The sequence below is a fragment of the Scyliorhinus torazame genome, chromosome 11, assembly GCF_047496885.1.
Source record: "Scyliorhinus torazame isolate Kashiwa2021f chromosome 11, sScyTor2.1, whole genome shotgun sequence".
Taxonomy (NCBI): domain Eukaryota; kingdom Metazoa; phylum Chordata; class Chondrichthyes; order Carcharhiniformes; family Scyliorhinidae; genus Scyliorhinus; species Scyliorhinus torazame.
In genome coordinates, this window is record NC_092717.1 from 9848162 (window position 1) to 9904738 (window position 56577).

Sequence of the window (56577 nt, forward strand, 5' to 3'; positions counted from 1 at the left end):
ATCCCCCTTCCTGCCCCCCATCCCCCTTCCTGCCCCCCATCCCCATCCCCCTACCTGCCCCCCCACCCCCCTTCCTGCCCCCCCATCCCCCTTCCTGCCCTCCATCCCCCTTCCTGCCCCCCATCCCCCTTCCTGCCCCCCCAATCCCCCTTCCTGGCCCCCCCATCCCCAATCCCCCTTCCTGCCCCCCCATCCCCCTTCCTGCCCCCCATCCCCATCCCCCTTCCTGCCCCCCATCCCCCTTCCTGCCCCCCCCATCCCCATTCCTGCCCCCCAACCCCCTTCCTGCCCATCCCCCTTCCTGCCCCCCCATCACCCTTCCTGCCCCCCCCATCCCCCTTCCGCCCCCATCCCCCTTCCTGCCCCACCATCCCCCTTCCTGCCCCCCCATCCCTGCCCCCCATCCCCCTTCCTGCCCCCCCATCCCCTGCCCCCCCCCATCCCCCTTCCTGCCCCCCATCCCCTTCCTGCCCCCCATCCCCCTTCCTGCCCCCTCATCCCCCTTCCTGCCCGCCATCCCCCTTCCTGCCCCACCCATCACTGCCCCCCCATCGCCCTTCCTGCCCCCCCATCCCCCTTCCTGCCCCCCCATCCCCCTTCCTGCCCCCCCCATCCCCCCTTCCTGCCCCCCATCCCCATCCCCTTCCTGCCCCCATCCCCCTTCCTGCCCCCCCACCCCCTTCCTGCCCCCCCATCCCCCTTCCTTGCCCTCCATCCCCTTCCTGCCCCCCATCCCCCTTCCTGCCCCCCCAATCCCCCTTCCTGCCCCCCCATCCCCAATCCCCCTTCCTGCCCCCCATCCCCCTTCCTGCCCCCCCATCCACATCCCCCTTCCTGCCCCCCATCCCCCTTCCTGCCCCCCCCATCCCCATCCCCCTTCCTGCCCCCCCATCCCCATCCCATTCCTGCCCCCCATCCCCCTTCCTGCCCCCCCATCCCCATCCCCCTTCCTGCCCCCCCATCCCCCTTCCCGCCCCCCATCCTGCCCCACCATCCCCCTTCCTGCCCCCCCATCCCCCTTCCTGCCCCCCCCGTCCCCCTTCCTGCCCCCTCATCCGCCTTCCTGCCCCCCATCCCCCTTCCTGCCCCACCCATCACTGCCCCCCCATCCCTGCCCCCCCTATCCCCCTTCCTGCCCCCCCATCCCCCTTCCTGCCCCCCATCCCCCTTCCTGCCCCCCCGTCCCCCTTCCTGCCCCCCCCGTCCCCCTTCCTGCCCCCCCCGTCCCCCTTCCTGCCTGCCCCCCCGTCCCCCTTCCTGCCCCCCATCCCCCTTCCTGCCCCCCCCATCCCCATCCCCCTTCCTGCCCCCCCATCCCCCTTCCTGCCCCCCCATCCCCCTTCCTGCCCCCCCATCCCCATCCTGCCCCCCCATCCCCCTTCCTGCCCCCCCATCCCCCTTCCTGCCCCCCCATCCCCATCCTGCCCCCCCATCCCCATCCTGCCCCCCCCCATCCCCCTTCCTGCCCCCCCACCCGCCCCCCCATCCCCCTTCCTGCCCCCCCACCCCGCCCCCCCATCCCCCTTCCTGCCCCCCCCATCCCCCTTCCTGCCCCCCATCCCCCTTCCTGCCTCCCCCCATCCCCCTTCCTGCCCCCCATCCCCCTTCCTGCCTCCCCCCATCATCCCCCATCCTGCCTCCCCCATCATCCCCCATCCTGCCTCCCCCCATCATCCCCCTTCCTGCCTCCCCCCCCCCATCCCCCTTGCTGCCCCCCCCACCATCCCCCTTGCTGCCCCCCCACCATCCCCCTTGCTGCCGCCCCCCCCCACCATCCCCCTTGCTGCCGCCCCCCCCCCACCATCCCCCTTGCTGCCGCCCCCCCCCATCCCCCTTGCTGCCGCCCCCCCCATCCCCCTTGCTGCCGCCCCCCCCCATCCCCCTTGCTGCCGCCCCCCCCCCATCCCCCTTGCTGCCGCCCCCCCCCCATCCCCCTTGCTGCCGCCCCCCCCCCCATCCCCCTTCCTGCCCCCCCATCCCCCTTCCTGCCCCCCGTCCCCCTTCCTGCCCCCCGTCCCCCTTCCTGCCCCCCGTCCCCCTTCCTGCCCCCCATCCCCCTTCCTGCCCCCCCATCCCCATCCCCCTTCCTGCCCCCCCATCCCCATCCCCCTTCCTGCCCCCCATCCCCCTTCCTGCCCCCTCAATCCCCCTTCCTGCCCCCCCCATCCCCCTTCCTGCCCCCCCATCCCCCTTCCTGCCCCCCATCCCCCTTCCTGCCCCCCCATCCCCCTTCCTGCCCCCCATCCCCATCCCCCTTCCTGCCCCCCCACCCCCCTTCCTGCCCCCCCATCCCCCTTCCTGCCCTCCATCCCCCTTCCTGCCCCCCATCCCCTTCCTGCCCCCCCAATCCCCCTTCCTGCCCCCCCATCCCCAATCCCCCTTCCTGCCCCCCCATCCCCCTTCCTGCCCCCCCATCCCCATCCCCCTTCCTGCCCCACATCCCCCTTCCTGCCCCCCCCATCCCCATTCCTGCCCCCCAACCCCCTTCCTGCCCCCCCATCCCCCTTCCTGCCCCCCCGCATCCCCCTTCCTGCCCCCCCATCCCCCTTCCCGCCCCCCATCCCCCTTCCTGCCCCACCATCCCCTTCCTGCCCCCCATCCCCCTTCCTGCCCCCCCATCCCCCTTCCTGCCCCCCATCCCCCTTCCTGCCCCCTCATCCCCCTTCCTGCCCCCCATCCCCTTCCTGCCCCACCCATCACTGCCCCCCCCATCCCCCTTCCTGCCCCCCATCCCCCTTCCTGCCCCCCCATCCCCCTTCCTGCCCCCCCCATCCCCTACCTGCCCCCCATCCCCATCCCCTTCCTGCCCCCCCACCCCCTTCCTGCCCCCCCATCCCCCTTCCTGCCCTCCATCCCCCTTCCTGCCCCCCATCCCCCTTCCGGCCCCCCCAATCCCCCTTCCTGCCCCCCCATCCCCAATCCCCCTTCCTGCCGCCCCATCCCCCTTCCTGCCCCCCCATCCACATCCCCCTTCCTGCCCACCATCCCCCTTCCTGCCCCCCCATCCCCCTTCCTGCCCCCCCATCCACATCCCCCTTCCTGCCCACCATCCCCCTTCCTGCCCACCATCCCCCTTCCTGCCCCCCATCCCCCTTCCTGCCCCCCCCATCCCCCTTCCTGCCCCCCCATCCCCCTTCCCGCCCCCCATCCCCCTTCCTGCCCCACCATCCCCCTTCCTGCCCCCCCATCCCCCTTCCTGCCCCCCATCCCTGCCCCCCATCCCCCTTCCTGCCCCCCATCCCCCTTCCTGCCCCCTCATCCCCCTTCCTGCCCCCCCATCCCCCTTCCTGCCCCACCCATCACTGCCCCCCCCATCCCTGCCCCCCCCCATCCCTGCCCCCCCCCCATCCCTGCCCCCCCCATCCCCCTTCCTGCCCCCCCGTCCCCCTTCCTGCCCCCCGTCCCCCTTCCTGCCCCCCCGTCCCCTTCCTGCCTGCCCCCCCGTCCCCCTTCCTGCCTGCCCCCCCGTCCCCCTTCCTGCCCCCTCCCGTCCCCCTTCCTGCCCCCCCCCGTCCCCCTTCCTGCCCCCCCCATCCCCATCCCCCTTCCTGCCCCCCCCATCCCCCTTCCTGCCCCCCCCATCCCCCTTCCTGCCCCCCCATCCCCATCCCCCTTCCTGCCCCCCCATCCCCATCCCCCTTCCTGCCCCCCCATCCCTGCCCCCCCCATTCCTGCCCCCCCGTCCCCCTTCCTGCCCCCCCCGTCCCCCTTCCTGCCCCCCCCACCCCGCCCCCATCATCCCCTTGCTGCCCCCCCCCCATCCCCCTTGCTGCCCCCCCCCCATCCCCCTTGCTGCCCCCCCCCATCCCCCTTGCTGCCCCCCCCCCATCCCCCTTGCTGCCCCCCCCCATCCCCCTTGCTGCCCCCCCCCCATCCCCCTTGCTGCCCCCCCCATCCCCCTTGCTGCCCCCCCCCCATCCCCCTTGCTGCCCCCCCCCATCCCCCTTGCTGCCCCCCCCCATCCCCCTTGCTGCCCCCCCCCATCCCCCTTGCTGCCCCCCCCCCATCCCCCTTGCTGCCCCCCCCCCCATCCCCCTTGCTGCCCCCCCATCCCCCTTGCTGCCCCCCCCCCATCCCCCTTGCTGCCCCCCCCCCATCCCCCTTCCTGCCCCCCCATCCACATCCCCCTTCCTGCCCACCATCCCCCTTCCTGCCCCCCCATCCCCCTTCCTGCCCCCCATCCCCCTTCCTGCCCCCCCATCCACATCCCCCTTCCTGCCCACCATCCCCCTTCCTGCCCACCATCCCCCTTCCTGCCCCCCATCCCCCTTCCTGCCCCCCATCCCCCTTCCTGCCCCCCATCCCCCTTCCTGCCCCCCCATCCCCCTTCCCGCCCCCATCCCCCTTCCTGCCCCACCATCCCCCTTCCTGCCCCCCCATCCCCCTTCCTGCCCCCCCATCCCTGCCCCCCATCCCCCTTCCTGCCCCCCATCCCCCTTCCTGCCCCCTCATCCCCCTTCCTGCCCCCCATCCCCCTTCCTGCCCCACCCATCACTGCCCCCCCCATCCCTGCCCCCCCATCCCTGCCCCCCCATCCCCCTTCCTGCCCCCCCCATCCCCCTTCCTGCCCCCCATCCCCCTTCCTGCCCCACCCATCACTGCCCCCCCATCCCTGCCATCCCCCTTCCTGCCCCCCCCGTCCCCCTTCCTGCCTGCCCCCCCGTCCCCCTTCCTGCCTGCCCCCCCGTTCCCCCTTCCTGCCTGCCCCCCCGTCCCCCTTCCTGCCTGCCCCCCCGTCCCCCTTCCTGCCCCCCCCATCCCCGTCCCCCTTCCTGCCCCCCCCATCCCCGTCCCCCTTCCTGCCCCCCCCATCCCCGTCCCCCTTCCTTCCCCCCCCATCCCCGTCCCCCTTCCTGCCCCCCCCCATCCCCGTCCCCCTTCCTGCCCCCCCCCCATCCCCGTCCCCCTTCCTGCCCCCCCCCATCCCCGTCCCCCTTCCTGCCCCCCCCCATCCCCGTCCCCCTTCCTGCCCCCCCCCATCCCCGTCCCCCTTCCTGCCCCCCCCATCCCCCTTCCTGCCCCCCCCCATCCCCCTTCCTGCCCCCCCCCATCCCCCTTCCTGCCCCCCCCCATCCCCCTTCCTGCCCCCCCCCCATCCCCCTTCCTGCCCCCCCCCCATCCCCCTTGCTGCCCCCCCCCCCCCATCCCCCTTGCTGCCCCCCCCCCCCCCCATCCCCCTTGCTGCCCCCCCCCCCCCCCATCCCCCTTGCTGCCCCCCCCCCCCCCATCCCCCTTGCTGCCCCCCCCCCCCCCCATCCCCCTTGCTGCCCCCCCCCCCCCCCATCCCCCTTGCTGCCCCCCCCCCCATCCCCCTTGCTGCCCCCCCCCCATCCCCCTTGCTGCCCCCCCCCCCCCATCCCCCTTGCTGCCCCCCCCCCCCCATCCCCCTTGCTGCCCCCCCCCATCCCCCTTGCTGCCCCCCCCCCATCCCCCTTGCTGCCCCCCCCCCCCCATCCCCCTTGCTGCCCCCCCCCCCCATCCCCCTTGCTGCCCCCCCCCCCCATCCCCCTTGCTGCCCCCCCCCCCCATCCCCCTTGCTGCCCCCCCCCCATCCCCCTTGCTGCCCCCCCCCCCCATCCCCCTTGCTGCCCCCCCCCCATCCCCCACCCCCCCCCCCCATCCCCCTTGCTGCCCCCCCCCCCATCCCCCACCCCCCCCCATCCCCCACCCCCCCCCCCCATCCCCCACCCCCCCCCCCCCATCCCCCACCCCCCCCCCCCCATCCCCCACCCCCCCCCCCCCATCCCCCACCCCCCCCCCCCATCCCCCACCCCCCCCCCCCCCCATCCCCCACCCCCCCCCCCCATCCCCCACCCCCCCATCCCCCACCCCCCCCCCCCCATCCCCCACCCCCCCCCATCCCCCCACCCCCCCCCCCCATCCCCCACCCCCCCCCCCCCATCCCCCCACCCCCCCCCATCCCCCACCCCCCCCCCCCCATCCCCCACCCCCCCCCCCCATCCCCCACCCCCCCCCCCATCCCCCTTGCTGCCCCCCCCCATCCCCCACCCCCCCCCCCCATCCCCCACCCCCCCCCCCCCATCCCCCACCCCCCCCCCATCCCCCACCCCCCCCCCCCATCCCCCTTGCTGCCCCCCCCCCATCCCCCACCCCCCATCCCCCACCCCCCACCCCCCACCCCCCCATCCCCCACCCCCCACCCCCCACCCCCCCATCCCCCACCCCCCACCCCCCCATCCCCCACCCCCCCCCCCCCCCCCCCATCCCCCCCCCCCCACCCCCCCAATCCATCCTCTCCCCCCAATCCATCCCCTCCCCCCAAAATCCCTCTCCCCCATGTAGTTTTCCCGCTCACCCCCGGTTCGCAGACTCGGGCTCGGTAAGGTTCCCGCTCCCCCGGCGGCGGCCGCCTGTCCCGCGAGGCTCCGAACACAGAATCGTCGAACTCCCAGCCGGGGCCCGCCATCGCCTCAGCCCCGCCCCCCGCGCGCGTCACCCCCGCCCCGCGCGCGCCACCCTCTCCCCGCGCGTCACCCCCCCCGCGCGCGTCACCCCCTCCCCGCGCGCCACCCCCTCCCCGCGCGCGTCACCCCCTCCCCGCGCCACCCCGCCCCCGCGCGCGTCACCCCCCCCGCGCGTCACCCCCCCGCGCGCGTCACCCCCCCGCGCGCCACCCTCTCCCCGCGCGTCACCCCCCGCGCGCGCCACCCCCCGCGCGCGTCACCCCCCCGCGCGTCACCCCCCGCGCGCGTCACCCCCCCCCGCGCGCCACCCGCCTCCCCCCGCGCGCGTCACCCCCCCGCGTGCGCCACCCCCCGCGCGTCACCCTCTCCCCGCGCGTCACCCCCCCGCGCGCGCCACCCCCGCGCGCGCCACCCGCCTCCCCCCCGCGCGCGTCACCCCCGCGCGTCACACCCCCCCCGCACCCCCTCCCCTCCCCCTCCCCTCCGCCAAAACGTGTCCCCCCGCGCCACAACCTCCCCACAGCCAAAATCCTCCCCCCGCCAAACCCCCCTCCCACCAAACCCCCCCTCCTGCCAAACCCCCCCCGCCAAACTCCCCTCCCGCCAACCCCCTGTCAAACCCTCCCCCTCCACCACCTTCCTGCCAAACCTCCCCTCCCCAACCACCCCTCCCGCCAAAACCTCCCCTCCCCAACCCCCCTTCTGCCAAAACCTCCCCTCCCCAACCCACCCTCCCGCCAAAAAACGTCCTTCCCCATCCCCCCCGCCAAAAACATCCCCTCCTCAACCCCCCTCCCACCAAACCCCCCGCCACCAGCCCCCCCGCCAAACCCCCTCCTGCCAAAACCCCCTTGTCACCCCCCTCGCCCGCCAAAACCCCCCTCCTGCCAAAATCTCCACTCCCCCAACCTCCCCCATAAAAAATCTCCCCTCCCCAACCCCCCAAAACACCCCCACACCCGCCAAAAACACCCTTCTGCAAAAAAAAACTCCTGCCAAAAGCACCCCCCAAAAAGAACTCCCTCCCCCAACTCCCCTCCCGCCAAAACCCCCTCCCCAACCCCCCAAAAGACACCAATAAACCCCCCCCAAGCACAGGTGCCAAACAACAGACCCATTCCCCCACAAAAAAAACACCTCACCCCCAAAAAAGCACCACCCCCACCCTCGCCCCCCCAAAAACACTACTCCCCCCCACCCACCCCAATAAACACCACCCGTCTCCCAAACAACAGTCACCCCCACAAAGAAAACACCCAAAAATACCTCACTCCATCCCAGCCCTCTCAAAAAACAACCCACCTAAAAAAGCACCCCTGCCCAATACTACACCCCTCCCCCACCCCAACCCCCCAAACACCAACACCCCCCACCCAAAAAAAACCATCCAACCCCCAAATACCAACAGCACTCCCCAAAATTCACCACACCACCACAAAACCCCCCAGAAAACACCAATTCCCCCAACACCCCCAGAAAATACCACCACCCTCCCCCAAAAATACTCCATCTGCCCAAAACGCCGCCTCCCCCCAAAAACATCCCCCACAAAAAATACCTCCCCCTACCCAAAACAGCACCACCACCCCAAAAAAAAATCACCTCCCTTAATTTAAAAACACCCCCCCCCCGCACTGCCTAAAACCCCAGCCCAGCCCAAAACACCCCCCACGCCCTCGACCCAAAACACCAACTCCCCACCCACAGCACAGCACAACCTCCTGATTCATCCAAATCTGATTTGAGTTTGGAGGCTGTGCCAAACCCTGGTGATTACAGCAATTTAAAGATTGGCGGCGGCCCCTGGCTCACCCCGAGATCAAGAGTGGGCCATTCAGCCCCTCGCACATACTCCGTCATTCCATAATATCGCAGCTGATTTGGTTGCGCCCCCTCCCATAACTCTCGACTACCAAAAATCTGTCTAACTTCGCCCGGAATAAACCCAGCGGCCCAGCCCCCACTGCTCTCTTGGCGAAGAGAATTCCACAAACTAAAAAACCCTCAGAGGGAAAATAAATCCTCCTCCTAAAAGGAAATTCTTAAACTGTGGCCCCCTGGTTCAAGTCTTCCCACAAGAGGAAACATCCTCTTATTCTTCTAAATTCTGGTGGGTATAGGTCCAACCTGTTCTACCTTTACTAGATTAGCCCCCAGGACTGATTTCCAAAGCAATGATATACTTTTCCAAATAACAAGGCTAAAACTACGCAATGCTCTAGATGTGGTCTCACTAATCGAGGCTGGCACACTCAGTTCCAGCTGTAAGGGAGTGTTGCAATGTCAGAGGGGCTGTCTTTCGAAGGGAATGTTATATCCAAGGCCCCCCTCTCCTGGGTGGACTTAAAGGACATTGGGTGGAATTACCCAGCAGCCTACCACGTGTTTTGCGGGGACGGGAGGCGACCCACCATTGACCTGTATCTTCTGTTCCCGCTGTTGTCAGCGGGGATTCCCATTGAATGCGCCCCTCGCCACCAGGAAAGGCAGGACCGGAGAATCCCGCGTGAACCGCCAGAAAATCTCACCCATTTTCACACTATTTCAAAGAAATACAAGGGAAAAGAGACATGCTATCAAAGCTTTTTTCTTGCACTCATCGCTACAGATTAACTAACAGCAATGGGGACAATAATTTATACTGTTTGAGAAGAGAGTTCTGATTGGTTGGTAAGTTGGTCGAGGTGTTGCCATGGAGAATGCAGCAGAGAAGAGTTAACGGCCAAGCCTTTTTTTCCAAATTCAAACCAAGGAGAAGGACTGATTGATCAAGGCATTGCATGGGGAATGAACTAGAGAATGGCTATCCCCCCCAAGCTTTGTTTCGTTAGAAAATGTGTAATGTGTGGATATGCTCCTTCTATCTGCAAAGGACAAGACCCTATGTGTGAATATGTGCGGCCTCCGGCACGTGTAAGCGACCTACACTGTGAACTTGACTGATCACCATAAATTCTTTTTCAGTGCAAGAATTGACCAGACCCCACCAGTGATTAGGATGCTGGACCTAAACCCCAATATTTTATTTTATAAGACAGTGCGGAAAAAATGATTCGCTCCAGGAGTGATTTGGAATTTTTAATACAAACATTTATTATACTCACAATATTAAATCCTTTAACTTTAAGGGCAGCACGGTAGCATGGTGGTTAGCACAATTGCTTCACAGCTCCAGGGTCCCAGGTTCGATTCTGGCTTGGGTCACTGTCTGTGTGGAGTCTGCACGTTCTCCCCGTGTGTGCGTGGGTTTCCTCCGGTTGCTCCAGTTTCCTCCCACAGTCCAAAGATGTGCAGGTTAGGTGGATTGGCCATGATAAATTGTCCTTAGTGTCCAAAATTGCCCTTAGTGTTCGGTGGGGTTACTGGGTTATGGGGATAGGGTGGAGGTGGTGACCTTGGGTGGGGTGCTCTTTCCAAGAGCCGGTGCAGACTCGATGGGCCGAATGGCCTCATTCTGCACTGTAAACTCTATGAAAATTCTATGATTCACACCCAAAAAAAACAGCTTACAATTACCCCTTAAACACTATTATCAATTCCCCATTAAACAACAAGAAAGGAAAATGGGGAGTGCCATTAGCACTCTTTCCCCTTGGTTTCTGTGGCCATTAGCACCCGGTTTCCCTGGGTTTCTGTGGCTATGACTCATCTTTCATTCTCACTCCACCGTATAAATATTTCTCACTTTCTCTGTCCTTAGCTTTGACAAAGGGTCATCTGAACTCGAAATGTTAGCTCTTTTCTCTCCCTACAGATTCTGCCAGAGATTTTCCAGCATTTTCTCTTTGGTTTCAGATTCCAGCATCCGCAGCAATTTGGTTTTATTAAGAAAAGAAACATACAGCTTTCAATCCATCTTAAAATCAGCGCTCCGAAAGCTAGTGACATCGAAACAAACCTGTTGGACTTTAACCTGGTGTTGTAAGACTTCTTACTGTGCTCACCCCAGTCCAACGCCGGCATCTCCACATCACATCTTAAAATCAGCAGGGAATTGAGTAATACTTGCTTTACAGAACAGATTTGGCCTCCAGTTAGAACCCCTTCAGACTCTATTTCAGAATACTTTTAAAAAGCTGGTTCACCTGGCGCATTTCTGCTTACAAGGATAAGAGTGGTCCGAGGATGAATGTGCTAAATTGGGGGAAGGCTAATTATGACAATATTAGGTGGGAACTGAAGAACATAGATTGGGGGCGGATGTTTGAGGGCAAATCAACATCTGACATGTGGGAGGCTTTCAAGTGTCAGTTGAAGGGAATACAGGACAGGCATGTTCCTGTGAGGAAGAAAGATAAATACGGCAATTTTCGGGAACCTTGGATGACGAGTGATATTGTAGGCCTCGTCAAAAAGAAAAAGGAGGCATTTGTCAGGGCTAAAAGGCTGGGAACAGACGAAGCCTGTGTGGCATATAAGGAAAGTAGGAAGGAACTTAAGCAAGGAGTCAGGAGGGCTAGAAGGGGTCATGAAAAGTCATTGGCAAATAGGGTTAAGGAAAATCCCAAGGCTTTTTACACATACATAAAAAGCAAGAGGGTAGCCAGGGAAAGGGTTGGCCCACTGAAGGATAGGCAAGGGAATCTATGTGTGGAGCCAGAGGAAATGGGCGAGGTACTAAATGAATACTTTGCATCAGTATTCACCAAAGAGAAGGAATTGGTAGATGTTGAGTCTGGAGAAGGGGGTGTAGATAGCCTGGGTCACATTGTGATCCAAAAAGACGAGGTGTTGGGTGTCTTAAAAAATATTAAGGTAGATAAGTCCCCAGGGCCTGATGGGATCTACCCCAGAATACTGAAGGAGGCTGGAGAGGAAATTGCTGAGGCCTTGACAGAAATCTTTGGATCCTCGCTGTCTTCAGGGGATGTCCCGGAGGACTGGAGAATAGCCAATGTTGTTCCTCTGTTTAAGAAGGGTAGCAAGGATAATCCCGGGAACTACAGGCCGGTGAGCCTTACTTCAGTGGTAGGGAAATTACTGGAGAGAATTCTTCGAGACAGGATCTACTCCCATTTGGAAGCAAATGGACGTATTAGTGAGAGGCAGCACGGTTTTGTGAAGGGGAGGTCGTGTCTCACTAACTTGATAGAGTTTTTCGAGGAGGTCACTAAGATGATTGATGCAGGTAGGGCAGTGGATGTTGTCTACATGGACTTCAGTAAGGCCTTTGACAAGGTCCCTCATGGTAGACTAGTACAAAAGGTGAAGTCACACGGGATCAGGGGTGAGCTGGCAAGGTGGATTCAGAACTGGCTAGGCCATAGAAGGCAGAGGGTAGCAATGGAGGGATGCTTTTCTAATTGGAGGGCTGTGACCAGTGGTGTTCCACAGGGATCAGTGCTGGGACCTTTGCTGTTTGTAGTATATATAAATGATTTGGAGGAAAATGTAACTGGTCTGATTAGTAAGTTTGCAGACGACACAAAGGTTGGTGGAATTGCGGATAGCGATGAGGACTGTCTGAGGATACAGCAGGATTTAGATTGTCTGGAGACTTGGGCGGAGAGATGGCAGATGGAGTTTAATCCGGACAAATGTGAGGTAATGCATTTTGGAAGGGCTAATGCAGGTAGGGAATATACAGTAAATGGTAGAACCCTCAAGAGTATTGAAAGTCAAAGAGATCTAGGAGTACAGGTCCACAGGTCATTGAAAGGGGCAACACAGGTGGAGAAGGTAGTCAAGAAGGCATACGGCATGCTTGCCTTCATTGGACGGGGCATTGAGTATAAGAATTGGCAAGTCATGTTGCAGCTGTATAGGACCTTAGTTAGGCCACACTTGGAGTATAGTGTTCAATTCTGGTCGCCACACTACCAGAAGGATGTGGAGGCTTTAGAGAGGGTGCAGAAGAGATTTACCAGAATGTTGCCTGGTATGGAGGGCATAAGCTATGAGGAGCGATTGAATAAACTCGGTTTGTTCTCTCTGGAACGAAGGAGGTTGAGGGGCGACCTGATAGAGGTCTACAAAATTATGAGGGGCATAGACAGAGTGGATAGTCAGAGGCTTTTCCCCAGGGTAGAGGGGTCAATTACTAGGGGGCATAGGTTTAAGGTGAGAGGGGCAAGGTTTAGAGTAGATGTACGAGGCAAGTTTTTTACGCAGAGGGTAGTGGGTGCCTGGAACTCGCTACCGGAGGAGGTAGTGGAAGCAGGGACGATAGGGACATTTAAGGGGCATCTTGACAAATATATGAATAGGATGGGAATAGAAGGATACGGACCCAGGAAGTGTAGAAGATTGTAGTTTAGTCGGGCAGTATGGTCGGCGCGGGCTTGGAGGGCCGAAGGGCCTGTTCCTGTGCTGTACATTTCTTTGTTCTTTGTTCTTTGTTCTTCCTTGTCCTCAGACAAGACTGCTCTGCTTGAAATATTATTACTCTTTTTGTAACTATCCTACTGTGAGAGAAAACTGCCTTTACTTGTGGTCAAATCAGGGGTCGCCAGATCGGACTTCAACTTCTCTCTGAAGCTTTCTCAAACTGCCTCTGAATCTCTTAGCTCCACCCAGCAACGATATCATCTCCCCAAGCTGAAAAACAAATGAACTCTCCAGGCTGAAAGCACATTAACTCTCCAGGGACTTTCCCCAGTCAAACAACATTGCATTAGCCCAGACACATTCCTCTGATCAATTTCCTCTTCTAGCTCCTTTAAGCTCCCAGGCCATGCAACCAAAATCCATTTTAAAAACATGATCACTGCAGTCAAACACACTATAAACCCAGGCTTTTAACCCTTAAATTGCTTCAACATTTAGAATCCAATATTCCTAAAATCCTCCAATTGTCACAATTGTGAGCTGCCCTGGTGAGTGCAAGATGAAAAGCTTCAACAGCATATCTCTTTTTTCAGCAATATTCAACTTCTGTACTACTAAGTGAGCGAGTGCAAGTGGGCTCTCCAGTGTCCTGGTGAATATTTATTCCACAACCAACATCATTAAAACAAATTATCTTGGCATTATGGCATAACCGCTTGTGAGAGTTGCGTGCAAATTGGCTGCTGGAGAACCTTGATTGAAGCAATGGCTAAAGGGCGGCACGGTAGCACAGCGGTTAGCACTGTTGCTTCACAGCGCCAGGGACTGGGTTTGATTCCCGCTTGGGTAACTGTGCGGAGTCTGCATGTTCTCCCCGTGTCTGCGTGGGTTTCCTCTGGGTGCTCCGGTTTCCTCCCACAGTCCAAAAACGTGCAGGTTACGCGGATTGGCCATGCTAAATTGCCCTTAGTGACCAAAAAGGTTAGGAGAGGTTATTGGGTTACGGGGATAAGGTGGAAGTGAGGGATTAAGTGGGTCGGTGCTGACTCGATGGGCCGAATGGCCTCCTTCTGCACTATATGTTTTATGTTCTAGGACTCAAAATGCTTTGGGATGTCCTGGGTCATAGATCATAGAATTTACAGTGCAGAAGGAGGCCATTTGGCCCATCGAGTCTGCACCGGCCCTTGGAAAGAGCACCCTACCTAAGCCCATACCTCCACCCTATTTCCGTAATCCCCAGCTAACCTTTTTGGACACTAAGGGCAATTTAGCATAGCCAATCCACCTAACCTGCACATCTTTGGACTGTAGGAGGAAACCGGAGCACCCGGAGGAAACCCACGCACACACGGGGAGGACGTGCAGACTCCGCACAGACAGTGACCCAAGCCGGGAATCGAACCTGGGACCCTGGAGCTGTGAAGCAACTGTGCTAACCACTGTGCTACCGTGCTGCCCTGAAAGGTGTTGTATAAATTGTTCCGACACCCTGAGCTAGTGCATGGTCTATTCCACCCCCACTTGACCCGGAGTCGCAACACAGTTGAAATTAACTATTAATTGTTAGAAAATACCAGAATTCTTTGGTCTTTGGCTGTTCAATAACCAGTTACCAGGTTTGTAAATTTAAACACAATTCATTTTTATTAATAACAATAATAAGTAGATACAACTGAACAAGAACAAAGAAAATTACAGCACAGGAACAGGCCCTTTGGCCTTCCCAGCCTGCGCTGATCCAGATCCTTTATCTAAACCTGTCGCCTATTTTCCAATGATCTACTTCCCTCTGTTCCCCGCCCGTTCATATATCTGTCTAGATGCATCTTAAATGATGCTATCGTGCCCGCCTCTACCACCTCCGCTGGCAAAGCGTTCCAGGCACCCACCACCCTCTGCGTAAAAAATCTTCCACGCACATCTCCCTTAAACTTACCCCCTCTCACCTTGAAATCGTGACCCCTTGTAATTGACACCCCCACTCTTGGAAAAAGCTTGTTGCTATCCACCCTGTCCATACCTCTCATAATTCTGTAGACCTCAATCAGGTCCCCCCTCAACGTCTGTCTTTCCAACGAAAACAATTCTAATCTACTCAACCTTTCTTCATAACTAGCACCCTCCATACCAGGCAACATCCTGGTGAACCTCCTCTGCACCCTCTCTAAAGCATCCACGTCCTTCTGGTAATGTGGCAACCAGAACTGCACGAAGTATTCCAAATGTGGCCTAACCAAAGTCCTATACAACTGTAACATGACCTGCCGACTCTTGTACTCAATACCCCGTCCGATGAAGGCAAGCATGCTGTATGCCTTCTTGACCACTCTATCGACCTGCGTTGCCACCTTCAGGGTACAATGGACCTGAACTCCCAGATCTCTTTGTACATCAATTTCCCCCAGGTCTCTTCCATTGACCGTATAGTCTGCTCTTGAATTAGATCTTCCAAAATGCATCACCTCACATTTGCCTGGATTGAATTCCATCTGCCATTTCTCTGCCCAACTCTCCAATCTATCTATATTTTGTTGTATTCTCTGACAGTCCTTCTCGCTATCTGCAACTCCACCAACCTTAGTATCATCTGCAAACTTGCTAATCAGACCACCTATACCTTTGTCCAGATCATTTATGTATATCACAAACAACAGTGGTCCGAGCATGGATCCCTGTGGAACACCACTAGTCACCTTTCTCCATTTTGGGACACTCCCTTCCACCACTACTCTCTGTCTCCTGTTGCCCAGCCAGTTCTTTATCCATCTAGCTAGTACACCCTGAACCCCATACAACTTCATTTTTTCCATTAACCTGCCATGGGAAACTTTATCAAACGCCTTACTGAAGTCCATGTATATGACATCTATAGCCCTTCCCACATCAATTAACTTTGTCACTTCCTCAAAGAATTCTATTAGGTTTGTAAGACATGAAGGGTAGGTTGTGCCTCACAAACCTTATTGAGTTCTTTGAGAAGGTGACCAAATAGGTGGATGAGGGTAAAGCAGTTGATGTGGTGTATATGGATTTCAGTAAAGCGTTTGATAAGGTTCCCCATGGTAGGCTACTGCAGAAATACGGAGGCATGGGATTCAGGGTGATTTAGCAGTTTGGATCAGAAATTGGCTAGCTGGAAGAAGACAAAGGGTGGTGGTTGATGGGAAATGTTCAGACTGGAGTCCAGTTACTAGTGGTGTACCACAAGGATCTGTTTTGGGGCCACTGCGGTTTGTCATTTTTATAAATGACCTGGAGGAGGGCGTAGAAGGATGGGTGAGTAAATTTGCAGATGACACTGAAGTCGGTGGAGTTGTAGACAGTGCGGAAGGATGTTACAAGTTACAGAGGGACATAGATAAGCTACAGCGCTGGGCTGAGAGGTGGCAAATGGAGTTTAATGCAGAAAAGTGTGAGGTGATTCATTTTGGAAGGAATAACAGGAAGACAGAGTACGGGGCTAATGGTTAGTATATAGATCCCTGAAAGTTGCCACCCAGGGTGAGAGGGTTATTAAGAAGGCGTACAGTGTGTTAGCTTTTATTGGTGGAGGGATTGAGTTTCGGAGCCATGAGGTCATGTTGCAGCTGTACAAAACTCTGGTGCGGCCGCATTTGGAGTATTGCGTGCAATTCTGGTCGCCGCATTATAGGAAGGATGTGGAAGCATTGGAAAGGGTGCAGAGGAGATTTACCAGAATGTTGCCTGGTATGGAGGGAAGATCTTATGAGGAAAGGCTGAGGGACTTGAGGCTGTTTTCGTTGGAGAGAAGGTTAAGAGGTGACTTAATTGAGGCATACAAGATGATCAGAGGATTGGATAGGGTGGACAGTGAGAGCCTTTTTCCTCGGATGGTGAAGTCTAGCACGAGGGGACATAGCTTTAAATTGAGGGGAGATAGATATAGGACAAATTTCAGAGGTAGGTTCTTTACTCAGAGAGTAGTAAGGGCGTGGAATGCCCTGCCTGCAACAGCAGTGGACTCGCCAACATTCAAATGGTCATTGGATAGACATATGGACGATAAGGGAATAGTGTAGATGGGCTCTAGAGTGGTTTCACAGGTCGGCGCAATATCGAGGGCCGAAGGGCCTGTACTGCACTGTAATGTTCTTCTATGCTCTATGATCTACCCTGCACAAAACCACGCTGCCTATCACTGATAAGTTTATTTTCTTCCAAATGTTAATAGATCCTATCCCTCAGTATCTTCTCCAACAGTTTGCTACCACTGACGTCAAGCTCACAGGTCTATAATTCCCTGGATTATCCCCGTTACCCTTCTTAAACAAAGGGACAACATTAGCAATTCTCCAGTCCTCCGGGTCCTCACCCGTGCTCAAGGATGCTGCAAAGATATCTGTTAAGGCCCCAGCTATTTCGTCCCTCGCTTCCCTCAGTAACCTGGGATAGATCCCATCCGGACCTGGGGACTTGTCCACCTTAATGCCTTTTAGAATACCCAAAACTTCCCCCTTCTTATGCCGACTTGACCTAGAGTATTTAAACATCCATCCTGAGCCTCAACATCCGTCATGTCCCTCTCCTTGGTGAATACCGATGCAAAGTACTCATTAAGAATCTCACCCATTTCCTCTGACTCCACGCATGAACTGGTTAGCTATTATCTAATTCCTCAATGGTATGGCAACTGCTCGGTCCAAGATCGCAAGAAACTTCAGAGTGTGGTGAGCTCAGCCCAACGCATCACACAAGGTTGCCACCCGCGCATCGATACTGTGTACACCTCCCGCTGCCTCAGGAAGGGCGACAGCATTGTCAGAGACCCCTCCCACCCAGGCTTTGCCTTCTTCCAGACCTTTCCATTAGGCAGAAGATACAGAAATCTGAAGACCCGCACATCCAGACATAGGAACAGCTTCTTCCCCACAGCTACAAGACTCCTCAACGACTCCCCCTCAGACTGGTCTGTTCCCTGTAAGAACACTATTCACGATGCCCTATGCTGCTCTTGCTCATGGGTTTGCTTTGTTTCGCCCCTTGTTCTGCACTGTAACCAATCACTGTTTGTCGATGTACTGTCGATTATTCGTTTTTTGTCTACTATGAACGTTCTATGTACCTTCCCTTGGCTGCAGAAAAATAAAATACTTTTCACTGTACTTCGGTACATGTGACAATAAATCAAATCAAATCCTAACCCCCCTTTTTAACTCACCCCACACTGTACACACACACACACGAGGCAGACAAACACAGAGGGGAAAGAGGGGTGGAAAAAACAATAATACAAATAGTAGAAAGGTTAAACGTCTCTGTTTGAGATGGATTCTTCCAGTATATCATTTAGTCTGGGCCACCATTGGAAGTTCTTGCTTTCAATCTGTCACGGTTTTCACTATAGCTTCACCAGGATCTCAAGCTTCTCTGCTGATTCAGAAACGGGCACGCAGGAAACCTTTTTGGAGAAAGAGAGAGAGAGCAATTCACAGCTTCTTCTCTTGGTGTCCAGGAGAGTTTGGTTTCCTTCCTGGGTCCTCTGAAAACCACCCACCTGACTGAAGCCAATCACTGTCTGTTGCCGGGCAGTATACGGTCTTTGGCCAAACCGAACCACTCTGATCTCTCGGGTGCCAGAAAGTCTGAGTCCTTGTGTTAAAAATCTAAATCTTCAATAGCACAGTGTACAAATTTGCAACTTTTGAGTTCCTCGCTTGCTCTGCTCGACTTAAAGGTATACGTCCATTAAATATCCATGGATCAAAAAAGATAAACACAAAGTAAAATAAGGGAATCGGCAAGAAGGGTCCTTACAAAATGCAAATCTTTCGATTAATCTGGAAATAAACATTCCAGGAGAAACATCACAGGCATCAAAACAAAACTCTGTGGGGCCCCGCCCCGATAATTCAGTTCACAACCTATATGAGTAACTCGGATGAAGGAACAGAAGGTTGTATATCAAACCTTGCAAGTGATACTGTTTGGAGGCACCTTAAATTGTGTAGATGAGAGGGATAGACCAATGAATGGATAAAAGCTGCAGCTGAACATAGAACATACAGTGCAGGAGGTCATTCGGCCCATCGATGCTGCACCGACCCACTTAAGCCCTCACTTCCACCCTATCCCCGTAACCCCTCCTAACCTTTGTACACACTAAGGGCACTTTAGCATGGCCAATCCACCTAACCTGCACGTCTTTGGACTGTGGGAGGAAACCGGAGCACCCGGAGGAAACCCACGCAGACACGGGGAGAACGTGCAGACTCCGCACAGGCAGTGACCCAGCGGGGACTCGAACCTGGGACCCTGGCGCTGTGAAGCCACAGTGCTAATCACTTGTGCTACCGTGCTGCATGTTTAATGTGGGGAAGTGCAAGGCTCCCCAAAAAGACAATCGGAACATTTTGCTAACAATGAGAGACCGGGGGGGCTTTGCAGGAGCAAAGCATTTAGGTATTCATTCACACAAGTCACTGGTAGCTGATGCACAGGGGTATAAGAATAATCAAGAAGGATGTTGAACTGCATTTCACGAGGGATGGGATGCAGAGGGGAATGGGAATCTGGAACTTGTTCTTCCAAAAGGCTGTTGATGGTGGGGGAAAACTGAAATTTACAACTGAGATTGACAGATTTTTGTCCGGTAAGGTTATCAAGAGCGATTGAGCAAAGGCAGGTAAATGGAGTTGAGGTTTCAATAGTCAATCGGCAGAATTTGATGCCCTGCCCACTCGCCTCGCTCCCCCCACCCCAACCAACATGGGTTTGATGATGGGAGGAAAGGGGGGGGGGGAGACCCTGCCATCTTCTCAGTCTGCTCCACTCGATTCCAGGGTGAGGAATGCTTGTGGACAACCTTTAATGGAAATTAATGACCACTTAAGTGCCTCGTCCCACCCCTGCTGTATTCATCCAGGCAGGGGACCCGCACAGAGGGAAGCTTGTAAAGCAAAACCGTCCTTGGTTGGAGGGGGCTGGCGTTGGGAAGGGGATGGTGGTGAGTCTGAGCGATTTCTGACCCCTGATCCCTATCAGTCACCTCTGGCCTGGGTCGCGTGGCTATCCGAGGCCTGGGGCAGCCGCAGACTGGCAGCATCCACCGCTCTTACTGGCTCAGCTGATTGTACAGCCGCCGGATTCCGATTGGCCTGCAGCTCTCAGGCCCTCGATTCCAGGGGAGGCCCCACCTAGTTAAGGGCCTTGATGAGCCTTCCTGAATGGAGGCCATGTGGGGCTCTCACTAGCTCTCCAGCCGACAGCGGAGAACCGCCGTTGCTTCCGTTAAGTTGCCTCGATACCTAATAGAACAGGTTCAAGCAAATGAACGGCCTGCAACCTGTTTTGAAAAGAATTCTCATTATAACGTGGAGAATTTTCCTAAAAAATGGCAACGTGTCAGGTTTAGACTGAAAAGCGGCAGGTTCCTCCCCTGAAAGACAGCCAGATTTTCACTCCACATCTTCTGACACTCAAAAAAAAAAACCAGGGGGCATATGTTGCGGTGTCTCTCAAGGCGTTAGAGCTGGCAAGCCCGGCTCCACAGAGATTGGGGCAGTTTTCAAATTTATTATTATTATTTTTTTTTGTAAAAAAAAAAGAGTACCCAATTATTATTTTCCAACTAAGGGGTAATTTAGCCAATCCACCTACCCAGCACATCTTTGGGTTGTGGGGGTGAAACCCACGCAAACACGGGGAGAATGTGCAAACTCCACACGGACAGTGACCCAGAGCCGGGATCGAACCTGGGACCTCGGCGCCATGAGGCAGCAATGCTAACCCACTGTGCTACTGTGCTGCTGTGTTTAAAGGGCACCCCGATTGCAAAAGCAATGTCCCCCCTGCCCCAGGGACATTGCTACCCCGACAGACAAGGGGAACACCCCAACCCTTGGAGAGCAAGGCAGCCTCATATTCGCCCCCTCCCCCAGCATCAGGGTGTGATGGACCGTCGCCCAACATTGCTGGCATCAGGACAGCTTCCTCCCACCTCCCATCATTGCCGATTTCGGGGCATCATCCTACGCCCCCACCTCATCGCCGTCATCCCCACATCATGGGATGCCCCTAAATGAGTGTTCCCCAGAGGCCAGGCCCTTAGCCACACACCCTGACAGTGCCAGGGCACTGCCCACCCATGTCTGTCACCACCAGGGGGCTACACTCACCTCCAAGACCCCATTATAGATCATAGAATTTACAGTGCAGGAAGCCATTCGGCCCATCGAGTCTGCACCGGCTCTTGGAAAGAGCACCCTACCCAAGGTCCACACCTCCACCCTAACCCAGTAACCCCACCCAACACGAAGGGCAATTTTGGACACAATGGGCAATTTAGTATGGCCAATCCACCTAACCCGCACATTTTTGGACTGTGGGAGGAAACCGGAGCACCGGGAGGAAACCCACGCAGACACTGGGAGGATGTGCAGACTCCGCACAGACTGTGACCCAAGCCGGAATCGAACCTGGGACCCTGGAGCTGTGAAGCAATTGTGCTATCCACAATGCTACCGTGCTGCCATTGTGATCATTTCGACTGGTTTCTGTTCTTGGAAACCAGTGATGATTCCTGCCAACATTACATCACACCAGCAAGGGGACGGGTGGGGGACATCTGACAACCGTGGAAGCAATGGCTATATCCGTCATGGTAATCAGATTGGGCATGGGCACGATTACGTTGCCAGTGTGGAGTGGGGAAGATCTCAAAACGGTGATCTTGCCACTCACTGCAAATCCCATATGGCCCTCTCGCAAGTTAGCAGCCATAATAGGATTTGTGGCCACGGTGAACAGGACCAAAAAGTCACAGCCAATGCTTCCATTATTGATACTGGCTTATCCTCCTAGAAATTCTTGGGTTTAAACTCCCCAGTTGCTGTGGTAGATATTGAACTCATGCCTCTAGATTAACCTACGTTCTGGATTACTAGTTCAGTAACATAACCACTAGACTCTTTCCCTTCCAGCTGCCAAGCCCTATCAGAGGGTTGGTGACCATGGACTTACATTAGCTTGACCCATGATCATCCTTGGCAAAGTACTACAGTGGTTTACTGTTGCATTCTGTAGTATGGCTAACCAGCAAACTTTCTGCTCCTTAGAACCTGCCATCACACCTATTGGAAGGGTTTACAGATTGATAATCAACCTGTTCGGCCACATTACGCATGCGCATGAAACCCGAGCTTCTGGTCCAGAGATAGGAAATGCTACCCACTGCACCACAAGACGACAATGAACCAGGTGGGTCTGCTACGACAATCGATTCATGGCCATCATGAGACCCTGAACTCCAGATTTCCGATGAATTCAAACTTCACCATCCGCCATGGTGGGATTCGAACCCAGGTCCCCAGAGCACCACCCTGGGTCTCCAGACCACCAGCAAAGCGACAACACCTATGCCACTACCCCACCACCCGCACGGTACCACTATTTTTAAACTGAGGCTCGCTATTGCTTCTTTCTTGCTGACAGATTGTAGCGTTTCCTCATATTTATTTTGTTATTACCAGGCAATGATGCAACTTCTGATATTACGTAATGGTTAGGGAATTGCAAACACAGTTCTTGACTGTTGGTACCAGAGAAAGGCTCTTGACTTTATTCGACAGTAAACCGACCACATTAGACTGGTAAAGCTAATGGAGCAGGGAATGCAAGCTCCGCAGAGAACTATCACTGCTGTAGCTGTATCTTTTACTGTCCCAAATCCCACCCGATTATCCTGGTTCTGCTTTGCTCTTTTCCTGAATGCATTTGTTCGGTTACATTTGCCTCCTACTTCCCACAGAGATATCCTCCCTAAGTGGCAGCTCAATCCCATCCCTCTGTCCAACCACACGTGTGTCTTCTTTTAAAACAGCTGTCTAATTTCAAAACACCATTGAGGGATACAGGCGTGCTTTTAAAAATCCAATTTTTTTTTTTCAAGGGTCAATTTAGCGTGGCCAATCCTGCACATCTTTGGGTTGTGGGGGTGAGACCCACGCAGACACAGGGAGAATGTGCAAACTCACACAGACAGTGACCCAGGGCCAGGATCGAACCCGGGTCCTCAGCGCCTTGAGGCAGCAGTGTTAACCACTGGGCCACCATGCTGCCAATAATGGGCCTACTTAACCAGCTATGGATAAAGGTACATGTTGAGTTCAAACAGTTCCCATTTAGTCTGCCTTAGGAAAGAAACCATGATTCATTGGCATATGGGAAGAATTTGGGTTTAAAAAGTTGGTGAGCTCAGTTAGCTAGAGTGGAATAATTGCCAACAGCGTGGGTTCAATCACCATGCTGGCAGAGGTCATTCTTGGGGCCTACCTTCTGGTGTTGCCTTTTTGATTAGCAATGCTCAAGACAATGAACAGAGAATGCCAACTCAACCTTGCTCTTCAGTTTTTAATGTTTGTTGCAGTAGAACAGAAAGTTAAATCAAAATTAAACCCATCAACACTACAAGTCACAGAATGAAGGTTTATTTTGAAATGCATATGTTCACATATTACAATCATTGTAGTCAATGGAAAATAAGTTGTCAAATCTATATAAAAACAAAACGTCAAGACAGAACTGCGGCAGACTGCTAAACATGTCAATTTAAAAACATTATCTGCAGGAATAACAGAGAAAAATACAACAAAGTCTACATAAAATCTCCACTGACCCCTTCAACAGCACGTTTAGGTTTCCTCGTCAGCCATCAAGGACAGGAATGCTGGCTGATTACGTTGAATATTCACAGATATTTTTAAGAATCTGTTCCTAATCTTTATTATTTATCTTTGACATTATGGTTGTTCACAGAACCGTACAGAGATGGTAGCTGGACAAAAAAAAAGATAGCAGTGCAAACCTAAAACGAAAAAGGTCAATTGAGATCATGGAGGAATTTTTATTTAAAACTTACTCAAGTTTTAAATCAAGTGATTTATTGGACGTCGGCAGAAAGGTGAATCGGTAGAGAGGCCAGCCAATTCTCACTGGTGAAAAAGGTGTACATGGGCTGTGGCCAGTATCAAAGCTAAATGCACCTACATCACCAGCTTAAAAAAAAGCTTTGGTTAAATACTACTCAAGCTTCCTGAAAAAAAACAAAAACAATATGTGGTGAATTAAGGCTTCCTAAATGTTCATTCAAACATAGTCCTGACATTTAAAAACTTTCAATTGTATTTCCTGTGTCGGTCGTATGGGGGAGCAGCTAAGAAGGGAATGTACCATCATAGCTTCCATCTAAAAATGCTTGGTCATGTTGACATTTCACTGTTCATGACTGCAGTGACACTTTGTTAACGTCCTTAAAAATACAGGATACTAGGCCTTTGTGGTTTAGGCAACTAGTTCTCTGCACAAACTAAAAACTGTTGCGCTGGTGAGCCAGAAAGAGCACATTTTCCAGAAAAGTGTTTGAGAAAACAGCTGCACAATCTGTACTAGTGTTATGTGGCAACAAATCCTTGCTAAATTAAGAAACTAAAATACTGTTCAAGTATTTTAACCTGGAAAAAGATGAAGACCAATGTTTATGTCCATTTTATGAATTTTAGAGAAGTAACATTTTGCCAGGGTTCTTGGCTGGCATTAGAATAGTGAAGGAAAATTTAAAGCTTTCGAAAGTTACCTGTGCAGGTCCAAACTACTTTCTGGTGACTTGCCTTTGTGTCATTAGTGGTTGAACAACCAAAGTTCAAACTAATAATGATATAATAAACAGGCAAATTTTTTTTTTTCCATTATAAAAATGTACATTTACCAGGACCAGCTAGTACTATAATCATGATTCAAATTCGTAAAGGGATCAATGTTTTCTACAGAAATAGAAAGCATCCGTCTAAAACTGGGTACACGTGTTAACTGGTTCATCAGGTATCCTTTCTACTTTCGGAAAATAATCCTAACGTTCTTGAAATGGATAGAGCACAAATGGTCATCTGTTTCTAAGCAAGACAAACTAAATACAAATACCTATGGTGGTGAATTGCTAGCTATGTATTTTTTTTAAAAAGGCATGACCAATCAACTTGGATGCTTCTCCTCACTGTACTCACAATAAATAGCCAGAAATATTAGAACCGGACATTGATTTATTCAAACTACAGCTTGCAACCCCTTACTCAATGCTTACAATATTTAAATACTATATATATATTATATAAATGTAAAACTGTATATAGAGAAGCAGCAATTTCCTAATTTCAGTATACAAAAATCACTTTTGCAAAAGATACTGAAAAATACTACCGACTGGGCATATGGCTTCTGAAGAAAATATCTGGGGAGCAACAATTTGCTGACATGATCTACATCTACGATAGTGAAAGTCTGAGCAACTGCTAAAGATTAACGCATAAAATTGAACAGATAAATTTTCAAAAAGCAAATACAAAAAGTACCACGCGTAATTAAGTCACAAATATATCAGTTTGAACTTCTATACGGGTAGATGTTTGTTTTTAAACTAATGCTGAAATATCATTTGGTTGCTCAAAGTTTATTGTAACTGCCTGTATCCCAGGAAGGCAGATCACGAAGTGACACTTGAGCCAAACGTACGTGGATAATGTAACAGCCTACATGAAAAAATTACAGGTGATTGATAAATCTTTAAAAAAGCCTCAAACACATCTCACTAAAAACATAGTAAAGTCCCAAACTGTACAAAGCTTTTCCAAAACAATCACCTATGTACAAAAATCCTTTCTACTCCTGTATTAAAACTTTGGCACTGATGGAAAATTAAAAAAGAAAACTTTGATTTATCGGGAAATAAAATGTGGTGCATGGATATTTCTTTACGGGAATAATTTTGCAGCTCTGGGAGGGTAACCACAGTGGAGGATTCTCTGTTTGAATTCTTGTGATTCAAGTGCCCAATGGCGACTTCCACATATTCCCAGATCCTAGGGGGAAGAAAATGCAGTAGTTTATTAGGATTTTATAAAAGGACGTTTATCAACACTGCTTTGTACACCTATTATAAATAACAGGAATGAACAGTAAAAGTGGACTACAGGAATTCCTTCCAGTTCTGTTGCACGATTATAGATTAACACATTTTTTTCCCACAACGACTTACATTTCCTAAATTAATGTTCAAATTTGCAGTTATTAAAAACAATGAGATTCAGTTGGACAGATTGTTCTGCCTTGCTGCCAAAAAGTATTCTCCTTCCATGTCCATTGTCCTCCCTTTTTCATCCAGCCCACCCAGTTGTCTCTGTTGCTGGTTAACCTGTCTGCCTATGCTGTTGCTGGGGTATAACAGTGTCATTTCCCTTTGCGACCAACAGTAACCCTATGGAATACCATTCAGGAAACAGGGTCAAATTGTTTCCGCAGTGCAATTAAATCGGGTCCACTACTGATAACGTATATAATCGCACATCTTACTGGAGCCGAGGTATTCCTTAGGATTGCTGATCAAATGAGAGGCAAGAACGATACTGGACCCAGCACAGGAACACTGTTTCGAAGGAGCGTCACATTGGACTCGAAACGTTAACTCTGTGTGTCTCTCTCTCTCTCCATAGAAGCTGCCAGGGCTGCTGAGGTAATCCAGCATTTTCTGTTTTTATTTCAGGTCTCCAGCATCCACAGTATCTCGCTTTTGTTTTATTACAGTGATATTGGCCGGACGGGAACGTCAAATCCTGAGAGGTACCACACCAGGAAGATGGAAAATGTTGAAAGTTGACACCACCCAATCAGGTGGTGGGTCTCACTAGTAAAAAAAAAAAATGTTTCTTAAAAGCAGCTGATGAGTTTTGTTTTCATTATATCCAAAACCATGAACTTAAAAGGATCAATTACCATGACAGGTATTTTCACCAATAATTTTCATCTTCTATCGCTTGCCACTAAAAACCAGAATTTATGCAATTTGACTAACTAGAAGAGAAAGCAACTATCTCTGGAAACCTTAGTTACCAGTACCAGGTGAAGTCTGGTGATTATCTATACTTCAAACAGAGAATTCAATACAAGATCTGTTGTTTCCATTCAAAACACTGACAACAAAAACAGATTTATACGATGTGTAAACTGCGCTCTTACATTAAACTGCAGACATGTTTCCTCCCATAGACACATCCTCTCTCTAACCATACCTGGTGTACTGTACTTATGGGCATCACACCCTTTAAAGGGGAGGGAGTGCAGCATATATTACCTAGGATTATACCTGGATTGCAAGAATTAAGTTGCAAAGGGAGATGACACAGTATGGTTCTCTTCCCTGGAATTTAGAAGGTTGGGTGATTTGATCAAACTATTAAGGGGAACGGGTCGGGTAGATACAGTGAAATCTCAGTCAGTCAAACTTGGATGACAAGATTTTGCATGTGTCGAGCTTGACAAGCAGAAAAACAAGTGCGGCGCGGTGATGCAGTGGTTAGCACTACTGCCTCACAGTGCCGAGGACCCGGGTTAGATCCCGGCCCCGGGTCACTGTCTGTGTGGAGTTTGCACGTTCTCCCAGTGTCTGCGTGGGTTTCGCCCCCACAACCCAAAAGATGTGCAGGGTAGGTGGATTAGCCATGCTAAATTGCCCCTTAATTGGAAAAAAAAGAATTAGGTACTTTAAATTATAATAAAAATAAATAAACATCCAGAACAGCAAAAGCCATATGACAATTCCCGTGATTGGCCGAAGTTCTGCAGAGGTCGATCTGGGTTAGTTGAACTCTTGTTCAGCACCGGCAAGAAAAATAATGCAGAAATTCTTCACAAATGAGGTGCTTCCACGGTGAAGGCAAACCATCCCCTTCTGCGCGGGGTCATGTGACCGTGCTGAAAAAGAGTGGCCGATTGCACCAAGTTTGTCCACGTTTCTGAAAACCAAGGAGAGAACATCATTGAACAGTTGAGAAAACTGTATGATGTTGAAGAAGCTCTGCTAACGTGGTTCGAGGCAACGTGAGCTGAGAACATGCCCATCTCCAGCCGACGACCCTGAAGATGCCGCTGAAAGGCCACCTGCTCGCCTAACTGTTTGCCAGGCTGACGCCACGAGGGCCTTAGAGATGCTCCAAGACTTCACACTGCAGCCCAAAACCACGGAAAACACATTTCACTGCATTGACAATATGGCGAACTGGATCCCTCCCGCACACCTCTAAGCAGCATGCGAAGCAGAAAAAGATCACGGACCTCCTCTGGTGCTACATCACAGCCTTTTTCAAGGCCAAACCCCCTTTCTCAAGGCCAACAGGTGGTGCCACACGGGATGTGTCCTCATTGCGGTGCTGGAAATGTGATGAGTTTATAATCTGTGATGTGTAGCTAAATCTCATTAGAACACAACAAACATTTCTACTAAACAAGCGGAATGAAGAGTTTTAAAAAAAAAACTCTTTTCACACACACACACTACCAAGTTTAATGCAATGCAGCCAGGGCCCAATATGTGGCATTTGGAATTGGCCACCTTTGTAGGCATATCAGGTTACACAGACACATTTATGTGGTAAATCAGGCCTCCCGTGGCTATGATGAAGATCTGCTCAACCTGAATATCAAAGTGGTTCCCTTGGAATTTGGCTCATTGAAAGTTTGATGTTGAAACAAACTATTTCTGCTGTTTGGGGCGTCTAGGACTAGGAGCCATGGCAAAGAATCTGGAGCGTGGCCTTTGGGAAGTGAAATTAGAAAACATTTCCACACAAAAAGGGAGGTAAAAGTTCGGAATGCTCATTGGCAAATGGCCATTGATGCACAATTAATTCTTAATTTGAAATCTGAGATCCATAGATTTTTGTTAGCCAAAGGTAACAAGGAATATGGGGAAAGCAGGTATATGGAGTTGGGCCAAGGATCAGCAAGGGTATTACTAAATGTCAGAACAGTCTTGAGGGGCTGAATGTCCCCCCCCACACCTATTCCAATGTGTCTAAAAGTTGTGTTTAGAGCTGAAATCAGAAGTAGTTTGCACACCAAGTTATATCAAAAAATATTTCCTACCAAAAAACATCTTTTAACCCTAATGGATTAAATTAGGACTTCCTACTACCGAACTACACATATTCAGCAAGAAAATTCAAATAAAATGTACTTGTACAATACAAAATATCAGCAATCTCATACAAAAACCACCAACCTTTAGAACCAGTCATACGAATGCTAATATTTGGTTTGTTCCAACATGCTGCAGAAATGACAACAAATCCAACCACCCATTTTATTTATCTTTTTAATTTAGAGCAACCAATTCTTTTCTTTTTCCCAATTAAGGGGCAATTGAGCATGGACAATCTTTATAGGAGTGAGACCCATGCAGACACGGGGAGAATGTGCAAACTCCACACTGGACAGTGAGCCGGGGCCGGGATCGAACCCAGGTCCTCAGCGCCGTGAGGCAGCAGTGCAAACCACTGCGCTGCCGTGCCGCCCAACCTCTCCATTTTAAAAGGATCCAGGTACTCCAAACCAGCCTTTTCCAAAATTCACAACTTGCGTCAGCTATTTCTTTGCAACATTTGAGGCTGTCAAATATGGGTTGTGTGTTCTCATCTAAAAGCCAGACATAAAGATTTTCTCAAGTGAAATTCAGGCTGACCATGCCCTTCCATAATCTACACCAATAACTAGCTATTTTACCGCAATTGTCCAAGATCGCCTAACTCAACAGCTGAACTGGGATCAAAACTGGATACTTTTTGATCAGTTTCATAGTTTGTGCATTGGATCTATTGTTCCAGCTGGGAGCCAAAGTGCTGTTTAATTGTATCTTTTACATATGTTTGCAATGGTTGAATTTTGAAAGTTGGCTGAGAAAATTGCAGTGACAGCTAGAGTCTGTCACAACAAAGGTGTATCTGTGATCTGCTGTTTTCCTAGCCCAATGGAGCGCAGGGGCAGTGAAAGAGAGGGGGGTGCCTAATAAAGCCGGGCTAATTTCTCCGTTAAGCTGGACCCAGTCAGATTGGGGAAAGGGATGAGGGGGCGGACCAGTCCAGCTTCCGCCATTAATCTCGGACCCAAACAGCAGGAGGATCGACACGCCGCGGAGAATAATGCCTGATGGGGGTTAGTTTCTAGGGCCTTCCGGATATTGGATTGGGGGTCCGGAATCTCTTTCTATTTTTTTGGTTGAGGCCCTAATGAGGTCTCCATAGAATCAAAAACCTCCATGGAGACAGGGTGTCTACACTGCCTAGTGCTAATGAGTTTCCAGGAGAAATCTTTCAATGGGATTAAGCCCTTCATTAACATACTGAAGGGACACAATAACTTGTTTTAGAGACGGACTGAAATGCAGGCACGGATTTGTCAGGGGGCATTGTGGCCGAAATTGGTCCACCACAACATCCCCAATTTGTTCCCAGAAAGCAGACGCATGAGAACAATTTAGTCTCTTGGAGGCAGCAAGCAATCTAGAAAGAGACAGTCAAAGATGGATACTGGGGTACTCCAGAGACATCTAGGTGGAGGCAATGGAAAAACAACTGCTGGAGAGTGGATATGGCATGTACAATCCCTCAAAAACAAACGACTGAGAAAAGGCAGTGCTGCAATGGATGGGCCATTGATCTGCAGTCTATTGAGGGGAAGGGTTTGACCAAAAAGAGAAGGTACGATGAGCTGAACTGCCTCCTTCTGTGCTGTGTCGCATAAATAGATGGATGGAAAAGTTTGACAATCTTTCAGTTCAGTTCTATTGCTCTGGCTGGTAATGAAATAGGAGTCATGTCTTGAATGCTGCTGTCGAATAAATGTCTTCTTTACAGGACAGAGAAGCCAGGGCAGTTTTCATTATTAGCGGTAAACACACATTCAACAGAAACATGTGAATAAACCACCTATAAGGTTGACAAGTGTGCAAACAGGTAATGAATGGGTGCTATCGATGTATATTGGTTACATTTTTGGATTTCACTTGGATGCCTCCATGGTGCTTAGCATCAATGACCATCTCTGTGGGCAAGCTGTCGTTCTCAGTGACCCATCCAATATCTGGGAATGTAGTATGCTCAATGATGGAGCAAAAAGCCAACATCCTCACTTAAGCAGCAGCAAAAGCAAATACAGCAATCAGACTTCTTTTAAACTTTTAATTCCCACATCCACTACTTTGATATAAAGACCTGATGTATCCCTAACTCTACCCAGACTGTACATGGATCTGCCTCTCCAGCATAAATTTATACATTGTGATTCCCCAAGAGTCGAGTCTCCATCTATGTCATTAGAGTCTCAGAAACGATGGTGAATTAGGAATTACATTCCTTGAATAAACCCTGGTATGCACTGAGATTCCAACACAAACAAGGGAAATAGAAAATGGATCATAAAATATTAGATATAGCTGCCAGACATATTTATACTTAAATAAGTATCTGGCTAACAACCAAATTTAGAATCTCTGTTCAATCTTAGTCAGTAAAATATATCTGCATTGGAAGAATTTCCTCATCCATTCAACGAAATACAAAAGACATTGGGGGGGGAATTCAATGAAAGAATTTCAAAGTGAATTTGTGGTGGGTTTTTCAGGGGATTTCCCCATTGCTATCCAATGACACTTAGTCACTTTAGGGAAATTCTCACCGGTTTAGCCCACACAGAATATTTACAGCACTGGGGAGCTGAACTCAAAAGATCGGGCTGCCATTTTGAAAGGGTGCCCCGATCTCTAAGTGTGTCCCCCATCCACATGGGCACTACCACCCCCCCCCCCTCCGCCCGAAGCAAAGACACCCTGCTACAGGGTCTCCCTCCCCCCGCCCCCCCCAGGGCTCTGATTCTGGCTTGGGCTCCCTTGCACTACCATCCTGGCACCCAGGCAATGCTCCTGCCAGCTTGGTAGTGTCATGATATTTAGATCAGCATATCATGGTGCAATCACACACACACTGATGGACATGCAGTAGGACCACCCAACACACACACATCGCAGCCAATCACCAGTGAGAGCACAGCTCACCGTGATGTCAGACAGTGGCCCCTGCTTTGCTAATCAGGAATGGTCTTCCTTCGCCAGCTCATACAACTTCACACACGTGACGTCCAGTCCTCTGCATCCTCAGTCGAATGGCAAAGCAGAAAAGGGCGTCCATATCGTTAAAAGGCTCAGCTGCAAGGCTGCTGATGCAGGATCTGACTTCTGCCTCGCCTTGCTGGCCTATCGCTCAGCCCCACTGTCCACGGGCCTATCACCGGCCCAGCTGCTTATGGATCGCACCCTCAGGACCACTGTGCCATCCATTCACGCCCTAGACCTCGACCATGCTCCGGTACTTCGGTGGATGCAGCAACAGTGTGAGCAACAAAAGGCGACACATGATGCTCGGGCGACTGATCTTCCTGCTCTGGCGCCTGGAGATAATGTCCGCATACACCTTCCGGAGGGCGGCTGGTCGACAACCGCTGAGATTCTCCGACAGATAGCTCCCCGCTCGTTTCTGGTTTGTCTGCCTCATTGCTCTATTCACCGCCGCAATCGGCGCGCCCTTCGTCTGGTTCCGCGCTCGCTACGTGATCCTGCACCGGTGCCACGCCCTCCTGTTGACCCTGCAATGGACTTTGTTGACCTTCCGGACACCCTGCAACTCCTCACTCGACCGTCACCCGGCCTGTTCCTCAGCCCAGCCGTTCCTGACCCACCCTTGATGCGGTCAACCCGGTCAGCCCACCTGAGAGACTTAATTAATGAACCTTTTCCTTGTTCTGACATACTGTTTTTGACTTTTTGCCATACTGTTTAAGATTTTGTTATTGTTTGTTAATGACATTGGTTTTGTACTTGGTGTAACATAGTTAGTTTCTAACCTGGCACCTTCCTGTGTATATAGTATAGCCACATGTACATATTGTTGTAAATATTGAACACGCATGATTAGATGCACTCACCACACTTCTTTATTTATCATGTAGGCACATATTCTTTGCGAAAAGGGGGGATGTCATGATATTTAGATCAGCATATCATGGTGCAATCACACACACACTGATGGACATGCAGTAGGACCAACCAACACACAAACATCGCAGCCAATCACCAGTGAGAGCACACGCACTATAAAAACAGGGGACACTACAGTTCCCGCTCATTCCAGCAGCAGCCAGCTCAGAGCACCGAGCTCAGAGCCTGCCACTCAGACATTCACCATGTGCTGAGTGTCTCACCCAGATAGTGATAGGACAGGGTCCACAGATTAGCTGGTAATGCACATAACTATAACAGCACACTGCTAACTTGGGTAAGTAGTAAATAAAATTGAGTTACGCCATCTCCAGCCATGTTGGATCGTTTGTACACCAGAACACCTAACACGACAGGTAGTGCCACCCAGGCACCTTGGCAGTGCTAGCTGGGCAGTGCCAAGATGCCCATGTTCCAGAGGGAGGGCCAGGAGACCACCCTGCACTATCCCTGACCACCCAGGGCCTCCAATGGCTTGGGTGTATCTCGCGAAGTGCGGGAGGCTTTACCGGCCGCGTTGTGCTCTCGCTCGAGTGCAACGCGGCCACTGGATTGCACCCATGATTCCATCCAGTCTCCTGTGTGTGTTGAGCTGAACAGTAACCACAATTTAAAGTTTAAAAAAAAAAAATGCAAGTATATTTATGATTAGAATTGATACAAATTCCCCATTTGTCCTAGTACTGCTTTAGTACAAAATCAAAATTTTAAATACATACTCCTACTGTCACAAAATCAAACGGTTGTATTGCTAACCCACTCGCCAAAGATGTGGTATGAATGTGTCCAAAATTTGATTTGGCGGGTACCCCATCACAGTCTTTGTATTTAACGCCGACCCCACCACCGATTGCTTTTCCACTCTCCTCGTTTTTATCATTTGGGCATTTAAGCGTTCCTACTTTCACAGAACCAGACATCAATCTCCCTCCTAGTGAGGGATACCAGTATCAACAGAAATATACCATGCCATAATTAATTGCATAAACTCTCCATTGCTCAGAAAATAGAAAGTGTTCAATCCTTTCTGGTACCTGGGAGTTCAAACTGGGAATTTAAAAAAATCCTGAAAACTGTTAAGCTTCCCAAGTGAAAATTTTGGAAAGGCGCAGTCTGACCACTGCTGACAAATATGCCATGAAAGTGGCTTAGAAAGAGCTTTAGATTGCAACTTATACTTGTGCACACAGGTACTTACCAACTGTTGGAAATTAGATTTTTAGTGCTGTCTTAAACTAATGCAAATAATATGCAGGCATCCTAGTGATAATAATAATAATCTTTATTGTCACAAGTAGGCTTACATTAATACTGCAATGAAGTTACTGTGAAAATCCCCTCGTCGCCACATTCTGGCGCATGTTCAGGTACACAGAGGGAAAATTCAGCACGTCTTTCGGGACTTGTGGGAGGAAACCGGAGTACCCAGAGGAAACCCACGCAGACACGGGGAGAACGTGCAGACTCCGCACAGAGAGTGACCCAAGCCGGGAATCGAACCTGGGACCCTGGTGCTGTGAAGCAACAGTGCTAACCACTGTCATACCCGTGCAAATTCCTCTACAATCAACAAAATCCAGATGCAATTAGTATATATCAGGGGATGCCATCAAGCGACTTATTTAAATACCATATTGACTAAACAGGGGAGCTGCTGGTGTAGTGGCACTGTCATTGGACTAGTAATCCAGAGACTCAGGGTAATGCATTGGGGACCTGGGGTTCGAATCCCACTATGGCAGATGGGGAAATTTGAATCCAATAAAAATCTGGAATTAATGATGACCATGAAACCATTGTTGATTGTTGTAAGAATCCATCTAGTTCACTAATGTCCTTTAGGGAAGGAAATCTGCTATCCTTACATCTGGTCTGGCCTACATGTGACTCCAGATCCACAGCAATGTTGTTGACTTTTAACTGCCCTCTGAAATGGCCTCGCAAGCTACTCAGTTCAAGAAAATGCTGGCCATATCCCATGAATGAGAAAAATGTAAAGAAGTCTCAATATTGGATATGTATAACTGTCTTGAATTAATATTTTGATGGGATAGAGCATTAGAATGAATAAAGCAATGTCATTACTTACTTAGCCAATTGGTCAGCACCAATGAACGACATTCTATACACTTGTTACTTTTCAGCATTATACTGAAGCATAATTTCTAATTTCTGGATCTATTACAACTGAACCGAAAAGTTTACTTCAATAACTCACAGTTATACGTTGGAATTCTCTGCAGAAAATTCACCATCTGGTTCCATAACTTCACTGCTTTTTTGTGAAGGGGGCTTCCATACATCACTGCTACCACTTGCATCAGAGGCATTATCTTCATCCTCCTGGCTCGCATTTTCTTCCCCCAGCCAATCTTCATCTTCTTCCAGTGGTTCATTCTTCTCATCGTCACCAGGGTACTGTCCATCTGAATTATTGCTCTCAGAGGCACCACCTTCTGTTTGCCTCTGTACAAACCATTCCCTGATGCTCTCGTAACTCATACACGATCTTGCCACAAGGTCATCGAGGTCCTCTTCATTTAAATATTTGTGCTTCATGTAGTATTGTTCAAGTAGGCTTTTCCCTGCAGAAGCATGGCCTGGTTTGCCGGCTGACGTTCCACTCCAGTTGTTTGATCTTCCGATGCCTCTGGACCTCCCTCTTCCTCGTGGTCTACTTCTTGATCTGCCTCTGCCCTTACTCTTTTTGGAGGAAACTTGGGTTTGTCCATTTTGGCAGTCTACATTACCGCTTTGGTAGTAATAGTACCATTTCAAGTTACCATTTTTCCAAGCATATCTGGTATCTCCAAACCAACTTACTATATCAGTTCTGGCCAGACCACTGTCTGCTGCTAGTCGGTCATATTCCTCTGGGGATGGCCACTGTGTGCGGACAAACGCACTTTTAAGGAGATGCAGTTGCTCTGGAGTTTTCTTATACAGCCTACTAGCTGCAGCAGCCATTACTCTTGGTATTGCTAACCCACTCACCAAAGATGTGGAATGGATTTGCCCATAATTTGATTTGGCGGGCACCCCATCAGAGTCTTTGTATTTAACGTCGATCTCACCACCAGGTGCTTTTCCACTCTCCTCGTTTTTATCTTCTGGACATTTAGCTTTCCTTCTCTCACAAAACCAGACGTCAATCTCCCGTCTGGTGAGCTTTGTATCAGTCCTTAGCATGCTAATCTCATCATCAGTCGGAAACGGATTTGCAAGGAAACTTTCTTCAAGGAGGTGAAGCTGCTCCGTAGATTTCTCTTTGAACTTCTGTGGTGCAAAGTCGGAGAAAGCATTCCATCCGTGTTTGCGCTGTTGGTTTATTACAAGGGATTCGGACATGGTTTCATCACCAGAATCTAAAACAATAGTGCTGCTGACCTCTGGGACATTGACATTTTGATTACACCTCGAGTTCCTGTGGTTGTATCTGGTGTCACTGAACCACTTCTTAATGTCGCCCCTCGAGAGGCCCGTCACTTGTATAATCCTAGCAATCTCCGCATCACTGGGGAATGCATTTCTATTAAAGCTGGCTTTTAGTTCAGTCAGTTGCTCTTTTGTCTTCTTGAAGCGCACACCATATGGATCTGTGGCTGAGGCGGCAACGAGGGAGCTTCCTTGTGCAACAAGTTGCGGAAGCTGTGCACCGCTTGCCCGTTTTGCTTCGGGACCTGCATCACCATCCTGTGCTCTGCGCTTTTGCCACTGCTGCGTCTGAGTTGCAACTCCTGCAACGGTGACAGTAATTGGGGAATTCCCAGCCACTGCGTTTGTACTGGCGACCTGCGCCAAGACAATACCGGGCTGGCCAATTATCTGACAAGGCTGAAGGATCTGCTGCAACCCATTAGCAGATGTTGAGATCTGTGCGGGAATGACTGTAATCGTCTGTGGTATACTGTGTACAGTTCCATTGAAAAGTTTGTTCTTGGCCTCTTCCACCTCTTCTGGGGTCCAACTGATGCCGTGTTTGAGGCGTTGAGCCGTGAACCAGATTTTAATCTGTTCCTCTGCATATTTTGTCTGTGTCTTTAGTGTTACAATTTCTGACTGCGTGGGATAAGGAAATCTGCTGAACGAGTTCACTAGATGAGTATTTACATCCATATTAGTGTTGTAAGCCGGAATGCTGTTCACAGGAATCATAACTTTTGGAAATGAATTAGGATTGAGAGAGGATATCACTTGACTTACATTTACCAAATCAGGTATCACCCCATTTGTTTCTTTGTTCATGCAAATTCCACTGGTATTGGTCGATCCTGAGACCGAGTTGGTCCCCATCACCTCGTCATTGTTTTCTTGATCAGCAATAAATTCATCCACCAGACTAGGAGAGACAGAGATTCGTTTGGTCTCGTTTTTATTTTTAATCATCTTCATGATTGACGTTTTGCTTATTGAAATTCCTGGTGGAGTACTATCAGTGCTTTCTGCCTGTTCTTCATTTGTAGAAATGCCATTGCTATTGGATTCTTCAACAGTCTGCTCAAAGACAGTTTGATTATTGTGTTTTACCATTTTAAGCTTAAAATTTATTTCACCCGAATGGTATCTGGCATTGTGGTCGTTAAGAGTATCATACCTTTTGGTCGTAAAATTACATTCCACACAGAAGTAGGATGGATTAAGAATAACATTTGGGTGCTTTGAGTCAACATGTAAAGTGAATTCATTCAAGTCCTGTGTTTCAAAAGTGCAATATTTACATTCATAGCCTCCCTCTAGTCTCTTCATTTGGGTATCTTGCACTTCCTTATCTGGAATACTCTCATCATCGAACACTGCACCGTCCGCTGTCAAGCTATCATCAGAAATATCTGGAGGAAGATCATCTGTAATCATGTCCAATTCTGGGTCCTGGTCAAGGGTCTCACTGGCAGGAACCATGCAAGGAATTTTAGATTTTCTTTTGCTGGCCATGGTCAGTGGTGAAAATGTTATTTCCCCCCCCCCAGAAACTACCAATGTCACTGAAAGCTGATGCACCTTCACTTTGATATCTTCCCGATGGGCCTCCTCGCAGGCAGTACCTATATCACATTGCAGTCACCTACAGATAAAAATAAAGAAAATGTTACTTCAGGGTTACAAATAAAAACAGTTTAACTGGAATAAAATCCGAGACCATCATTTTGATACACTACATTGGATAATCAGCGCAATAATGGGATAGAAGCTGGATTCCCAATCTCAATAGCGAACCCATGACAGCAATGGTCATGTAGACAGTGAGGGAAACTGTTAGAGGTGAAAATATTCACACGAAGGCCTAAGTAAAAAAGCAGTTTATTATATTAGAATTCTGGGAGGAAAGGCCTGAGACTCCGCAGCCTATTGACAGCACCTTTTCTCACTTGAGCCAAGGCTCACACGGGTTAATAAACAGATTCAAGGGGCGGAATTAATTGTATTCTCATTTACATACAATCAATCAACTATATTCGCGTCACACTTCATTACATGCAGTCAATCAATTTTCCTAGCATCCCAGTTATCACATATATGGTTAAAGTGGGTGTTGTCTTACCCGCCCCTAACTTCATACAGAAGTCATTCAAAACTAACATAATGATGTCCTGTCTGCAACTGGGTTCCTTGATCTTATCAAGGACACATAGCATTTCTTGTTCTGGGAAGCTGTTATCAGCAGCTGTTGAAATACTCCCTAGGTTCTCATGAGGTAGTTTACACAGTTTGTAACTTATTTTTAAAGGAAAGTGGCTTGTTCAGCCATTTTGTGTCTTTAGTATTGCTAAAATAGTTAACAGCCATTTTGTGTCCTTTCTGATATTAACAAGGATTGTGTATACACTATCTATTTCTACAAATTGCCTCCTCTTAACAGGCATCTAAGCCAATGAGTACCTTTGTCTCATCATAACTATTCAAAAGTAATATAGGAGCGCAAATGTAGTTACAGGGCCACCTATGATTTATATTATAGTCCAGTATCACAAAATGCCCTCCAACAGAAACTTAAAAATTTTTTTTTTTTTTTTTTTTAGAGTGCCCAATTATCTTTTTCCAATTAAAGGGCAATTTAGCGTGGCCAATCCACCTATCCTGCACATCTTTGGGTTGTGGGGGTGAGACCCATGCAGACACGAGGAGAGCGTGCAAACTCCACACAGACAGTGATCCGGGGCCAGGATCTGAACCCGGGTCCTCAGCGGCGTGAGGCAGCAATGCTAACCACTGTGCCGCGCTTGAAACTTTAAAGGCAGGAACTATTGCCACCCATTTCATGAATCTCTTTGCAAGTCGCTTGCAGTACACCTACAAAGGCAGCTGGTCGCTGAGGCACGCGGGGACAGGCTGCGCAAGGCAGCTCAATGAACAATCACAAGACGAATCTCTACATTCAAGGTCTGGGTTTTGAGGGAAGAATGGAGAAACCTGAGCCAATGCGCTGAGAAAAGCGTCAATAAATCTGTTTAAAAGCAGATTACTGTGGATGCTAGAATCTGAAACGAAAGAGAAAATGCTGGAAAATCTCAGCATGTCTGGCAGCATCTGTAGGGAGAGAAAAGAGCCAATGTTTCGAGTCCAATGACTCTTTGTCAAAGCTAACAGTCAGAGAATGTGGGGAATATTTATATTGCCAAGTGAGAATGAAGGATGAGCCATAGCCACAGAAACCCAGGGAAACGGGGTGCTAATAGCCACAGAAACCAAGGGGAAAGAGCGCTAATGGCAGTCCCCAGAGAGCACAAAAGGTGCGAGAGGCCAAACAGCAGAGAACCTAACATCAGAGGGCGAACTGTAGATGTGGGGGGAGGGGAAAAGGGAAGCGAAGGGGAGAAGGGGTAAGGAAAGGTGGATAAGATTTGGGGGGGGGTTAAATATATATTAAGAAAGACAAGAAATAAAGAAATGGTAAGAGACAGTTGAAATGAAATGGGATGAAAACAAATGGGTCTTGGTGGGGTAGCTGTTGAATTCAATGTTGAGACCGGAAGGCTGTAGCGTGCCTAACCGGAAGACGAGATGTTGTTCCTCAATAAATTAGTTTAGGTTTCCCACTCCCTATTGCATTCAATTAAAACTGAAACAAAGCAAGATCTGAAACACTAGCATCTGACTAGGATTTGCTTCTGTGCAACCCAGAGATCCCCCAGTTACCAAAGGAACCTTCTTGGAAACGGGTCATTTGGTAAAGTGGTTCCGCTCAGTAGAATATGTGATTCCCTTAGAACTAGGGCGGTCAGTGAGTGAGTTCCTGTGTGGGGGACCATTTGCAGGTACCTCCATTCCATCTTTCAAATGATATCAGCCACCCAGAGAAGAACAGGAAAATGCAGAAAATACGTACCAGCAAATATATACCAGTAATAGGGCAGGTGCAGATAGTTGATAACCATGCTAACTGTGAATGGTATGTTAATCATAATGTTAATATACACAAGAGAAGGGTGTTTTTAAAAATTAAGTATTTAGAACACTGATAAAGGGCGGCCCGGGAAAGTGGCCAAAGAGCAGGTATCAGGCTCTGATCTGGCAGTAAGAACTACAAGAGACGGGAGCTGTGAGCATCCCAGAGGGAAACGGGCAAGGAGCAAAAGAGTGAAAGAGGGAAAAAAAACATCTGAGTGGACCAAATATCAACCTAAAAAAATATAATAAAGGATAAAGCAAGACTGCTAGAACAGGAGGTTAGTAGACAGTCAGCAGACATACGTAATACTGCATTCTGTAAATAAAAGAACTTGAAAAGGAATTCTGTCTAGTTTCATCCTTTACCATCTGGCTGGGGATCCATTAACCACTGTATCAGTCTCCCCGAACAGGCGCCGGAATGTGGCAACTAGGGGCTTTTCACAGTAACTTCATTTGAAGCCTACTTGTGACAATAAGCTCTTTATTTCATTTCACTGACCCTCTCAGACCCGCAAGAGACTGTGGGCCCTAATTTGACTGGCTGGCAAAGTTTCCCAATCCTCGTGATTTTTCTTTGGGGAAAATAATTTGAAGTCCATTATCTGGCTGCTGCAAGTTAGGCAGAGGGCCATCCTCCCCGTCTTGGGAAGAGACAAAATTTTCTAAATAGATAGTACATCTTGATTTGCAGGAGACCAATTTCTGCCACCTCGCAGCCATCAAGTTCATCAGAGCCTATTAGAATCGCTTTCCAACGGGACATTTCCTCCACAGACCCAAAACGTTTCTCTCTCCACGGATGCTGCCAGGCCTGCTGAGTATTTCCCCTTTCAGGTTTTATTTCATATTTATATCACCTACAGTATTTCACTTTTGTTACAGAACCAAACTGGAACTGGGACTTTCCTGGTCTATACGTCTGTTTGCCACATTGGAATTTACCTGTGCAGCATATCACGTGGGGACAGGCGGTCTTTCCTGCTAACTGCAGTTTGTGGCTGGCTTGGTGGACTGCACCTTTAAGATTGACACTCTATTGTGCGCACCTTAAAAGAGAATGCTGGTGGGCATGAAGCCGGATGATCCCAGTGCCGTTACAACTTAAATTAAAATAGAATTTTACATGTTTACATTGCAGTACAGATTCCATCACGGCATAAAACAGAAAACGGGCTTAAAAACATTCTTTAAAATTCTATTTTGACTTTCTTTCCTGTTTTAAACCTTCAGTTCCACATCTTTCAACTGTTATTGGACTTTTAGTCCAGAGAGTTGGCCTAATGATCTGCAGAGGTGAGGTCAAATACCACCATAGGTCTGGTGGGAATTTAAATTGTTAATTGAGTAACTAAATAAATCTGAATAAAAATCTAGCATCAGTAATGGTGATCACAAAACTACCAGACTGACGTTAAAAACTCACCTGGTTCAGTAACATTCGTCAAGGAAAGAAATCTGTTGTCTTTACTCGGTCCAGCCTGTGCGCGAGTCCAGACCCACGGCAATGTGGTCAACTTGTAAAAGCCCCCCCGAAATGGCCTTGTAAGTCACGCAGTTGTCAAGAATGCGGCACACCTGCACCTCTTCAACGACAATTAGGGATGTGCGATAAATGCTGACCTTCCCAGTAACACCCACATCCTGTCAATGAAAAGAAGATTTACTCATGTCACAAGAGGTAGAACTACTTCCAGCTCCTTCTCAATTGTATATCATCCTCATTTGGAACTAAAACTAACTTGTGAATTCAATGCATTGACTAAGAAGAATTCAAAATGAGGCAATGCGCTTCTGAACAAGACCAGAAACAGCTCACTGAGAAGTACAAAAGTACCTTCCTTATGAGTTTTTAATTAAAAATGTAAGTTATTTTTTTAGTTACACGGTTGTGATTTGTGCAAATGTAAAAACTCGACGGAACTTCAAAATTCAGAACAACAAATTTTTACTCAAGAACATTATACACCAGTGAGTCATCAGAGCTCCAAATGTCAGAAAAACAGATAACTCACAAATTGTTAAATTCTTCACCAGCATTGGAATATATTCTGTATTCCACAGTTTCCCCTACAAACTATTTTCTCGACTTTAGAAACTTGGCAAAACGGGAAAACACTATCTGACGAAGAGTGAAACACGGCTATTTTAATTTGGAAAGTATAGTACAGTGCTCTTACTGTCAAAACCACATCATGGTTGTGGTAGTGGGGAGAAGGTAGTTTACTCTCTCAGACTAGTACATCGTGCATCCAGAGTTAACAGCACTGCAGGAGACTTAGCTCTCAATTTCAATCCTGCAACTTTGGTCATTTGCCAAGAGGACATACACTTCCAAGGTGGAAATGGATGAGAGGTCCGACAGTCAAGTCATAACTACCATTTCAAAACAGAGCACTTTCAATTGCCCTCGGCGTATGAAGGGTATATCTAAATATAGATCATGAGCATCACGGTTCAGGTACTATACGCACATACGCCTCTTACAAAATGGACAGGCAGTCAAAATCACAAGTACGGCTTATTCTCCCAAATCCTGCTGCCTTTATGCAAGTTTAACCTGGTCTTCTGAGAGCAGGGAGATATGCAGCGAGTTCAGGTGTCATAGTCAGGGCTCAACAGCTATTTCAAATCGAGGTCTGCATGGCTTTCCCATCAATTAGTCACACAGGCAGGAAGAGGAGTCAGGACCAGAAGGGGTCGAAATTGTTGCTTTATCTGACCACTAGGCTCTCCCAACACCCCCCCCCTTTCCAGTTTGCCGACAGGTACATCTGCCCCGGTGGTGGTATCCTGCCAGGCGAGATTCCGCTCCTTCCCGTCCTCCCTCCAGCTTCCAGTGGGAAAGTGATGGGACCTATGCAATGAGGCCCTGGAATGGAGCCTGCTTTGACCCCACCCCCGCCGCTGGTTCTCGCCCAGAGTTAGAATCAGGGTTACCGTTTCAATTTGAGAAAATATTCTTGCACTTTAGGCAAGAATAATTGGCACCCTTACAAAATAAAGCTCCAAGTTCAAAGTCCGTAGAAAGGCATTCTCTGACATTTACCGACATGTCTGAATTCAGTCTGGCACACACGAGCAGGCAGCCAGTTTAGAATCAGCATTACCCTGAAGCGGTGAGTCAAACCAGCTACTATAGTACAACCACTTCAACCAGATCTTAATCAATTGCTCCCAGTATGTTTTGAGGGCACTGTCACATTTCATGTTCACTTCCCGGAGGTACATTTGTACAACAAAAATGTACAGTTAATCTAGCCATTAGACCGCGGCTATATTGAAAGTGACACGATCACAATGAGATACAACCCCTGTCAGATTTTACACTTACATGGTGAAAGTCAACATTTTGTTCAGATGGGGGAGGGGGGAACATTTGGCTGCCCTTTCAAGCTGGAAATTCTTTTTGATGGAATGAAAAGCACAACCAGCAATAACTAAAATACCAGCAATCCAAGTCAATTCTCACCACACGCCTGTTCAAAAACATATTTTTAAAAATAAATTTAGAGTACCCAATTATCTGTTTTCTACCCAAGGGGCAATTTAGCATGGTCAAACAACCTGCCCTACACATCTTTGGGTTGTGGGGGCGAGACCTACACTGACATGGGGAGAATGTGCAAACTCCACACGGACAGTGGCCTGGGGCCGGGTCCTTGGCGCCGTGAGACAGCAGTGCTAACCGCTGCGTCACCGTGCCGCCCTCAAAAATAAAATTAACAGGGGCAGAGCAACAAGCGTTCAACAAAATATACCAAACGTACAACTTACGCCAAGGGCAAGGCAAAATTAATTATTTTTAAAAGTAGGAGTCACAGGATAATGCTTTAAAGTCTCTGAACTATTGCAAGATTCTTGCTGGCTCTCAAAATAAGCCATTTCGTATTTAGAGAATTGATTGAATTTTCACTTTTGGTTTTCCTGGCAGTTTCATTAGTTTGCCAATCTTTTTGGCCAGCTTCGAAAAGGATAAAAAGCACTTAAAAGATTGTGAGATTAAAAAAAGCTCCTCCCAAGTACCTGCTATTTCCCAAGTCAAGGTTAATGTTGCTCGCTCTCCCTCATTTCAAAGCCATGTTCACTAGTTGTGGGTTTTCACTGCTGCTTTCAGTACTTTACTGAGTTCTGACTAATGCTGACGTTCTGCCTCCTAAGCCAGTCCCAGCAGATGGATTTTCCGCTTGTCTAATCCCAACCCACATTACTTGCTTTGCCCTGGCTCCTGCTAGTGCACCGACTCTCTTAACATCACACCACCCAGCCGCTCCCCTACCCAGCTGCTAACCGCAGCCCCCCCCCCCCCGCCGAGTATAATTTCCAACATTCAAGAAGAGGAATTAATCTTGCAAACATAAAAAAAGGACAGAAAGCAAACAACAGCCAGAGAAGAGTAAATTTATACAGAATTGTAGGATAAGGGAAAAGTAGACACTCTGGAAAAGGAACAAAAACATATGAATGTGAATTAAAGATATAATAGAGTACATAAAGATAGTGCAAGGCGCTGGATGAGGACGAAAGTAACTAAGGAAATAGACACAAAATTGTTTTGTCACTTCACATTCAGGTGTGATGCATTATTTGCTTGCCATGGCTAGATTGGGAGTGAAATTTAAAATAACATTCCTTCACCAAATATATCTTAGTCTCTGGTTCTGTTACTGCCCGTCTACATCGACCTCGCCATTAACCAGCATGCAGAAGTCGATCGACCTCGCCATTAACCAGCATGCAGAAGTCGATCGGCTTCGCCATTAACCAGCATGCAGAAGTCGATCCACCTCGCCATCAGCCAGCATCCAGAAGTCGATCGACCTCGCCATCAGCCAGCACCCAGAAGTCGATCGGCCTCGCCATTAACCAACATCTAGAAGTCGATCCACCTCGCCATCAGCCAGCACCCAGAAGTCGATCGGCCTCGCCATTAACCAACATCTAGAAGTCAATCGACCTTACCATTAACCAGCATCCAGAAATCGATCGACCTTACCACTAACCAACATCCAGAAATCGATCAACCTCGCCATTAACCAGCATCCAGAAGTCGATCGACCTCGCCATTAACCAGCATCTAGAAGTCGATCGGCCTCGCCATTAACCAGCATCCAGAAGTCGATCGACCTTACCATTAACTAGCATCCAGAAATCAATCGACCTCGCCATTAACCAGCATCTAGAAGTCGATCGGCGTCGCCATTAACCAGCATCCAGAAGTCGATCGACCTCGCCATTAACCAACATCCAGAAGTCGATCGACCTTACCATTAACTAGCATCTAGAAGTCGATCGGCCTTACCATTAACTAGCATCCAGAAATCAATCTACCTCGCCATTAACCAGCATCTAGAAGTCGATCGGCGTCGCCATTAACCAGCATCCAGAAGTCGATCGACCTTACCATTAACTAGCATCCAGAAATCAATCGACCTCGCCATTAACCAGCATCTAGAAGTCGATCGACCTCGCCATTAACCAGCATCTAGAAGTCGATCGGCCTCGCCATTAACCAACATCCAGAAGTCGATCGACCTTGCTATTAACTAGCATCCAGAAGTCGATCGACCTCGCCATTAACCAGCATCCAGAAGTCGATCGACCTCGCCATTAACCAGCATCTAGAAATCGATCGACCTCGCCATTAACCAGCATCTGGAAGTCGATCGACCTCGTCATTAACCAGCATCTAGAAGTCGATCGACCTCGCCATTAACCAGCATCTAGAAGTCGATCGGCCTCGCCATTAACCAACATCCAGAAGTCGATCAGCCTCGCCATTAACCAACATCCAGAAGTCGATCGACATCGCCATTAACCAGCATCTAGAAGTCGATCGGCCTCGCCATTAACCAACATCCAGAAGTCGATCGGCCTCGCCATTAACCAACATCCAGAAGTCGATCGGCCTCGCCATTAACCAGCATCCAGAAGTCGATCGACCTTACCATTAACTAGCATCCAGAAATCAATCGACCTCGCCATTAACCAGCATCTAGAAGTCGATCGGCGTCGCCATTAACCAGCATCCAGAAGTCGATCGACCTCGCCATTAACCAACATCCATGTGTCGATCGACCTTACCATTAACTAGCATCTAGAAGTCGATCGGCCTTACCATTAACTAGCATCCAGAAATCAATCGACCTCTCCATTAACCAGCATCTAGAAGTCGATCGGCGTCGCCATTAACCAGCATCCAGAAGTCGATCGACCTTACCATTAACTAGCATCCAGAAATCAATCGACCTCGCCATTAACCAGCATCCAGAAATCAATCGACCTCGCCATTAACCAGCATCTAGAAGTCGATCGGCCTCGCCATTAACCAGCATCCAGAAGTCGATCGGCCGCGCCATTAACTAGCATCCAGAAATCGATCAACCTCGCCATTAACCAACATCCAGAAGTCGATCGGCCTCGCCATTAACCAACATCCAGAAGTCGATCGACCTCGCCATTAACCAGCATCTAGAAGTCGATCGACCTCGCCATTAACCAGCATCCAGAAATCGATCGACCTCGCCATTAACCAGCATCTAGAAGTCGATCGACCTCGTCATTAACCAGCATCTAGAAGTCGATCGACCTCGCCATTAACCAGCATCCAGAAGTCGATCGACCTCGCCATTAACCAGCATCTAGAAATCGATCAACCTCGCCATTAACCAGCATCTAGAAATCGATCAACCTCGCCATTAACCAGCATCTAGAAGTCGATCGGCCTCGCCATTAACCAACATCCAGAAGTCGATCGACCTCGCCATTAACCAGCATCTAGAAGTCGATCGGCCTCGCCATTAACCAACATCCAGAAGTCGATCAGCCTCGCCATTAACCAACATCCAGAAGTCGATCGACCTCGCCATTAACCAGCATCTAGAAGTCGATCGGCCTCGCCATTAACCAACATCCAGAAGTCGATCGGCCTCGCCATTAACCAACATCCAGAAGTCGATCGGCCTCGCCATTAACCAACATCCAGAAGTCGATCGGCCTCGCCATTAACCAGCATCCAGAAGTCGATCGTCCTTACCATTAACTAGCATCCAGAAATCAATCGACCTCGCCATTAACCAGCATCTAGAAGTCGATCGGCGTCGCCATTAACCAGCATCCAGAAGTCGATCGACCTCGCCATTAACCAACATCCAGAAGTCGATCGACCTTACCATTAACTAGCATCTAGAAGTCGATCGGCCTTACCATTAACTAGCATCCAGAAATCAATCGACCTCGCCATTAACCAGCATCTAGAAGTCGATCGGCGTCGCCATTAACCAGCATCCAGAAGTCGATCGACCTTACAATTAACTAGCATCCAGAAATCAATCGACCTCGCCATTAACTAGCATCCAGAAATCAATCGACCTCGCCATTAACCAGCATCCAGAAGTCGATCGACCTCGCCATTAACCAACATCCAGAAGTCGATCGGCCTCGCCATTAACCAACATCCAGAAGTCGATCGACCTCGCCATTAACCAGCATCTAGAAGTCGATCGACCTCGCCATTAACCAGCATCCAGAAATCGATCGACCTCGCCATTAACCAGCATCTAGAAATCGATCAACCTCGCCATTAACCAGCATCTAGAAATCGATCGACCTCGCCATTAACCAGCATCTGGAAGTCGATCGACCTCGTCATTAACCAGCATCTAGAAGTCGATCAACCTCGCCATTAACCAGCATCTAGAAGTCGATCGGCCTCGCCATTAACCAGCATCTAGAAGTCGATCGGCCTCGCCATTTACCAGCATCTAGAAGTCGATCGGCCTCGCCATTAACCAACATCCAGAAGTCGATCAGCCTCGCCATTAACCAACATCCAGAAGTCGATCGACCTCGCCATTAACCAGCATCTAGAAGTCGATCGGCCTCGCCATTAACCAACATCCAGAAGTCGATCGGCCTCGCCATTAACCAGCATCTAGAAGTCGATCGGCCTCGCCATTAACCAACATCCAGAAGTCGATCGGCCTCGCCATTAACCAACATCCAGAAGTCGATCGGCCTCGCCATTAACCAACATCCAGAAGTCGATCGACCTCGCCATTAACCAGCATCTAGAAGTCGATCGGCCTCGCCATTAACCAACATCCAGAAGTCGATCGGCCTCGCCATTAACCAGCATCTAGAAGTCGATCGGCCTCGCCATTAACCAACATCCAGAAGTCGATCGACCTCGCCATTAACCAGCATCTAGAAGTCGATCGGCCTCGCCATTAACCAGCATCCAGAAGTCGATCGACCTTACCATTAACTAGCATCCAGAAATCAATCGACCTCGCCATTAACCAGCATCTAGAAGTCGATCGGCGTCGCCATTAACCAGCATCCAGACGTCGATCGACCTCGCCATTAACCAGCATCCAGAAGTCGATCGACCTTACCATTAACTAGCATCCAGAAATCAATCGACCTCGCCATTAACTAGCATCCAGAAATCAATCGACCTCGCCATTAACCAGCATCTAGAAGTCGATCGGCCTCGCCATTAACCAGCATCCAGAAGTCGATCGGCCGCGCCATTAACTAGCATCCAGAAATCGATCAACCTCGCCATTAACCAACATCCAGAAGTCGATCGGCCTCGCCATTAACCAACATCCAGAAGTCGATCGACCTCGCCATTAACCAGCATCTAGAAGTCGATCGACCTCGCCATTAACCAGCATCCAGAAATCGATCGACCTCGCCATTAACCAGCATCTAGAAGTCGATCGACCTCGTCATTAACCAGCATCTAGAAGTCGATCGACCTCGCCATTAACCAGCATCCAGAAGTCGATCGACCTCGCCATTAACCAGCATCTAGAAGTCGATCGGCCTCGCCATTAACCAACATCCAGAAGTCGATCGGCCTCGCCATTAACCAACATCCAGAAGTCGATCGGCCTCGCCATTAACCAGCATCCAGAAGTCGATCGACCTTACCATTAACTAGCATCCAGAAATCAATCGACCTCGCCATTAACCAGCATCTAGAAGTCGATCGGCGTCGCCATTAACCAGCATCCAGAAGTCGATCGACCTCGCCATTAACCAACATCCAGAAGTCGATCGACCTTACCATTAACTAGCATCTAGAAGTCGATCGGCCTTACCATTAACTAGCATCCAGAAATCAATCGACCTCTCCATTAACCAGCATCTAGAAGTCGATCGGCGTCGCCATTAACCAGCATCCAGAAGTCGATCGACCTTACCATTAACTAGCATCCAGAAATCAATCGACCTCGCCATTAACCAGCATCCAGAAATCAATCGACCTCGCCATTAACCAGCATCTAGAAGTCGATCGGCCTCGCCATTAACCAGCATCCAGAAGTCGATCGGCCGCGCCATTAACTAGCATCCAGAAATCGATCAACCTCGCCATTAACCAACATCCAGAAGTCGATCGGCCTCGCCATTAACCAACATCCAGAAGTCGATCGACCTCGCCATTAACCAGCATCTAGAAGTCGATCGACCTCGCCATTAACCAGCATCCAGAAATCGATCGACCTCGCCATTAACCAGCATCTAGAAGTCGATCGACCTCGTCATTAACCAGCATCTAGAAGTCGATCGACCTCGCCATTAACCAGCATCCAGAAGTCGATCGACCTCGCCATTAACCAGCATCTAGAAATCGATCAACCTCGCCATTAACCAGCATCTAGAAATCGATCAACCTCGCCATTAACCAGCATCTAGAAGTCGATCGGCCTCGCCATTAACCAACATCCAGAAGTCGATCGACCTCGCCATTAACCAGCATCTAGAAGTCGATCGGCCTCGCCATTAACCAACATCCAGAAGTCGATCAGCCTCGCCATTAACCAACATCCAGAAGTCGATCGACCTCGCCATTAACCAGCATCTAGAAGTCGATCGGCCTCGCCATTAACCAACATCCAGAAGTCGATCGGCCTCGCCATTAACCAACATCCAGAAGTCGATCGGCCTCGCCATTAACCAACATCCAGAAGTCGATCGGCCTCGCCATTAACCAGCATCCAGAAGTCGATCGTCCTTACCATTAACTAGCATCCAGAAATCAATCGACCTCGCCATTAACCAGCATCTAGAAGTCGATCGGCGTCGCCATTAACCAGCATCCAGAAGTCGATCGACCTCGCCATTAACCAACATCCAGAAGTCGATCGACCTTACCATTAACTAGCATCTAGAAGTCGATCGGCCTTACCATTAACTAGCATCCAGAAATCAATCGACCTCGCCATTAACCAGCATCTAGAAGTCGATCGGCGTCGCCATTAACCAGCATCCAAAGTCGATCGACCTTACAATTAACTAGCATCCAGAAATCAATCGACCTCGCCATTAACTAGCATCCAGAAATCAATCGACCTCGCCATTAACCAGCATCTAGAAGTCGATCGGCCTCGCCATTAACCAGCATCCAGAAGTCGATCGACCTCGCCATTAACCAACATCCAGAAGTCGATCGGCCTCGCCATTAACCAACATCCAGAAGTCGATCGACCTCGCCATTAACCAGCATCTAGAAGTCGATCGACCTCGCCATTAACCAGCATCCAGAAATCGATCGACCTCGCCATTAACCAGCATCTAGAAATCGATCAACCTCGCCATTAACCAGCATCTAGAAATCGATCGACCTCGCCATTAACCAGCATCTGGAAGTCGATCGACCTCGTCATTAACCAGCATCTAGAAGTCGATCAACCTCGCCATTAACCAGCATCTAGAAGTCGATCGGCCTCGCCATTAACCAGCATCTAGAAGTCGATCGGCCTCGCCATTTACCAGCATCTAGAAGTCGATCGGCCTCGCCATTAACCAACATCCAGAAGTCGATCAGCCTCGCCATTAACCAACATCCAGAAGTCGATCGACCTCGCCATTAACCAGCATCTAGAAGTCGATCGGCCTCGCCATTAACCAACATCCAGAAGTCGATCGGCCTCGCCATTAACCAGCATCTAGAAGTCGATCGGCCTCGCCATTAACCAACATCCAGAAGTCGATCGGCCTCGCCATTAACCAACATCCAGAAGTCGATCGGCCTCGCCATTAACCAACATCCAGAAGTCGATCGACCTCGCCATTAACCAGCATCTAGAAGTCGATCGGCCTCGCCATTAACCAACATCCAGAAGTCGATCGGCCTCGCCATTAACCAGCATCTAGAAGTCGATCGGCCTCGCCATTAACCAACATCCAGAAGTCGATCGACCTCGCCATTAACCAGCATCTAGAAGTCGATCGGCCTCGCCATTAACCAGCATCCAGAAGTCGATCGACCTTACCATTAACTAGCATCCAGAAATCAATCGACCTCGCCATTAACCAGCATCTAGAAGTCGATCGGCGTCGCCATTAACCAGCATCCAGACGTCGATCGACCTCGCCATTAACCAGCATCCAGAAGTCGATCGACCTTACCATTAACTAGCATCCAGAAATCAATCGACCTCGCCATTAACTAGCATCCAGAAATCAATCGACCTCGCCATTAACCAGCATCTAGAAGTCGATCGGCCTCGCCATTAACCAGCATCCAGAAGTCGATCGGCCGCGCCATTAACTAGCATCCAGAAATCGATCAACCTCGCCATTAACCAACATCCAGAAGTCGATCGGCCTCGCCATTAACCAACATCCAGAAGTCGATCGACCTCGCCATTAACCAGCATCTAGAAGTCGATCGACCTCGCCATTAACCAGCATCCAGAAATCGATCGACCTCGCCATTAACCAGCATCTAGAAGTCGATCGACCTCGTCATTAACCAGCATCTAGAAGTCGATCGACCTCGCCATTAACCAGCATCCAGAAGTCGATCGACCTCGCCATTAACCAGCATCTAGAAATCGATCAACCTCGCCATTAACCAGCATCTAGAAATCGATCGACCTCGCCATTAACCAGCATCTAGAAGTCGATCGACCTCGTCATTAACCAGCATCTAGAAGTCGATCGACCTCGCCATTAACCAGCATCCAGAAGTCGATCGACCTCGCCATTAACTAGCATCTAGAAATTGATCAACCTCGCCATTAACCAGCATCTAGAAATCGATCAACCTCGCCATTAACCAGCATCTAGAAGTCGATCGGCCTCGCCATTAACCAACATCCAGAAGTCGATCCACCTCGCCATCAGCCAGCACCCAGAAGTCGATCGGCCTCGCCATTAACCAACATCTAGAAGTCAATCGACCTTACCATTAACCAGCATCCAGAAATCGATCGACCTTACCATTAACCAACATCCAGAAATCCATTGATATTGCCACTGGCTTCCAGAAATCTATCGAAAAGGAATCTATTTGACCCACTGTGCTTAATCAAGCTCTTTCAGAAAACCATCTCAAATCACATCGTCACCCTTGACTCCCCCCAGCTCAGCTAGAAGGAAAATTAAGCCGATCACACTGGTGTACTCAATACTTTCAAGGAGAAAAAAAATCTCCCCTCCCCACCATGGTTATCCTGCTGGAAGGGGCAGTGAAGGGGGGGGGGTGCTCTCCCCATGGCCCAGGAAGGATTGGAGGGGGTGCGGGGGGGAGCTTGTACCCTTGGCCCAGGGAGAATGGGCAAGGGGAGGGTGGGCTCACTCCATTGGCCCGGGGAGGATGGGGGGGGGGGCTCACTCCATTGGCCCGGGGAGGATGGGGGGGGGGGGGGCTCACTCCCTTGGCCCGGGGTGGATGGGGGGGGGGGGGGGCAGAGGGGGCGGGGTTGCCTTGTTAATTAGGAATGAAATTAAATCAATAGCACTAAATGACATAGGGTCAGATGATGTGGAGTCTGTGTGGGTAGAGTTGAGGAACCACAAAGGCAAAAAAACCATAATGGGAGTTATGTACAGGCCTCCTAACAGTGGTCAGGACCGGGGGCACAAAATGCACCACGAAATAGAAAGTGCATGTCAGAAAGGCAAGGTCACAGTGATCATGGGGGACTTCAATATGCAGGTGGACTGGGTAAATAATGCTGCCAGTGGACCCAAGGAAAGGGAATTCATTGAATGTTTACAGGAGGGCTTTTTGGAACAGCTTGTGATGGAGCCCACGAGGGAACAGGCCATTCTGGACTTAGTGTTATGTAATGAGCCAGACTTGATTAAAGATCTTAAAGTAAGGGAGCACTTAGGAGGCAGTGATCATAACATGGTCGAATTCAATCTCCAATTTGAAAGAAAGAAGGTAGAATCAGATGTAAAGGTGTTACAGTTAAATAAAGGTAACTACAGGGGCATGAGGGAGGAACTGACGAAAATCGACTGGGAGCAGAGCCTAGTGGGAAAGACAGTAGAACAGCAATGGCAGGAGTTTCTGGGAGTAATTGAGGACACAGTGCAGAGGTTCATCCCAAAGAAAAGAAAGGTTATCAGAGGAGGGATTAGGCAGCCATGGCTGACAAAGGAAGTTAGGGAATGCATCAAAGCAAAAGAGAAAGCCTATAATGTGGCAAAGAGTAGTGGGAAGTCAGAAGATTGGGAAGGCTACAAAAACAAACAGAGGATAACAAAGAGAGAAATAAGGAAAGAGAGGATCAAATATGAAGGTAGGCTAGCCAGTAACATTAGGAATGATAGTAAAAGTTTCTTTAAATACATTATAAACAAACGGGAGGCAAAAGTTGACATTGGGCCACTCCAAAATGACGCTGGTAATTTTGTGATGGGAGACAAGGAAATAGCTGAGGAACTAAATAAGTACTTTGCGTCAGTCTTCACAGTAGAAGACATGAGTAATATCCCACCAATTCCGGAGAGTCAGGGGGCAGAGTTGAATATGGTAGCCATCACAAAGGAGAAAGTGCTAGAGAAACTAAGAGGTCTAAAAATTGATAAATCTCCGGGCCCAGATGGACTACATCCTAGAGTTCTAAAGGAGATAGCTGAAGAAATAGTGGAGGCGTTAGTTATGATCTTTCAAAAGTCACTGGAGTCAGGGAAAGTCCCAGAGGATTGGAAAATCGCTGTTGTAACCCCCCTGTTCAAGAAGGGAACAAGGAAAAAGATGGAAAATTATAGGCCAATTAGCCTAACCTCGGTTGTTGGCAAGATTCTAGAATCCATTGTTAAGGATGAGATTTCTAAATTCTTGGAAGTGCAGGGTCAGATTAAGACAAGTCAGCATGGATTTAGTAAGGGGAGGTCGTGCCTGACAAACCTGTTAAGAGTTCTTTGAAGAGATAACAAATAGGTTAGACCAAGGAGAGCCAATGGATGTTATCTATCTTGACTTCCAAAAGGCCTTTGATAAGGTGCCTCACGGGAGACTGCTGAGTAAAATATGGTATTCGAGGCAAGGTACTAACATGGATTGACGATTGGCTGTCAGGCAGAAGGCAGAGAGTTGCCATTTTCGGAATGGCAACCGGTGACGAGTGGTGTCCCGCAGGGTTCAGTGTTGGGGCCACAGCTGTTCTCTTTATATATTAGCGATCTAGATGACGGGACTGGGAGCATTCTGGCTAAGTTTGCCGATGATACAAAGATAGGTGGAGGGGCAGGTAGTATGGAGGAGGTGGGGAGGCTGCAGAAAGATTTAGACAGTTTAGGAGAGTGGTCCAAGAAATGGCTGATGAAATTCAACGTGGGCAAGTGCAAGGTCTTGCACTTTGGAAAAAAGAATAGAGGCATGGACTATTTTCTAAACGGTGACAAAATTCATAATGCTGAAGTGCAAAGGGACTTGGGAGTCCTAGTCCAGGATTCTCTAAAGGTAAACTTGCAGGTTGAGTCCGTAATTAAGAAAGCAAATGCAATGTTGTCATTCATCTCAAGAGGCTTGGAATATAAAAGCAGGGATGTACTTCTGAAGCTTTATAAAGCATTAGTTAGGCCCCATTTAGAATACTGTGAGCAATTTTGGGCCCCACACCTCAGGAAGGACATACTGGCACTGGAGCGGGTCCAGCGGAGATTCACACGGATAATCCCAGGAATTGTAGGCCTAACATACGATGAACGTCTGAGGATCCTGGGATTATATTCATTGGAGTTTAGGAGGTTGAGGGGAGATCTAATAGAAACTTACAAGATAATGAATGGCTTAGATAGGGTGGATGTAGGGAAGTTGTTTCCATTAGCAGGGGAGACTAGGACCCGGGGGCACAGCCTTAGAATAAAAGGGAGTCACTTTAGAACAGAGATGAGGAGAAATTTCTTCAGCCAGAGAGTGGTGGGTCTGTGGAATTCATTGCCACAGAGGGCGGTGGAGGCCGGGACGTTGAGTGTCTTTAAGACAGAAGTTAATAAATTCTTGATTTCTCGAGGAATTAAGGGCTATGGAGAGAGAGCGGGTAAATGGAGTTGAAATCAGCCATGATTGAATGGTGGAGTGGACTCGATGGGCCGAATGGCCTTACTTCCGCTCCTACGTCTTATGGGGCTCACTCCCTTGGCCCGGGGGAATTGGGGGGGGGGGGGGGTGGAACCACTCCCTTGGCCCGGGGAAAATGTGGGGTGGGGACTCACTCCCTTGACCCGGGGAGAAGGGGGGCTCGCCCCATGGCCGGGGGAGGAGGAGGGGGACTCACTCCAATGGCCCGGGGGGCGGGGGGGGGGGGGGGCCTCACTCCCTTGGCTCGGGGAGGATGGGGGGTGGAACCACTCCCTTGGCCCTGGGAGCGAGGGGGGCTCGCCCCATGGCCCGGGGAGGAGTGGTGGGGGTGGGGGCTAGCCCCTTGGGAGGGGTGTTTATTGTGTTATGAGCCGCGCGTGCGCACTGTACCCCCCCCCCCCCCCACCCCCACCCAGGAGGGGGTGGTGGGGGTGACGGTTGCTGACCCCACACCAACGGTCCACCGGCTCCTTTTAAACACTCGGAGCCCGAGCGCGGCCGCCGGGCCGACATTCACGGCCCATGGAGACAACCGTCGCCGCCGGCCCCACTCCTCAACCCAACGGAACTACTCCCGCTCGGCCAGCTGACATACCCAACTCCCTGAGACCATCCGGGCCGCACTGTCCTCCCAATTTCTCGACACCGCTCTTTAATTAATCCACTCATTAATTTAGATTTCACTGGGGAGGGATGGCGGTGCAGACGGCCTGACGTCATCTGAACGCGACGCAACCGTAAACCGGATTGCCTTCCAGTTTTTGTTTTACCACCAGCTTATTTTTTCCCCGGCAACATTCTCCGCCCCGGACCCGAGCAGAACGGCTGGACAAGCGGGAAAATAAAATATTGAAGTCGGGGGACGACCGATGAAAAGCTGGATCACACAGCAAGTTACTTGTCGTGAGGCGTGTCGCAAAACGCCAGCTGGAGTGCAGTCACTGGTGGCGCGCACGCGCAGATGGCCGGCAAGGTGAGGCTGCTGCTGCTGCTGCCGCCAGGTTCTCATCCCCGTCAGCGTTTAACTTCGTTTTCTAATTGTGGTTATGATGTGGAATGTGCTTCCTGAAAAAGGTAAAGGATGGCAGCAGATTGGGCACAGACACAGAGGGCAGTTCTTGCAGAGCCAGCACCGCTTCACCTTGCTGTTATTAGTTTTATTTCTTTATCAAGAGTTACAAAGCCAGAGCTCAGTGTGGACTGGGAAAAACCCCCAATGCAGTCCTTGCCAGCTCCAAACCCCAATTCAAATTGAATCCAATTCATGGTCTCCA

General features: G+C 50.0%; 2 protein-coding genes across 8 annotated transcripts in view; both read right to left on the bottom strand.

The window, feature by feature from the left end:
• The window catches only part of c11h8orf76 (chromosome 11 C8orf76 homolog), a 29817-nt gene extending 23372 nt beyond the window's left edge, over window positions 1–6445 (bottom strand). Inside the window, 1 exon segment of the mRNA XM_072466928.1 lies at window positions 6317–6445. Coding sequence (XP_072323029.1) covers window positions 6317–6427 — 111 coding nt within the window. The 5' untranslated portion in view covers window positions 6428–6445.
• A 16679-nt stretch (window positions 6446–23124) lies between these two features.
• On the bottom strand, window positions 23125–56152 carry LOC140385108 (zinc fingers and homeoboxes protein 1-like). Of its 7 annotated transcripts, none has more exons than XR_011933286.1 (5): window positions 55899–56152; window positions 41396–41613; window positions 34802–37645; window positions 26055–26385; window positions 23125–25564 (listed from the first exon to the last, which is right to left on the bottom strand). XR_011933286.1 is itself a non-coding variant. In XM_072466937.1 (4 exons), exon 3 carries the CDS (start codon window positions 37513–37515, stop codon window positions 34804–34806), a length of 2712 nt encoding a protein of 903 aa, XP_072323038.1. In that variant the 5' UTR covers window positions 37516–37645; window positions 41396–41613; window positions 55899–56152; the 3' UTR covers window positions 23125–25564; window positions 34802–34803. The 7 variants fall into 7 exon arrangements, 5 of the variants coding, with proteins under 5 accessions (XP_072323038.1, XP_072323037.1, XP_072323035.1 ...); XR_011933285.1 differs by having other exon boundaries at window positions 25741–26385; XM_072466937.1 differs by lacking the exon at window positions 26055–26385.
• Between the last annotated feature and the right edge of the window lie 425 nt (window positions 56153–56577).

Bases quoted from the DNA above. Each gene is read 5' to 3' on its own strand.
- LOC140385108 (XM_072466937.1), bottom strand. From the start codon at position 37,515: ATGGCCAGCAAAAGAAAATCTAAAATTCCTTGCATGGTTCCTGCCAGT.